This window comes from Poromitra crassiceps (genome assembly GCF_964638095.1).
Source record: "Poromitra crassiceps genome assembly, chromosome: 5".
Lineage (NCBI taxonomy): Eukaryota > Metazoa > Chordata > Actinopteri > Beryciformes > Melamphaidae > Poromitra > Poromitra crassiceps.
In genome coordinates, this window is record NC_139642.1 from 35,523,225 (window position 1) to 35,584,395 (window position 61,171).

The 61,171-nt window shown below is 43.0% G+C and overlaps 4 protein-coding genes across 5 annotated transcripts; 1 reads left to right on the top strand and 3 right to left on the bottom strand.

Moving 5' to 3' along the window:
- The first annotated feature begins 389 nt into the window (after nucleotides 1–389).
- Nucleotides 390–12,579, top strand: LOC310777190 (signal recognition particle receptor subunit alpha-like). The gene is made up of 15 exons (XM_083637467.1): nucleotides 390–467; nucleotides 595–732; nucleotides 1,046–1,129; nucleotides 1,236–1,399; nucleotides 1,691–1,851; nucleotides 2,092–2,254; nucleotides 4,261–4,417; nucleotides 4,568–4,692; nucleotides 4,849–4,961; nucleotides 5,205–5,291; nucleotides 8,568–8,740; nucleotides 9,344–9,557; nucleotides 9,720–9,883; nucleotides 10,864–10,962; nucleotides 11,195–12,579. Exons 2-15 carry the CDS (start codon nucleotides 610–612, stop codon nucleotides 11,321–11,323), a joined length of 1,956 nt encoding a protein of 651 aa, XP_083493593.1. The 5' UTR covers nucleotides 390–467; nucleotides 595–609; the 3' UTR covers nucleotides 11,324–12,579.
- A 154-nt stretch (nucleotides 12,580–12,733) lies between these two features.
- LOC310777543 (mth938 domain-containing protein-like) lies at nucleotides 12,734–20,953 on the bottom strand. 2 transcript variants are annotated; one of them, XM_083637905.1, is made up of 4 exons: nucleotides 20,937–20,953; nucleotides 19,468–19,622; nucleotides 18,245–18,340; nucleotides 12,734–14,947 (listed from the first exon to the last, which is right to left on the bottom strand). In XM_083637905.1, the coding sequence occupies exons 2-4, from the start codon at nucleotides 19,597–19,599 to the stop codon at nucleotides 14,807–14,809; spliced, it is 369 nt and encodes a 122-aa protein (XP_083494031.1). In that variant the 5' UTR covers nucleotides 19,600–19,622; nucleotides 20,937–20,953; the 3' UTR covers nucleotides 12,734–14,806. The 2 variants fall into 2 exon arrangements, with proteins under 2 accessions (XP_083494031.1, XP_083494032.1); XM_083637906.1 differs by lacking the exon at nucleotides 12,734–14,947 and adding an exon at nucleotides 17,969–18,091.
- A 4,851-nt stretch (nucleotides 20,954–25,804) lies between these two features.
- Nucleotides 25,805–37,744, bottom strand: LOC310777043 (pannexin-1-like; the record flags this gene model as incomplete). The annotated part of the gene is made up of 7 exons (XM_083637291.1): nucleotides 25,805–25,940; nucleotides 27,267–27,513; nucleotides 30,177–30,399; nucleotides 31,324–31,602; nucleotides 32,017–32,198; nucleotides 34,072–34,187; nucleotides 37,564–37,744. 7 exons carry the CDS (start codon nucleotides 37,742–37,744, stop codon nucleotides 25,852–25,854), a joined length of 1,317 nt encoding a protein of 438 aa, XP_083493417.1. The 3' UTR covers nucleotides 25,805–25,851.
- A 3,720-nt stretch (nucleotides 37,745–41,464) lies between these two features.
- Nucleotides 41,465–59,900, bottom strand: LOC310777138 (pannexin-1-like). The gene is made up of 8 exons (XM_083637406.1): nucleotides 59,731–59,900; nucleotides 57,249–57,472; nucleotides 54,672–54,787; nucleotides 51,649–51,830; nucleotides 50,045–50,323; nucleotides 48,897–49,119; nucleotides 46,962–47,208; nucleotides 41,465–44,696 (listed from the first exon to the last, which is right to left on the bottom strand). Exons 2-8 carry the CDS (start codon nucleotides 57,427–57,429, stop codon nucleotides 44,608–44,610), a joined length of 1,317 nt encoding a protein of 438 aa, XP_083493532.1. The 5' UTR covers nucleotides 57,430–57,472; nucleotides 59,731–59,900; the 3' UTR covers nucleotides 41,465–44,607.
- Nucleotides 59,901–61,171: the final 1,271 nt, after the last annotated feature.

Sequence of the window (61,171 nt, forward strand, 5' to 3'; positions counted from 1 at the left end):
GTTGTTTTACATCCCTGCACTACACCACTTCAATCAAGATTTGCAGTACGCCCAGAAAAGATGTGAATCCCCAAAGTTTAGAGTGTTCTCCCGTTGAGTTACTGTTTAGAGAGGCTGATTATAGGGGCCCGCGCTACCGCAGCTGACCACTGCGAGGCGCATTCTGTTTCCAAAAATGGCCGGAGTTTCGTCTCTTTCCTTCCATGCTCTTTGATAGATATAAGGTCCTCTCTGTCTGCATCGTGCCGCTGTTGTTGACGCAAGGGAGGCGTGCTACCGCAGCGCCTCTAGCGTCTGTTTCGAAAAAACGATGCAGCACCGGTTGCTGAACTGCGCAGCCGCGAAAACCAGAAATCCCCGGAAGAGAACGTCACTTCCTGGTTCTGCATCTGACGTGTCTAAACAGTTTTGCTCTGTGGTGAGCTTACCTACTCGTGGGGGATTTGTAATCTCTTGAAATATATCGGGTAAGATTTTATCTTTGAAGAGTAGCCAGGGCACTTCAAACATTTAACGCTACAGGCTCATTTATTTACTGCAGGTTTTCCGTCTCACGCTGATTTTATCCATGTTTGTTTTTGTGTTGTCTCGTAGATACGTGGTCGCAAGATGCTAGATTTCTTCACCATCTTCAGCAAGGGGGGGATAGTGTTGTGGTGTTTTCAGGGAGCCGGGGTGACTGAATCCTTCACCGGGCCTGTCAACGCGTTGATCCGCTCCGTGATCCTCCAGGTGAGCCGAGATGACAGCTCGCCGTGTGTGTGTGTGTTTTTCCATGTGTGAGTGGATCTTGGTAGCTAATGCTAACGCTAGGTAACGTTTAACCGATTGCGTAATATAAGGGTACTAAACAAGGGGTTTCTGAAGTGGGTTAAAGAATCATCCTAGGAGTTGTGAACTCAATTATTTTTATGGTCTACACTACCGATACTTGACCCTCACTGGTAACGTAGGAAGGCATGGGAAGCTAGACCAAACGTAAACTACAGCAGTGGCGTTTGCCTCCATCTGTCTGACATGAATAACGTTTTTTGTGATATTTCAGGAGCGAAGTGGAAACAACTCTTTTAACCATGAGGCCATGAGTCTTAAATACAAGCTGGATAATGAGTTTGAGTTGGTTTTTGTGGTAAGTCTCCCAATCACACACATAAATAAACTGATATCACACATTGTTGAGAGGTTGGTTGACTGTGAATCTCCTGCACCCTTTCACCCTCTTTGTCTCCGTCCAGGTGGGTTTTCAAAAGATCTTGACGCTGACGTATGTGGACAAGTTGATAGATGACGTTCAGCTTCACTTCAGGGATTGCTATAAGAATGAACTGGAGCACAAGGGGGTTTTGACGTTGCTCAACAGCAACTTTGAATTTATGGTTGACTTCAACATGCTTCTGAGGTAAAGATGGCACAATCAACAACAGGTTGATAACACAAAGGTACAAAATTAAATGAAATCACCCTTATGAGGGTTGTGTGTGTGTGTGTGTGTGTGTGTGTGTGTGTGTGTGTGTGTGTGTGTGTGTGTGTGTGTGTGTGTGTGTGTGTGTGTGTGTGCTCGCGCGCGAGAAAATAGTGTCAATATTATTCCCAGAAATGTCTTTTCAATATTCTTAGTGGTTCTTGGATGTATCAACAATCACACCAGTGAACCTGCTGATGCTAACATATGCTAAATGTTTTCAACAAGAGAGGCGGAGGAGAGCAGCAAAGCCCGAAGCCCCGTTTCTATGCGGACTTTTACAGAGTCCCAGAAGTCCCAAAAAACTGTGAAGTCGATGATCGAGACGAAGGGTGGGGACAAAGCCAAGGAACAGGGAGGCAAGAAGAATAAAAATGCCAAAAAAGAGGGTGCGTGTGGCTGTCAGACATGAATGGTTTCACATTTTAGATTAATAAACACACTTCTGAACTGGCCTACTTATTGTATGTGATAACTGGCAAGAAACTATGTAGCCAGTGTAACATTATTTCAATCTCAGCCCTGTGTTTGAAGCCCTTGAAGCGTTGTTTAGAAAATGAAGATGTTATCATGGTGATTGATATTTTGACATTTGATATTCATATCTTTTTTCCTTTTTTATCTCCCAGCTCCTGCAGCTGAGCCTGTCAAAGGGGATCAAGGCAAGGCCTCGTTGGCCAGCCAGAAGACGGTTGAGAATGGTAACCAGGTCTTAACAAAAGACGAGATCATTCAGAAGAACATAGAAGAATTCAAGCGCAAGCGCATGGCGGTACCTGTTGAGAAACCCAGGTCAGTGAACAGATACTCATGAAGAGTCAACCAAAACGTTAATTAGAGGTTGTTCATCCATTTACATTTCCAGTTATTTAGCTCACTTTCTTATCTAGAGTGACTGAATGAGTAGGCAGATAGCAATTTGTGTCTTGTTGACACTACCCACTCAAACCTGTCACCTTTCCGTCACAGGACAGTGGCCCTAATTATTTGAGTGCCTTTTGGTGATTATAGGATGTTTTGATCCACTTTGGAATCATGTCATATTTATGTTATATTATAATATATTGGATGATTATTATATATTAATTTGAGGATCTGTTTCAAAATGATGTGTTATATCATCCTCTTTAGGAACTGGGTGACCAAATTTGTTGAATTTGTAGTGACATTTACTCGACTTAAAGAGTTTTGGCTGGTATTTTTTTATGCATTGCTTACCGAACAACAAATCTGACGAAAATAACAAAGTCAACTATGCGTTTGCTCTACTCCAGTTCCCTTGTACCCTGGCCGCCCAGCCAGAACTCATTGGCTCCAATTGCAAGCTAAAAACCTTGAAATACAGATCATAAAGAAAGACATAGCTTCAATTAAAAGAAATCATTACTGTTCCCACAAAAAGTCAAGCTATTGTAGGACCAGGGACTATTTTTGGTGCTACGGAACTATTTTCATGAGATCACAAACTGGCTGGCCCGGTGCATCGCAATGATGAAATATGCTGCTCAGAGCAACACCATAGCTCTTTGACATTTTTATGCCTCCGCCGGCGATAGCCAGGCCGGAGGCATTATGGATCCGGGTTGTCCGTACGACGTTCGTTAACGCGATATCTGAGGAACGCGATATCTGAGGAACGCCTTGACGGAATTTAATCAAATTTGCCTTAAACATCCACTTAGACTCAAGGATGATCTGATTAGATTTTGGTGGTCAAAGGTCAAGGTCACTGTGACCTCTCGAACGCCATTTTCAAGCTTGTTAACGCGATATCTCAGGAATGCCTTGGCAGAAATTCATCAAATTTGCCTCAAACATCGACTTGGACTCAAGGATGAACTGATTAGATGTTGGTGGTCAAAGGTCAAGGTCACTGTGACCTCTCGAACGCCATTTTCAAGCTTGTTAATGCGATATCTCAGGAATGCCTTGACGGAATTTCATCAAATTTGCCTCAAACATCGACTTGGACTCAAGGATGATCTGATTAGATTTTGGTGGTCAAAGGTCAAGGTCACTGACCTCTCGAACACCATTTACAAGCTTGTTAACGCGATATCTCAGGATGCCTTGACAGAATTTCATAAAATTTGGCTCAAACATCGACTTGGACTCAAGGATGAACTGATTACATTTTGGTGGTCAAACCTCAAGGTCACTATGACCTCATGAACGCCATTCCCAAGTTCGTTAACACAATATCTCAAGAACGGCTTGATAGAATTTCTTCTGATTTGGCTCAAACTTCGACTTGGACGCAAGGATGAACTGATTCCATTTTGGTTATCAAAGGTCAAGGTCACTGTGACCTCTCGAATGCCATTTTCAAGCTTGTTAACGCGATATCTCAGGAATGTCTTGATGGAATTTCTTAGAATTTGCCTCAAACGTCCACTTGGACTCAAGGACATTTTGGTGGTCAAAGTTCAACCTCACTGTGACCTCACACACCCAATTTTCAAGCTCTGTAACGCAACATCTCACGAGCGCCTTGACGGAATTTCTTCCAATTTGCCTCAAATGGCGATTTGGTCTGTAGAATGAACTAATGGCGGAGGCATAAGTCCTGGCTGCTGGGACATGGCTTCATTGCGCACCAGATACATGGACGGAATTTGCTGGCAAAGCATAATCATTGCAGATGTTGTTATTTTCATAGGATTTGGTGACGGTTAGCAATGCATTAAAAAACACCAGCCTTATCCTTTAACTTTCATTTGACAACAGCTCAGAGACGTAAGTGGAGTGACACACAATGTATTATTGCTTCATCCTGATTAGATGTTCTTCCGTCTCAGTCACAGTAAGTCCCCGAAGCCTCAGAAGCCCAAGGAGAAACAGAGGCGTGTTTGGGACAATGCTGGTAGCAGCGCCAAGGAGCTGGACCACAGCAAGACAATTGGAATAGGTTCCCATGATGCTGGCGACCAGAGCCAGGATGCACAAATTGACTCTGTACGCACCCGTTAAAAAAATCATCTATATCAATATCAACCACTGTGTATCCCGCTGCATGTCTTGTTTTCATCATAGCTAAAGAGATGTCCGTTTTAATCAGATCAACACTGTTAACATAAAGTTCTCGATCACATGGGTGTGTTTTAGGGAATACAGCTAAGCTCCATGAAGGGAGAACTGCCTCCTGTGGATTATGAGTCCAGTGAGGAAGAGGAGGTGGTGGAAGAGGAGGAAGAGGAGAGGGTGGTGATCAATGAAACAAGCAAAAAAATGTAAGACCTTTTGCATTCTATTTTTAGATTCTTGTTTTAAAGTGTAATATTTACATATCTATGATGTTTATTTTTTCTTCCAAATATTTTCCATTATGCCTCAAGTTACACTGTAATAATCACGCCACTCTATTCATTTACTGTGATTCTTCTCAGGCCCAAAAAGGGTGGTGGTTTGTTTGGGATGCTGAAGGGCCTGGTGGGCTCCAAGAGCCTGTCTCAGGAGGATATGGAGCCAGTGTTGGACAAGATGAAGGACCACCTCATCGGTACGGCATCACATCTCTCTCTTTCTCTCACTGTCTGAATTGTATTTTTTTTTTTTTTATAGATTATTTCCATTTTTCACTTTTCTTGTGTGTGTGTGTGTGTGTGTGTGTGTGTGTGTGTGTGTGTGTGTGTGTGTGTGTGTGTGTGTGTGTGTGTGTGTGTGTGTGTGTGTGTGTGTGTGTGTGTGTGTGTGTGTGTGTGTGTGTGTGTGTGTGTGTGTGTGTGTGTGTGTGGTCTTGCAGCTAAGAATGTAGCAGCCGAGATTGCCTCCCAGCTCTGTGACTCTGTAGCCAAAAAACTGGAGGGCAAAGTCATGGGCACATTCACCAGTAAGTAACTTTTCACATCTATGGAACTAACATGTGCGCGCGCACCCCCACACACACGCAGATGCACACACACACACACACACACACACACACACACACACACACACACACACACACACACACACACACACACACACACACACACACACACACACACACACACACACACACACACACACACACACACACACACACACACACACACACACACACACAATAGGGCAGTTCTGCCCCTTGGTTTTACAGACACAGGATCTGATGTAAAACATCCCTTGTGTCATTAATCTGCATGAACTTAGAAACGTGGCTGAGATCAGTTATGTGTATAGCCCCTTATCACAAGCATGTCTCAAAGGGCTTTACATGGCATCATCACAGTCATATAGTACATCCTATATCTACACACATAGGTTACAGTACATACATCATATGCTGTACATACTACACATTTTACTTGATTCTATATGATTGATGATGATTTATTTATTTATTAAAGTGTCATGCACTCATTGTGCCCAACCCTCATGGGTTTCCAAGACACAAAATAAAATACAACAATACCACATTGCTACAATGGTACATGTAAAGTAACACAGGTCGCAGCTCAGCGTACTGCTCAGACAGCAATACAGAACAATACATCATTTACTAAACAAAAACTTCTGTCTTTACTCCCATGCCTGACAAATAAAATCTGCTGTGGGGAAGGTTCCTTTTTTTTTTAAACACAACTCAAGTTTCTCATAATCGTCCCAACTAAAAAAAGTCAACATAAATAGAGGACATTTTACTAAAGAGTACGTCCTTTGCGTCATCATAAGCAGTACAGTAGAACAAGAAATTAATTTCGCTTTCAATTTCACATAATTCACATAGTAAACAGAGTCTTATCGTCTTCAGGGGTAGCATTAGTGCTAATGGAAGAGTTCCAGAGCGCAGTTGAGCACACAGAGATCTTTTTCGTCTGTTCAAATCAAACTTCACATAGGGTTCTTCTACACAGTAACTGTCTTTTAAGAGACAATAAGTTCGTAGTTTTGGTTTATAACATAAGTCGACGGACCATTTATCTTTATAAAAACTAAACGTATTACTCATAGTCTCTCGGGTGTCACAAAGTAGCATGTTATGAAAGAAAAATGACAAATCATTCGAATAAAATAGGGATTTCAATTCATTTGCCCAGGGGTGATTATGGGCAACGTCCCAATTAAATATATTTTTAGTGAGTCTCTGATTAGACATTCATTCTATACATTGCAATACTACACAGCATATCTTTAGACTGTGGGAGGAAACCGGAGCACCTGAAGGAAACCCACGCAAACACGGGGAGAACATGCAAACTCCACACTCCTCTACCTTCGAACCCATGACCACCTTGCTGTGAGGTGACAGTGCTAACCACTGAGCCACCCTGCTGCTGCTCAAGGCAACAAGTATCAGTGTTACAAAGTCCAGTGCACATATTGCTTTACAGATAGTTCACTGAGTTAGGACCCAACGTCTCCTAGAGGCTCACAGTAAATTCTTGCTGCGAGCATGAGTAATTCACTCATCGCATCGCTGTCATAAGCCGCAACAGCAGCAGCAGCTTTGCCATCAACATCTATATCATATTAACTATATCATAACATCAAAACCAAACAATATCAATAGCAACAACAAGTATATATGCACAGTTTGGGAATTATAGGTAGTGTAGCGATGTTGTACGATCAGCTAAAGTGTCATCACTGGATTGGAAGTGTAATGGGCGAGTATATTGTGGTCAGTACCGAGGGGGTAACACCCACTCTCATTTCCTCTGACATCCAAGCCAGATTTCTACATACAGTAGATACAGTCGGTCACATTACTTCCGGTAACGTGTGTGTGCGTGGGCGTGGGGGAAAACAGCAGGATTTCCCCCACGCTGACCCATTGAGGCCATTTACACCTGGCATTAACATGCGTTTTCTGCCATCAGATTGCAATCCGATTGTATTTTATCACTTGAAAGTACAGGTGTAAACACCCCCAAAACGCATTGAAGAAGGATTGCAATCTGATCGGCCAAACCACCTCCGGAGGTGGTCAGGGACGCATTATGACAACATTTAACACAAGTGTAAATGCAATGCGTCCTCTCAAAACGCATTCAGCAACTACCGGAAATACATAATCTTCGGAAGTCGGTGACGGCGCGCACACCTGTCCTGAACGCAATTCCCTGGCAGCACCGCACCGGTGTGTGCCCTCATCTCGGAGGTTTTGCCACGGCTGTAACCACCTGTGTTGCGTTCAGGTAACATCCTAAATTACCATATTATACAATTGAGAGCATAATTTCTCTTTTATATCAACACTTCTCCTTTGGAAAAGGAGTGGAAAATGAAAGGAAAATGAGGGAGAAAGGGTTCGAACCCTTTCCCCCTCATTTTCCTTTCATATAAAAGATAAATTATGCTCTCAATTGTATAACATTGTAATTTAGGATGTTACCTGAACGCAACACAGGTGGTTACAGCCAATGACATGCACGTAAAACGTATGTAGGCTATGTGTGTGTGTCACGGACCCAGTGTGTCTCCCAGCTCCATGGGAGAAGAACCTACAGAGAAAACTGCTATATCGACACGTCTGAAAAACTACCTCATGAGAGCGCAAAAGCTTTTTGCAATATTTGGGAGGTTTTTCGAAATTTACGTGTTTGCATTACCCGATTTTTATTGCGATATTTAGTAATGGAAACACGGCTTACAGACAGGCCAAGGACAAGAACAAGAAAAGTGGCAGGGGCAGAGCAACGTGTCCTTTTTATAAAGAAATAGATGCAGTGCTGCGTGATCGGCCATCGTTTTGTCCAGGTGAAGGGGACATTCACTGCGCATTTGAGCTTAACAATAACCTCTATTTCCCTGTGCATGTATGCAAACATGCATGCACACGTTCAGGGAGCGCGCGCGTGATGACGTTCGAGCTGGAGAGCAATCGGATTGCAATCTGTTCACCCAAAACGCATGTTAGTGCCAGGTGTAAATGGAATCAGGCTGAAGTGATAAAATACAATCGGATTGCAATCTGATGGCAGAAAACGCATGTTAATGCCAGGTGTAAATGGCCTCATTGACCATGCGACTAATGACGAGACACCGCCTGAATGTACAGGCTCTCACCATTGTTTAAAAGCACAAGGGATAGTTGCATCAGATCCTTTGTATTAGTAAATGCACATGATAATGACTCATGATGCTGGGAATGACAGCCTTTCTCCTTACGTGTGCGTGTGTGTAGCTGTGACCTCAACGGTAAAGCTGGCCCTGCAGGATTCGCTGGTGCAGATCCTGCAGCCCAAGCGTCGGGTGGATATCCTGAGAGATGTGCTGGATGCGCGCAGCCAGCGGCGGCCTTTTGTCATCACATTTTGCGGTGTCAATGGAGTGGGCAAGTCCACCAACCTGGCCAAGGTGAGATTGACTGCAGCTACTTGGCTCCAGAACAGTGGATCTCAGTCCATCTCTGACTTGTTTTATTCAAGTAGCTGGCATTTGCTAATTACTCCAATCCTTTGGCACCAGTGTGGAAAAATATCTGTGTGTGACTGACGGGATAAAGCTGCTGAAATAGTAATCGATGTGCAGTTTCATGTCAATTCCCTCCTGCCTGTGCTTGATTTCCTGTGGCTTGCTAATGTTAAGGTCAGCGTTTCCGCTAGAAAAAAATTGGTCCCGGACATGTGTCCTGGGGGATTTCAGTTTAGCGGACAGATGGGAGAAATTCTGGTCAAATATTTGATCTGTGTTTATTGATCATAAAAACAATTGTTAGGCAGACTATATATGAGGAATCAGCGTGACGTCATCAAAATCTCTTATCAGTCTAAAGTACAATAGTAAGTTTTCCTTTTATGGTAGCTGTCATTTTTATAGGGGTGTCAAATTGGTGGGTATCTTAATTTGGAAAGCAAGGTGGTGGTTTCCTGTTAATTCTTATCAAGCATTTGTCCTCTCAACATGTCTGTGTGAACTAACCCCCCCCCCCCCCCCCCCCCCCCCCTCCTCGTTGTGAAGATCTCCTTCTGGCTGATAGAGAATGGTTTCACTGTGCTGATCGCAGCCTGTGACACGTTCCGTGCCGGGGCAGTGGAGCAGCTTCGCACACATCAGCGGCGCCTGAACTCCCTGCACCCTCCGGAGATGCATGGGGGGCGGCCGGTGGTCCAGCTCTATGAGAAGGGCTACGGGAAGGATGCCCCTCAAATTGCTATGGAGGCCATTGCCTATGGTAAAATAGTTGCATCCTTGATAAGTGATTGTTAATTGATGGAATCTGTACTAGTGAACGTCAAGTCTTACGGCCAGAATGATATGATGTCCATGTGGGCATGAAACTATTAGAAACTATTGATACACTATGTGCTAATTGCTTCACGCGTCTTCTCTCCAGCTCGCAACCAGGCCTTCGACGTGGTGCTGGTGGACACCGCAGGGCGTATGCAGGACAACGGCCCACTGATGACAGCGCTGGCCAAGCTCATCGCTTTCAACATGCCGGACCTGGTGCTGTTTGTCGGGGAGGCTCTGGTGGGCAATGAGGCTGTTGACCAGCTGGTAAGACACAGCATGCACTGAGAGGAAGTGTCCTACATGAAAATGCCATTCATTTTTATAATTATATGGCCAGCTGGTACGAGAATAAGCATAAAGGCGTGGAAAGCAAAGGCTGGATCACCTTTGGTCTTTTGGCTAAACTTTGGGCTTTATACTTGGTAGGTTTTATTGACTTTGTAGGTTTCTTAAAGCCCCAATCAGTAACTTTTTCCACCTTAATAATATAACAGCTTTTTAGTCATTGAAGATGGTCTAGTAGTGTATTCTAATAGGGAGAATGTCGCCTCTATTAGTCCCACACCGCCCTCCAAAGGCCTCTCCTGGCACTAAGCATTTGTGTGCCAGCGTCCCGGAGACAGCATGAGTGGCATACCGCGCATGCTGCTGTGTACAGCGGAAGTGCGGCGTTCATGAAAACAAGGAAGTCACTCGATAGACATATAGACACATAGAGCTTTCTGGCGCTGTTTTGTTGACTTTGAACGGCAATATCGATACCGATACTATTGCACCCAGAGGGCGCAGTTTCTCCAATAGCAAAACTTGGAAAAGTTGCTGATTGGGGCTTTTAACATCTTGCCAAAAGGACTGCTGTTGAAAATTAGCCAGCTGGCTAATACATTTACAGAAATGTTTATTGTGTGTCGTCCTTATAAATTAATGAATAAATCAATCAATCAATCAATCAATCAATATACACAGAGTAGAGGCTCATGTTGAGAATAATTGTCATGAAACAATGTGACATTTATTTCTCAAACTGTCCAGCTGAGGTCGGTGTTGCTCCACCTTGGCCTTATCTGCTGTCTCGTTTCACATGCTAAAGCCATCAACATGTTTGTACAGATGCCTGGTTTTGCACTTCCACAGCAGTTTCTAAGATGGCACTGGGCGAGCGTCCGCCTGTCTCAGTAGCTCCTGGCTGACACCCTCCCCTCTATTTGCCCCTGAATAGATCTTTCTCTTCCTTATGTCCTCAGCTAAAGTTCAATCAGGCTCTGGCGGACCACTCCAATTCTAACAAGCCTCATCTCATTGATGGAATTGTTCTCACCAAGTTTGACACTATCGATGACAAGGTATTTCTACACTTTCTCTTGAAATTCACTGTCAAAACTGTCTGATTTGTATCATGTGCTTTTGCACAGGAAAAATGTTAACTACCGGTAACTATAAAGTTACACTAAATAAAGTTGCAGCCATGCACTTAATGATCTTGTTTTATTGACTTTCATGACTTTAATGTTCATGGTTTGCTCTCTTGACACGCGAGTACGTTGGCATTTGATAGTCTCCCTCCCTCCTCCACAGGTTGGCGCTGCCATCTCCATGACTTACAGCACAGGCCAGCCCATCGTGTTTGTGGGCACAGGGCAAACCTACAACGACCTGCGCAGCCTCAACGCCCGCGCTGTGGTCAGCGCCCTGATGAAGGCTTGAGTGGCTGCATGTTCTGTTGCTTCTTCATCCTCGCAACAAAACCAACCAAGCTTTGCCACGCCGCTGTGAGATGTTCCGGCCCCGCTAACATGCGTTTCTCGTCCTCCTGTCCCGCCCCCTCCACTTTGCAAACAAACGAACTCAAGATGACCGAGAGAAAATTGCGCTATAATGCCAGAGAAACCTCCGTTTGCATAATTTCTCCACTTTTGGGCCAAATTGAAAAGTACCTCAGTTGTGCTTAAGCTTTGCAAAAATGACTCTCATGAAGTCACATACAAATGACATTTGACTTGACTTCTAGCCAATGGACCTAGGATATAAATGTCATCAAGTTACTGGTTTACACAGTAGCGATTTCTCTACCTGGCATTTTGTCAGTCAGTTTTCCCCCTTCATGTAAATGAGGTCAGGTTAGAAAGGCTTGCTGGATGTGACAATTCAGCAGCTGCCTGTTCCTGAGGAAAGCTTAGTGACCATAGTGCCTATCTGTCTCCCCAGTTAACTTGTCACTGCGGTGGTCATCCATCGGTTCAAGTCAGAAACGACTTACTCCTATTCTAGAGGATCAGTCTGCATAACTAATTGTTAGAATTTCTAACATCTAATAAGTCAAAACAGTTGGCCAGAGAGCAGGTGTCAATGTGTCAGCAGTCAGCACAGCACTTGACAAGTCAGGGGGCAATGCACTCCCCTTACAGGCTTACTGTAAAAGGAAACAGTGAATCACCTCCTCACCCTCCCTTGTTAAATCTGAAACATTTCCATGCTGCCTGTGAGTAAATCAGTGTCATTCTTATCAAGACTGGTCCTCTATGAAATGGGACCGGTCACCTATGTCTCCTGAACCCAGCACCAACTGTGGTACTGCAGCTCTGGGTGGAGTGTTCTATGAAAGTCTTTTACTAGATCGCCTCCCTTCCTAACACTCAACTAACACCAGTTTTCTTTAGAAAATGGAGACTTTGTTCCCTCAGTTTAGTAGAGGAAAAGTGAAAATATATTTTGTAAATTTATTTTTTAGCTCTTGTCATCCGCGGATTTCAAAAGACTACACTTTCAGATGTGGTCAGTTGAAGTTCTATGGACCTGTTATTTATTCCCCCCCCTCCTTTGATTTACTCTCCATTTGTAAGAGGACATAAGTCTTAAATATCTCCAGCCCCCTTTAATTTGTGGTAGTGCAATAAGAGAGAATCAAGAGTTATACAGAAGATTTGTGCTAATTTATGAGAATGTAAACATTTCTAAATAAAGCTTCTATATGGTACAACAGCTTGTAAAGTGGAAATTGTTTTGTCATACGTTGTGTAAAGGCACATGGTCTGTGGCCCTCAGGGTCTAGACTGCTATGAACAAGCGTGATCAGATTCGGTATCAGAGGGCATGCACACATAACAGGACACATGGGATACCAAAGGCTTTATTTTGAAAATAGCACTTAGATCATACATGGGCAACATACAAATACGGCCACAGGCCCGCGATGGAATTGCAAAAAAAAACAGTGCACTTGAACGCAACATGCAATATACCCGCTGAATAAGTGTCCAAATGTTCATGTAATTCTGGGCAATACTCTTCTGTTATAGCATTTCAGTCTGAAATATGGAATATCTTTCAATAATATTTATGACTAAAAGGCTAAAAGTAATCTCATGTGTAAGAAATTACTGTTCTACATTGAAGTAGAAATTTAAATAATTATCTTGTTGGTTTTGGATTTATTTAGCTTCAAGAGTCCATTTTTGTTCTTGTGTGACCCTCAACACAGGCTTTGAGAATCCCGGGCCACTTACTGATACTTATGCTTAAATTAACCCACTCATATTCTGGTTTATTTCAAGAAAAACTTTTCGGCTAGTGGAAATTCTAATTGGCTGGTAACTTTAAAATCTAGCAGCCATATTGGCAGGTGGTGAAAAAAGTAAATTTCATGCCCTGCAGGGAGAGCAGGTGGTGACATAGGAGTGAGTGAGGAAAAGGATCAAATATTGGTGGTTAAGACTGAATAATGACATCACAATTGTCAATTTAAAATGAGTTATTCCTCTAAACCTGGCTTCAAATGCCCCAAATTTTTCGTGCTGGCGCCGTTCAGCCCTCAGCAAAATCTGGTAGCGAGGAAATTTTTTTGTGGCCCTCTCTATCATCAAAGTTGCCCATCCATGGGTTACGGCATGACAATATTTGTTCGGCCCCCGGCAACAATCTGGGTTTCTCATGTGGCCCCCCATGAAAAATAGTTGCCCACCCCTGACTTAGATGTAATTGCCATTGCATGCTGAAGAACTGTTGCCTGAAACATCCGTTGTGTAAATTCATCAACTTGGAGTGCTGTCCTTTTCCTTATTTGATTTATAGATGATTTATGGATTTGGAATCCAGGCAGCACCCAGTTAGCCTACTGCAAAGCCGTGACTTGAGTGTGTTGCACCTCATTTTCTATGAAAATAGCACTTATTAATGCTAAAAGATGTCAGAAAACAGTACACATGCAAAATTGCATAGCTGTGGCCAGCCAGAATTCTTGAAACAAACAGAGTCCACATTGCCAAATTTATAAAATAGATAGATTATACCATGTGTGTAAGTAACCTCGCATCACCAGGCTCTCTCAGGTACGTGTTACACACACACACAAAACTTGGCTTTTTAACCTCCTGAGTCCCGACCCCATTAGCTGCATTGGATTTTTGATTTCTCTTTGCTATTTGGGATTATTTCGGAAAACTAAGTAGCCTACTAATAAAAATAAATAAAAAGTAAGTAGAAAATAGTTAAAAATTATGTCCTCATAAGGTCACTGTTACGTTCTCACCCGAAAAATATTAAAACTAAAACAGTTTGGGTTTTTTGGCTTGAAAATAGCTTTTTGGCAAGTCTAAAAATGACTACGGTAGGCGTAATCTATTTCCGTGTCTAAAACCGGAAAGACGATTACAAAATGAAAAATGCAGAAGCATCCTTGTATGGGCAAAGAATACATTTTGTGTGCTTCAGATCACAGCACTCGGCTTTTTAATAAACAATAAACTCTGGGTTAGGGTTAGGGTGTATATCATCACCTCTGTGGGAAATGAGTATGGTCAGATACTCATCAGTGTGCTGACCGCTCAGGAGAGAGCTGGCCTGGACACCATGGCAGAGACCAGGTCACCGTTTGGTCCTTCCATACATGTGGAAGACCTCAAAAGGGACACAGATGCGGTAAGCACATGAGTTGGCATGAGTTTGGTCACACCCCCTAAAAAGTTTGCCCATGGCGCATCGTCTCCATAGTCTCCCCCCTAGAAATGAGCGTGCGAAGTGTGCTCATTTCAAGTGTTAATATTTACTTGATGAATTATTTAAATTAAGTGTCTTCGTCTTGCTCCCAGTTGTTGTGCTCAGCCAGCCGCTCAGCATTTGCCCACAGTCTTCCTGAAGTAAAAAAAAAAAATGGCACGGGTGATGGCGGTCAGTGTGGCAACAGTGACATCATCAGCAGGTGGAGTGGAAGACCCCGCCCACCCTGGCTCCCTGCCCAACCAGGTTGTTGTATTCGGTGACGGCCTTCTCCGTCTGCAGGACTCTGACCTCCACGCCTTTCTGCCTCACAAAGTCCAGAGTGGAGGAGGGAACCTGGAGGAGAGGAGAGTTTCATTAATAATGTGTCATCTAACACTTCTAATGGGATGGTGGGCAGCAGTAACCTGACTCTGCCAGACGGGGGCCTCGACTTATATACCTTCCTGTATATAGCCTGCCTATATGGGCCAAATTACACACAAGCAGAAAGTATTGTTATATGCAAAGCTACATTTGGCATTGTGTGGTGAGCAGTGTTGGGCAAGTTACTCAGGAAGTGTAATCAGTTACTTATTACTGACTATCAATCAATCAATTTTATATTTATATATTGTCGCGCCAAATCATGACAAGAGTTATCTCAAGGCGCTTTACAAATAGAGCAGGTAGGAGGCCAGGCTCTTTATTTTAGACCCAATAATTCAAACAATTCTCACATGCACTGGCTATTATCATGTGGCAATTGAAACCATTTCCCAACAAGAGCAGCACTTGGCGACGGCGGCAAGGGGAAGACCCCTTTACCGGGGAAGAAAACCTTGAGCAGCCCTGGCTCTTGGTGGGCGTTCATCTGCCATGAGCGGTTGGGTTAGAGAGCCAGCCAGCGCTGGAGAAAGTACGGTAATGCAGTAACTTGAAGTTACTTGGATCAGTAAGTTATACTAACTGTAATATAATTACTTTTTGGAAATTGTAATCCCTTACATCACTCGTTACTGGGTTACTGGGGGATGTAAGTTACTGCCCAACACTGGTGGTGAGTCGTTTTTGAGATAAACAACATTGTTTCAGGTCTGCATCAGATCAGTCACTATGGGGCAGAGGTGGAGGAAAAGAGTCATGGCTATGGTTATACGAACTTTTGCAACCTGGAAAACAGAGCAGTATTTAGGATTCTGCCAAGGAAAAACCTACCTCACACCAGGTGTTATTGAACAACAGCTAATTTAAAAGCTTTCGTGAACTGGATAAAGGTTGAATCAATTGGTGCCAGAGAGAAGCAATGTTTTTTTTTTTACATGTATATGTTTCAGATTATTACCTTGCTGAAGGATACTTCAACAGAGATGGTCACATGGGGAATTACAACCTGGCCCTCCTGTTGAGGGATGACCCCACCAACCACTGAGCCTTCCTGCTGACAAAAACTGCGACTCCGGTGGGACTCGAACCCACAACCTTTGAATTACCTCTCCCTTCTTCAACTAGAAGTCCAATGCGCTATCCATTGCGCCACGGAGCCAGACGATTCACATCTGTGACTCATTGCCTCATGTGAGGTGGAAACCACACAGCCATGACTGTATTAGCCCCGCTGTCTATCCGAGTTCACCAGCCCAATGTTTATGATATGATATGATATTTTCATTTATATTGCGCCCCTCAGACAACTTTTACATTGGTCCGGGGCGCAGCCCGAGGAAAAAAAAAGAAAAGAAATGAAAAGACAGGACAATGGAGACAGGGGACAATGGAGACAGGGAACAAGGTCGACGGACAGACAGAGAACATAAGTACACCTCAGACGCACAACACAACAGCAAAATAACTCAGTGATCATCTGGAGCGAAAAGGTGGGTTTTGAGCAAGGCCTTAAAAGTCTGTAAGGTGTTGGCAGACTTGATGTTCAACGGGAGCTTATTCCACAGTGTCCGCGCCATCACTGCGAAAGCCCGGTAACCCCTTGTCACCAGTTTGGCTCGCGGGACCCTCAGACACAGTTGGTCATTTGATCTGAGGGACCTGGAGCTGACGGATTTGACTAGGAGTTCCTCAATGTAGGCCGGGGCGAGACCGTTGAGGGCTTTGTGCACGAACATCAGCGTCTTAAATATGACTCTCTTCCTCACTGGGAGCCAATGGAGAGAGACAAGAACTGGGGAGATGTGGTCCCTCATTCTGGTGCCTGAGGCCAGCCTGGCAGCAGCATTTTGGACGCGCTGGAGGGGGTAGATGGTTTTATCAGGAAGACCAGAGTAGAGGGAATTGCAATAGTCCAATCGTGAGAAAATGAGCATGATGATGACTTTCTGAAGGTCACTGGGGGAAAGGAAGGATTTGATTTTTGCAATGATGCGCAGTTGAAAGAAACAGGATTTTACCACTGATCTCACTTGATGGTCGAAGTTGAGATCCGAGTCAAATAAGACTCCAAGGTTTTCTCACAGTGGGTTTCACCAAGGAGGAGAGGCTTCTCATGTTACTGAAGATCTGAGTGACTGAGGTGGTGCTGCCAAACAGAATTATCTCCCCCTTGTTCTCATTCAACTGCAGGTGGTTTTGTGACATCCAATCCTTGATGTTGCCCAGGCAGGTCTTCAGGCGGTCTAGACCTGTGGAGTCAGCTGTTGTGAGTGGGAGGTAGATCTGTGTATCATCGGCGTAGCAGTGTAAGGAGATGTTGTGCCGTGTAATGATTTGACTGAGGGGGAGCATGTAGAGATTGAAGAGGATGGGTGCCATGATTGAACCCTGTGGGACCCCACAGGTGAGGTTGGCTTGCTGAGAGGAGAAGTTGGCTAGACTCACCGAGTAGGTTCTATTGTTTAGGTAGGATCTGAACCAGGAGAGGGGGGTGTTGGTGATGCCAACCCCCTGTTGGAGGCGGTCAGTGAGGGTGGAGTGGTCCACTGTGTCAAATGCTGCACTCAGGTCGAGGAGGACCAGCGCAGCACATTTCCCAGTGTCCACGGTGAGGAGAAGGTCATTGAGGACCTTCAGGAGGGCTGACTCAGTGCTGTGTCCTGCCCTAAACCCAGACTGAAATTTCTCCAAGATGTTGTTCCTCTTGAGGTAGGGCATCAGCTGACTGAGGACAGCCTTTTCCAGGATTTTTGATAGAAAAGGCAGTTTGGAAATGGGCCGGTAATTACTGAGGAGGGTGGGGTCTAAGCTGGGTTTCTTGAGGAGAGGTTGAACCACTGCGTGTTTGAGGCAGGATGGAACGGTACCAGTAGCCACTAGCCAGGGAGTTATTGACAATGCCAAGGATGTGAGGACCCACGGTGTCAAAAACCTCCTTGAGGGGGGCAGGGAGGGGGTCCAGGGGGGATGAAGCTGGCCTCAGTGAAGAGACGATCTCAGAGAGGGAAGAGAGCGTAATGGGCTCAAAACTCGCGAGGGTGGATGAGCATCCCTGAGTGGTGGCTAGGTCCTGTGTGGAATGTGGGATATTTCTTCTGATAGTCTCCACTTTTTCTGAGAAAAAGGACAGAAATTCCTCACACTTAGCGGGGGATGGATCCTGGACAGATCCTGGAATGATTACATGTATGTTTGCTGACTGCATATAAACTGGATGAGTGAGGATGCTGAATAGCTCATTCAAAGTCACTGTTGACATCCCCTCACCTGCAGAGCCTCCCTCATGCCTCTGCCGATGACCAGCGTGTCTACTCCCACCTTCAGGACTTCCTCTAGATCGGCTGGCTGCACTCCTGGGCTGTGCTGTGGTGGGGAGCAGAGATTCACACATTACATTTATTTTATTTTGGTGGATTACTCCTTTAAGTTGTTTTAATGATTAAAACAAATATTGTATTTGTTTTCTTGTTTATGTTGTATTTTATACTTTGTCGTCTCTACCTGCATTTACACTTTCTTGTTGGCATTTTTCAGCCATTTTATATGTATGTGTGCAAATGAAAATAAAAAAACTTAAGTAATCCACCTAAATTGAATGGCAACTGGCAGTCACTTTCCTGCTCCTATTGTAAAGATCTAGAATTATGGGGGGGGGAATGAAGCTAATATAGGCTTTCCAGAACATATCTGACAACCATAAGGCTATTTCAGGTGCTTTTTTTTAGGGAGGGGGGCAATCTGGGAAACCAGAGTTTATTTTTATTTGAAAAATAGACTCTGGGACAGTCACAGCCCTACCATTTCCCCCAGCTTCCTGTACAGCGCGCCTCTCCTGCCACCATCACTTCCTTTTCCACGTCCGTGCTCCACTGTTTACAGTCTAGCAACTTGCACCGCGACTTTCCAGTAATTTTCCACAGTTGTTGTAAGACGAGTTGACGTCTTCTATGCAGTGTGTTATTATCAAATAGCCGAAATGGATGCGGAAAAGGTAGTGACGGTGGCAGGAGAGGCGCGCTGTACAGGAGGCTGGGAAGAACAGTAGGGCTCTCCCAGAGTCTATTTTTCAAATAACAATAGACTCTGGGTTCCCAGATTGGGGGGTTGGGGACCCACAACTCTTGATGTGTAATCCAGTAGAGGCTGGTGACAACTGACAACACTAAAGGAGGACTAGGAATGTGCACGCATGCAGACACACACACACACACACACACACACACACACACACACACACACACACACACACACACACACACACACACACACACACAATCAGGTAGGTTGTCTGAATGATGAGTCGGTCTCAAGAAAGGCCAATATTTAAATTAGGCTGTAGGCTATTGTGGACAGGCTTTAGAAAGCAGAATGTGTATCAATTTAACTAAGGAAAAGGGCAAAGATAAATGTAAATGATGTTTCTGGTCTATTTAAAACTAAACGGGGAGGAGTGTCATCGTGGCTCTCTGGGTCCCGTCCTGCGGCCTCACCTGAGTCCCGGTCTCTCTCCAGTCCCAGGCTCGGCTACCTCCAGGCCAGACTTTACAGTCCTTGTAGGTGGAGGAGCATCCCTTCACCTTTATCTGACCCCAGGACACTGACGCGATCTCTGCTGAAGACATGGTGCAGTGGCGCCTCCTGCTGACTGGCCGAGGGGATGTGAGGTTGTAAACAAGGATGTTGTTAGCAGTATGAATGGCATCAAAACATGGCAATATAAACCGAACACCTAACTCATAATCCATCTTTTTACTTGCACAAAATTGAGTTTACCTTAACCCTTAACATCTTTACAGAGTGGTAAATATTAAAAGAGGAGTAAACCTACAATCAATAACGTTAACTTGTCAGTAGCCAATGTCAGCTTAAAAAAGTTTTGTAACGGTATACTACGCTATAGACCAAATCAGCGGGATGTTTACATTTACTTCCGGGTACCCCTGAGGTCCACACATTATAATGGCGGTGGACGGCACAAACTGACGTGTTGAAGACAAAAACAGACAAAGAAGACAAAAATGGTTCGTCCATGTTGTGTTGTTGTTTAATATCATTCATAACAACACTTTCACTAACGTTAGTGGAGACCAGACTAGCTAATTTACCTGTTGGACCAGACTAGAGTAGACTTTAAGCTAAATTAAATTGACGTGGCGTCAGTAGCTCTGTCTGTACCAGGCTCTTTCTCGCCGAGAAGAGCCTGGTGACGCGAGGTTACTCTGTCTGTAACGTAAAAAAACAGCGAGTTCGACAGTCAAACAAACGTTATTAGCTAGCTAACACTACATAAAACAAACACAGAAGAAAGGCTAGATACGTCGGACAAGCATGTTTACCAACCGTTTAACCATTTAAATTGAAAGTAGTCGGCCGAAAACAACGAGAGGGTTTGACAGCATTTATTTGACAACACGCACATTTAAACCTGCCGCCTTCCCCAAGTGGTACCCGGAAGTAAATTTGTTTACATGGTGACGTCACGGTGATTTGGTCTATTCCACAAATTCAAATGCGGTGTTGATAGTGGGCTTTCTAGTCACTAGACCCCGTAACTACTTTCCATTCTACTTAACGTTAAAGCTAACAGAGTTAGCGTTACATTACCGAATTCGTTGTTATTTAGCAAAACTTCTTTTTAACGTTAGCGACTGTTTCTTACGAACACATTTACCATGCTAGCAGGGTAACAAACACATTATGCTATTCAGTCAGATAGTAACGTTACTTGTTGTATTGTTTATGTAACGCTAGGCGTTAGTGGCTAACGTAGGCTACTTGTTTGAGCAGTGATGTTGACAAATGCTTGCTAGCTCACGTGTTAGCCAATAAAGCAGTCAATGAACAAAACGTTAACACACAATTTTGTCTATTTTTATAATGTTGAAGAAAATGCCAGACTTGTCAATAGTTTAATGTGGACAAAATCAAACAGACAGGTAACGTTTAGTCTTCCTCTTACCTCTGGATGAAGTGATGTCCCACTAACCTCGCGTGACCAGGCGAGCCTGGCCTCGTTTACAAGTGAATTTGTCACCCTGCCTGTTTCCGGCCTAGAGCCCGCCCTAGACAGGAAACAGCGGAAATAGCTAGTTAACTTCACAATCAGACACAACGAATAAGAAAATAAAACGGCAAACAACTAGCCTCAACACGAGACTCATCAGTGGTACATCAGTACAAAATATGGACATATCGAACGAAGTTTTTTATTAGAAGTTCTTGTAGAAACATTGCGGATTCACAATATCACATATTTTAAGCCAATACAGAAGCTTCACTTTTCAAAGAAATGGCCAGTTGATGGAATAGTTATAGTTGTCTGTCAGCTGTTATCGATAATGGAGGATCAAGTACAACAGTTGAAATCCAAAGGCATCTCGGTGCTGCCTGGGAAAGACATGGGCATTGATCATAAGATTTCACATGGCGAGTACTCCATTGTCTTTAGCTCTCCAGAAACCTTCCTCGGCAGTGACTACTAGAGAAATGTGCTAATGCTACTATACAACTTGTGCTGTTGTTCTTTTTATCAGGCTATAGCCGGTATTGTTTCCAGTTTCCTTGGTTTACGCCGCCATGACAAAAAGCGGAGTAAAAGGTGCCCAGACTATTATGTCCCACAGTCCCACCTGTAGCATATCAGTGGCTAACAGAATTCCAGAGTGAAACCATCTCAACTGAAAACTCTACACAACAATCTCCTCCAAAGTACAGCATATTACAGCAGATGTTTAACGTTATATCAAATTATCTGTTCTGACATTGCCAAATGCAGACAGAATACATGTCACAAGTTTGTATCATAATAACAACAAAGGGGACATGTCAGTTTCTTTCAAGATTGTACATAAAAAAAAGTCCAAATGCTCAAAATGGGGTCCCAAAACATTTACTTGCAAAAGAGCAGAAGTGTATAAAACATGTCAAAAACACACACACACCAATGTAAACAAAAAATCCCACCACAGTCGAAACTACATGACATAATAATAATCCACTTATGCAGCATACGGGCAGGCAAAAAGTAGCCTCAACACGAGACTCTTCAGTCATTCTCCTCTGAAGGAAGAATGACTGAAGGGTCATTGAGCGTTGAGGCTAGCAAAAGGGCTACACAGGAATTGTGACATTTGCAGTGACTTTGTAATAAAATTGGGTTTTCCCTGAGATTCCCAATCAAATATTAGGCTATATGAAGAGTTTAAAGGAGAACTTACCTCCAAAACACTTTTTTTCAGCTTTTAACCAATATATATGACTTTGGGGGTGATGTGTGAAGAATTCTGGTCAGAATTTCCACATTTGACACCAAACTGTTGCCATTTTACCATTTGTATCATTTTTCAGCAGCATAACTGGCATAAGCGCCCTCTAAAGGTCGAACACTGCTTTTTTTTCTTTTCTCAAATGAATGGGAGATTAGGGGCACACTGACGTCACAGTGCCCCCAAAGACTATGGGATTTCAAGATAATTACTCCCCTACCCCCCCTGTACCCTTTTGGCTCCTCAGAACTCCAAGCCTATTACTATTGAAGTTTGCTCTTAAAATACTGAACCAAACGTCGTCAAAGTTGGCACATGTCTTAATTATAGTTAGTTTCCCGCTGAATGTGTCACTACTTTATTAATATCTTACCTGGATAAGCTCGAATGATGATGTATATATTATCAGTCCGAGTTGGAAGCAGCTGTCTCCAGCCAGGCAGGCGGGAGAGAGTCGTACTGTAAACCTCATGCACTAGCTCCAAGCTCCGCGGGCGCACGCAGCAGAGCAGAGCTCTCTGTGCTCTGAGAGCAGAGAGAGAGCAGTCTGATATTTCCGCAAACAAATATGGTCGCAGTTTAGCGCACATGTAAAATATAACGCTATACTACGACGTGACAACGTGACAAAGCTTCTCTAAACACATCGGCTATCATATATTTCCCTGCATCCCTCCTACTGAGATTATATCGGTATTGATTTTGGACAGACTGAATGCGCGGAGGAGGAGGAGGAGAAATCTGCAGCTGTGCCCTGAGTAGCCCTGTGCCCGTCTGTGAAAAGCGTCCTGTCCAGTCGCACCTTCGCAAACAGATGCGGGATTCCCTCAATCCTGTACCCAATCTCATACTGTATTGAGCAGAAAAATCGCACAACAGCTATTTCTGTCTGTGTTTGTTTGTTGCTCCGTGAGGTTACAGAACGCCCCATGCATGCAGCAGGCTGTTTCGCCAGCCGGGGTCTGGCAGGAGGGAGGAGGCGCAGGCAGCCTGCACTGCGCTGAGAGGAAACTTTTGCACAACTTTTAACAAGAATCACGAAAAGCCCCCAAACTAAAATGAAAAAGGGACTATATGGCAACTTGGACGAGGGAATGACGTAGAGAAATCTCGCATTGTGTTACCCCAGAACGGGGGGTTTGTCGTATTGTGCGGTGTGCTGCTGTAACGAGCCCACGTCACTTTGCTCTCGTAACGTAGTTTCCATAGAGATACATGCAGAAAAATAATTAAATTTCTAGTTCGCCACTGAATTACCAAATTGATATAACTTAAAACCATTTTGAGCAAAGCTGTTTCCAAACAGGCCACCAGCGTTGGCTAATTGTTGATATTTATAAAGATATTGCCCCTCTCAAATAAATTATTTTTGAGGCAGTAGGCAAACTGTAATGGCGTCGATTTCCGAAAAAAAATCTGGACTTGAACACAGTCAAAGAGCCTAGTATAGACAAGAGCATATGTCATTTCTTGGTTTTTTCCATAGGTATTTTCAAATCACTGTTCTAATACATATCTAGGGGGTAAGTCCTCCTTTAAGTTCAGGTTGAGACATTCACATATTGGGGGGGGGGGGGGGGGGGGGCACAGACTCTGACAAGTTATGGAGGATGCACTGCAAACAGCGGTTAAATATTGGGCAATGAACACAGCATTTCCAGATTAAACCTCCGTTTGTGCTGCTGTTGGCTGGTTTTATATGTAAAAGAATGATTGACATAAATCTGCAGGAGAAAACTAACCTGTAGACATAATCTGGCTGTTACAAGGGATAAGCAAATTAAGAATTCATATATTATTTTCATAATCCGGACAGTCTAATCAATATTGGCAAAACCTGAAAATTCTCCCTTAAAAGGAACCGGAGAACGAAGACTCTATGACATGTAACCCCACAAGTTCATGTCTTAGCTCTCTGCTTTCTGGCTTTGGGAAAATTCACATCATGTTCTCAAATACCCATAGACAATACAACACAAGAATATCATGAATGAACTCCTGATTTAGTGGTAATCCCCTTTAAAATCTTATTGAAATGTGATTGATAGTCTCACAAAATTGCATTCCCCCAGAATGACAGTAGTGCAAATAAATACCCCTGCTGTTGCCGAAAACCACATCATTTTGGTGATTTAGTTGGTTTCATGACCCTTTGGCCATGAACCCCCCCCCCCCCACACACACACACACAACTGTATAATTCCGTTACACGCATGAGTGAATACAGCACTAGTGTTTCCTTCCTCCCTGACAGATATGTGGTTTTCTTGTGAGGGCAGCGACACTCCCATCTAGAGATGTAACGGTATGAAAATTTCACATCACAATTATTGTGACCAAAATTATCACGGTTATCGTATTATCACGGTATTCGTAAGAAATTGCTGAAAATGTTCAAAAAGTACTGAGAGACTAACTGAAATCATTTTACAACGTTTTATATTGAAAACTCAGACCCAAAAAGGATTGATACACTCACTGAAATCATTTCTCCATAGCTGCACGTTTGCATCTGGGAGACTGTTGCAAACTTTGGTTGATGATGGACAGTATTTACCATGTTTTTCAAAGCACTGTAATCACGGTACCACGGTAATCACTGTACCACGGTTTTAATGATAATGAAAAATTGAAACGGTACAGTTATCGTAAGGAATTTGATCACGGTTATCATTACACCCCTACTCCCATCCATCTGGCAGTGTCAGGTTAGCGACACTCCGCTTAGTTCGCTTCGTAATCTCATCAGTTCCCCCCCCCCTTACATCATCCCATCGGTTTAGGCAGCAAGGCTATGGTTCTACTGCATATTAACCATACTGCATTTAAGGTAAACAAACATACTGGTACACATATCAGGGATGTGGTCAAATCAGGAAGTCATGGAGGGAAGGGGGGCGACGGGGAATCTTATTGAGAAAAAGTTATCAGTAAAAAAAAAAAAAAATCTTGAAAATACCTGAAAAGTCACATCCCTGATAGGTGTATAAAGAAATACAAATAACATGCTGACATTTTCAGCCAACTAGTTTGCATTAAAAGGCAGGATGCTGAGACGGCCTAATGTAGTAAGTCAGATGTCATTATATCCCATAATTCATAGAGCAGAATAGTCACATCGTTCTCTCTATTTTGCCCTTGGCTTGTACTTCAACTTGTAGCACCCACAGGCTGCGGTCTATGGGATACCACACATTTGAATACTTGTACAATCGGTACCAACATCATCAGTTATTTACCATTCACTGTGTCGGGCAGGAGAACACCTGGCTTCGGCTGTGAGTAAAGGCAGTAAAAATAAAAAATCCTGCATTTCTATTTCTTCAGCCAATCACAATCGAGGACATCATTGAAAACTGGGAGTCTAAAAAGCTTTTGTTTTTGTGTATGTCAGACAGTTGAATATCTTTGAGGTGAGATTAAACTTCACCATGACGTTTCACTATGTCTACTGAGTTTTGTCTGCTTTGTTTGGACTGAGTTGTGGGGAAGACGGCCAGACTTAGTTGAGCTTCCATCAGGCCCGGATCAGAAGTAGAAATCGCTCCTCCGCACTTGAAACACTCGCTGGATACAACTAGTCAGTCTCAATGCCATCCCGGCAGCCAATCACATCGCTCGCTGGCGGACAGCCCCCCCCTCACTCTGTTTGTTGGCGCCTGTCGTGTCGGTATTTCCCAGCAGCAATGGCGTGAACTCTGGGGAAAAATATATATATTTTGTGTTACTTCAGAACTGTTAAAGATCTCCACCAAAATGGTTTCTATTGTGTAATTTCTTATTCTTTATATATATATATATATATATATATATATATATATATATATATATATATATATATATATATATATATATATATATATACATACAGTATATATATAGTAAATGAATGTCATTTTGGAAAAGTGGAAAAAGGAAATTTGACCATTATGCCAAACAAGTCCAAGTCCAAAGGTTCAGTATTCCCCTTCCATCCACCTCTTTTTATGCGAAATTTCAATTTGCGCATAAAAAAACTGATTGGAAACGTTGCCAAATTCGCAAAAGCCTCCAAGTTTCGCAAAAAAGTTTTCACGCTTGAGGGAGGTGGAAAAATCAGGTGTATCGATAAAAGGAAAATGCGAAATGTGCGGTGGAAACAGATGAAGCAATATTCTGTTCTGTTCTCTCCATTCAAAAACCACACAGTTTGCCTTGATCACTGCAAAACATGACATGCCATGTAGCCGACACACAATCGGGCTACACACGGTAAATCGTGGTAAATACGCAGCACAATACCCGCCGTGGTAAACAGAAGAAGACTGGGATATTATTTTAATTATTAAATTTTTTCACTTCTAGAATTGAATGAAATTGTTTTCACTTACTATCTAGTCCGTGGATTATAACGTTATGCTTGCCGAGTCGCACCTGGTAATCCAGAAATGGCGTTATGGTACCTTTGTCTACTTGTAGATCATCAAGAAACTTTAAATGAATAACGTTAGATGTGTTTAATACAGCTGTATATCGGGTCTAGCAGCTGATCAGCAGCTCAGACAGCCTCAAACACGAGGTGATTGACAGCTCTATAATTCGCAAAATTACGCCAACAGACTCAACAAACTGATCCGTAAGGCCAGGGACATTGTGGGGCTGGATCTGGGCTCTCTGACTGCGGTGTCAGAGAAGAGAACGTTGTCCAGGCTACGCTCCATCATGAGCAATGACTCGCACCCACTCTACGGCGTGCTAGTCAAACACAGGAGTACGTTCAGTGAGAGACTGATTCCACCTAGATGCAATACGGAGAGGCACAGGAAATTATTCCTGCCTGTGGCCGAGCTACTGTAACTTGTCCCAATTTCCCCCCGGGGATCATTAAAGTCTTTCTGATTCTGATTCTGAAAATAGCAGTGGATGGAAACGCGCATAATTTCGCATTTTCTTTTGCTGACTTTCTGAAAATTCGATTAAAAGTTGCGATACATTTGGATGGAAACCCAGCTACTGAGGGTAAACTCTACCTTCTTCACACTCACCCTTCATCTCAGTTTCCATCCTGGTGTCGTTAAGCAGGACGGAGTTGGGACCTCCGGCGCTGGCTGATGTGGGGCTGCCGTTGGGGTTGTTGGCGTTGGCTTTAGTTTTATCCGGTTTTCCTGCGGACGCCGAGGCTTTCTTCCCGTCCACTGCGTCCGTCTTCACCAGGCAGAGTGTCTGCAGCAGGCCCATGGAGTCAAAGTCTTCTCCAGAGCCTCCTTCTCGTCTTCTCAGCAACTCCAGCACCTACAGGCAGAACACACAGCACATTATACAAAGAGGATATATTTTCAAGCTTCAAGATTAATTTAATAGCCAAAGTGAGTAAACATGTTACAAACAAGGAATTTGTCTTTGTGCAGTATGCAGCACAGCGATCACAGCAATAGCAACTGATAATTTATCATGTAGGGGAGAGTGGGGTGAGTTGTGCCACTTTTTACTTGAGGTGTCTTTAAAGTGAGGGCATGACAGTAATGCCTCCAACTACAATATGTAAATATATTTCAGGATGTTGTGCACCACTGGGAACACTCCCTTTGGATCTTAAATAAACTGTTAAAAAAATATGGCTATTCTTAAAAAAGTGGTCTCTTGGCACAACTTGCCCCCGGTGCGGGGTAAGTTGTGCCTTTGGAGAGAATACGTTGGGGTAAATTGTGCCATTGATTACTGAAGTAAAACAGAACATTTTCATCTCATATACTGTAATGCTATATCAAAGCAAGACAAAATAAAGATAACACTAAAGTCCAGTGTACTATAACAGGGTTAAACAAGGCTAAACGGTGGCAGCAGTTGACCTACATATTTAACATTTTCAGAAATAAAAATTATGTTCAAAATGAACAAAATCAACTATCACAGAGCCAGGCTACACTTGCCAATACTGCAATATTCTTCAACAAGGTCTATTTAAACATTTAAGAACAAAATGAAATACAATTTCACTAAATCAACTGCAACTGCACTGGCACAACTTAACCCAGGCCTTTTGGCACAAATCACCCCATCCCCACCATTTTAACAAACTTGTATCATATAGCTGGTTTGGAGCTAACATCATGCTAACAGTATAGCCTCATATTGTAGCTTACTAAAACACTAACACATGTGTGAAATGTTTTCAAGCTTGTCTATAATTGTTCAGACACAACAATCAATAAACCTTGATCATAAAAAATTTACTTTGAGAGGCAAAAAACAGTTTTTTGAACTTAAATGTGCTTAGCTCTTGTGCCATCTGCCTCCCTTCTTTGCAGAGTGAGTAAAATGGATGCCTCTTCAAAAATGTGTGGTCAGATGACCAATTTCTTCTATGGTTTTCTAGATACAAGGGGTGGCACAACTTCCCCACTGGCACAACTCACCCCACTCTCCCCTAGGTATTTATGTTATTGACTTGATGTTAAATTACTGTTATTACACCGCTATTGTGTTGAAAGGGCATGTTTTAATGGTTTTTTGAGGTTGACTGTTTCTTTTGGCCTCTTTGGGCTGTATCAGAGAGTAGTTTCCTTGCAAACTGAAAGATATGTAGCTCTACATCAGATCAGGGGTCTCAAACTCACGGCCCCTAAAACGATTTCATACGGCCCGCCACTTGATATCAAGTTATAGTGAAATCAGGCCCGTACCGCTGCTCGTTGTAAAACACAGAGCGCGCTCCGAGGCGCTGCCTTAATGCAGACGAGTCGCACTTCACACTAGGGTTGCCAGATACATTTCCATAGATGTGCAGTTCCTTGGGCTGTTTTGTGTGCATTTTGGCGGTTTTTGAACTCTTTGTGCTGGAAACCGTCAGCAGTATCTGGCAACATCTGGATTGCCAGATATCCGTGTTGCCACCGATATCTACTCCAGGCCAGCGGGATCATCACTGCATGTAAAATCCACCTCATTAGCAGGTGATTCGGTTCACCCGAGTGAAAGAAAAACATTTGCATGCTAAAATGTTGTCTTTTCTTGAGAAGTGAACATGTCGCTGTCAAAAGGCAAAAGAAAGGTTGATGGCGAGCACAGACAGTTTCAGGAGAAGTGGGAGAGTGATTATTTTTTCGTCGAGTTCAAAGGGAATGCCGCCTGCCTCATTTGCAAAGAGAAATCGCTGTACTAAAACAATATAACCTGAAGCGACATTATTCAACTAAACATGCAGAGCAGTAGCCTATGCAAAGTACCGGGGAGATGAGAGGGACAAACGCGCTGCACAGCTAAAGAAAGAGCTGTCAATGCAACAACATCTCTTCCAGAAGGCAGAAAGGAGGCTGGTGCAGCAGTTGAAGCACGTTATGTGGTGAGTGAGATAATCGGCAAAGCGGGGAAGCCGTTTACTGAAGGCACGTTTCTAAAAGTCTGCATGCTGCAGGTTACAAATATCGTCTGTCCAGAGAAAAAAAGTAACTTAAGCAACATCAGCCTTTCAGACAACACAGTGGCAGAGCGGATTACTGAGCTGTCAAGTGACATTTATGATCAGTTCTAATTCTAACTGGAGTTCCAAGGGACAGTTGAAAATTAACACTGGCTCATTTAGTAATGTGCATTGTCCCTAAAAAAAAGAAAACAAAGTCCCTCTATTGTTAATGTAAAAAAATAGATTGTCCCTCAAATAAATGAATAAATTGTTAATGTTGAGAATTTGAACGGGTGCATTTTTTTAAAATACTTGAAGTGGCCCCCTTGTGACAAGACTGGACACTCAGCGGCCCCCAGGTAATTTGAGTTTGAGACCCCTGCTCTACATTGAGACAATCGACAACATTTTGAGCAGAATCTATCGCCATGATGGCAAAAATTAGAAAAATAAGACCCAGATTGAAAATAACTGGAATTAACCTTTACAATGCTGTCACACTCAGAACTGATCAGAGTTGGCATGGACACACACATGAATGCAACACACATACCTTGATGTATTTGTATGACTTGAGTTCGCTGAGGTTCTCCTCCAGGAAGAGCAGATACAAAGAGAGGTCGTCCCATTGGCCGCTGGGGCTGGGCAGGATGCTTACGGTGGGCAGGGATTGGTAGGTTTCAAGGAAGTCTGCGTATCCGTGGCAGCAGAGGGGGCGCAGACTGGCGTAGATCACCACAGGAACCAGCGCAATGAACAAGACCAAGTTGACGAGGCTGGAAACAAAACAAGACCATAATCATAATATATATTGGGTGGGACACATCCCCAATATTCAAATATGCTCAAAATGTCCAATATCCTCATCAACTCCTCGCAGACACCGGTGTCCACAGCTGACATTACCGTCTTTTGGAGGCTGTAGTGGACCCATTACTAAAGCTAGAGTGAATATACTGGTGGCATATGAAACTAGAAGACCTAAGGCATCTGTAACAACCATGCCATGTTACCTTGTCTGGAAATAACGCTACGTTAAGTCTACATTTTGGTGAGGGAAAAACTGGCATCGGTCCCTTGACCTCTCACCTCAAGATATCTGAATAAGAATGGCTTCTATGGGTACTACCCACGACTCTCCCTATGCAGTTTTTCCATGCAGTATAAATTCTATTTGAAATAGTTCTGCATACTGGACATACTAAACAGTCTAGGCAATCCATAAATTGGGTATGACTGGAAAGCTGAGAATCTTGTGGATTCAATGAGCCCAATTCTATTCATGTGTGATCATGTTAGTCCCCATAATAGCCATTTCATTGTAGTAAGACTTTTTTTTTTACTTGACCTCACTGTATATTACCTATTTGGACCTCGAGCATACTGTAATCCCAACCTCATGAAACTTTACAACCACAAACTAGAGTTAAAACTCCTCCAACAAGAACCAAACAAAGTTTTGCTCCATTTGTTTGTTGTTGGAGGGGATCATTAAAGCACGGGACAGCATTATACTGTGTGCGGACATTTATTTTCTTTAATTTGAGTGTTTTTGGATCCAGCACCATTTCTTTGAGGAGTTCTGGGGATGTGCATATTCCACTTTTTCTAACCACAAACTAGAGACCTAGGGCATTCAGTGCTGTCGTATTCAAACAACATTCCACACAGAAAAACACCATCCCTCCCCCTGCAAATACCTCAGCAAGGCGAAGACTCCCACAGCGATGAGCTTGCACTGCACCTTTTCGGGGACGGTGGGGTCGGAAGTGAGCAGGCCGACGCGCAGCGAGCAGCCAAACTCGTCGGTGACGGAGGCCAGGCGCAGGTAGTAGCCCAGGTAGACGCAGGCACACAGCAGGGTGAGCAGCGTCAGACCGCGACACAGCAGGTAGCGCCACAGCAGCACCCGCGAGCAACGCTTGGTCATCAGGTACTTCTCCACCAGCGGGTACATGAAGCAGCCCTCCGTAGGGTCACTGCTCAGGGAAGAGGGGAGGAGCAGAAGAAAGAGAGAGAGAAAGAAGAGTGAACAACATTCACTTGGTAGAGGAACACTTACAGCGTGGTTTACATTTGGTGTCCGACGTGTCCAGAGACTGAAGTTGCGTCACAATTCTCCATATTAATATATGTTCTCTCTTCTCGCATTCTTGATACTTTCGTTCTGTCCAAGACAACTTGAAGACAGTTCTCCACATAGACACGGGTATTCGTTCTTGCACCTGCAAGCTGGTTCAGGTTGCCAGAAGAAGACGAAGAAGTTTGCTCACACAAACCGCGCTGTTGTTCACATTATGCAGACAGTGGGGGGCAAAAGCTGCCCCCCAAAATATTTTTGACATTTCATACACTGCATTCAAATCACAAACCAAAAACCTGAGGCATCCTACCTGTCAGGCAGGCCGGAGGTGGCCATGCGTTTGGCCAGGGTGACGGCTCGGTTGTAACAGCGGTCCAGCTCCTCCATGATGAAGCTGAGGTCTGACTGCAGGAGCGCAGATGCGGAGAACCTCCAGAACAACTCCGGCGTGTACATCATCACCGACACCAGCAAGAGGATGTAAGCAAAGAACTGAGAGGAGAGACAAGGGGGACATGCTGGAACGAATAGAGCCAGAGGAGAAAGTCTTCCCTTTATTATAGCTGACTGTCAATACAGGCGGTCTGCTCATTTACAGATGTAGTTATAATAATTCATTTTTATCGTTAGTGATAGTGGTGATAATATTACCTCAAATATCTGTCCTGTCCTCAAATATTATTTGAGGACAGGTTTGCAGGAAAAGGGGGACCACAGTATAACGGAATAAAGAGTGGCTTATTAACACGTTCACTGCCAATGACGTGTTTTTACGTCAAACAAAATCCAACGGTTGACTGCCAATGACGTGTTTTTACGTCAAAAAAATGAATTTTTGGGATGTGCATCTAACCCTTTTACATCTCTTATATAAATATTGGAGCCGCCGAACGTGTACAACCCATTCCACTGACCCACTAAGTGGCGACAGTGCTCTCCAAACTAGAAAAAGAGGGAGCCAAAACTGCAGGGGAACGCGTGAGGAAACCATTCTCTCTGTAAAATGGATTGGCGAAAACACTTTCGCTTTCGCGCATTATCGCGCTGGGAGCTGGCGGTGGGGGGTTCCAAAAATAGACTGGGTGGAAAACACACTTTGAAACACGTAGCATAAAGCCTAGAATCGCACAAAGCTTCATCAAAGCTCTCAAACCCAAGAAACGAGTGAGCCCCGTCCACACTCGCTGCCAGGGAGGGAGGCTGCTCAAACTCGCAGCAGCAGCAGCAGCAGCAGAAAACTCGCTTGTGACAAACGCTGCTGAAAGCCACCAGACACGCCCACGGAGGGAGGAGTTTGAAGGAGAGGGCGTTCAGAACTATATTGTTTAGATGTCTGATCTCTCACTGATGCCAAAAATAAATGGTTAAAGTGACTGTTCTGCCTGTTTGATTGAATTTCACAAAACTGCGATTATCTCAGCTTTCAGTCTCAGACGCTGAAACCATGCTGTACTCAACGGCTAATATCTACATAACTACTAACTCTACAAACTAACTCTTTTAGACAGAGAAAGCACACATTCTATTAGTACTTTTGTGAACTTTGTGTTCACAAAGTCCAAGCAGAAAATAATCCTCGGCTCTTGTAAAATTAGCCAGAATCCTCAAAAAAACCCTCTGGCAGAACCTACCTACAGTAAAAAAAAAAAGGCTGGCAGTGAATGTGTTAACAACAAAAACTGTTAATATCCATTGTATACAACTTTATGCCTACTTATCGAGGTTTCTCCCTGACTTTTAGAGAGACAGAGGTGGCAGCATCACCATTTGGGTGAACTTGACATAGAGACAGACAGGGTATTCAGGACAAAAACAACTGAGGCAAAGTATAATGGCAGAAATGGACTCAAAAATAAAGAGTCAGACGTGGGTGTTCTCAAATCTTGCTGGTTCTTTTCAAGCATCGAGTGGCACAACAAAGCACCTTCACACGTCTCTGGCTCTGAACTTCCCTTGGAGAGGCAGCAGAGCAGCTGATCACTGTTTTTGTGAGATTTATGGAACTGCAGAGACATTTCATGTATTTCAAAGCAAAATAACTTATAAAGGTGACAGTGACTTCAAACTAAGCAAGCAATTTTGCAAGTAGCAAATTGTTTTGATGTATGGACAAAATATATACACAATACAGTCTGGTCTTCAAATATAAAAATTGAAGGCTGTGAATCATCTTTTACGTCACGAAAGACTCATCAAAATACTTCCTGCTCCAGCAGTAACACTAACACCCCTAATAAATATAAAAAAATAAAATAAATATTGTATTGTTGTATTATAACATTTCCTCTGTGGTGTGTGCAAAAGTTAAATATTCAACATAATGACTAACAGTAAAACTTTCAATAGTGTGCATGTGTGTACCTACCTTATGCAGCCACAGAGGTAGAGTGTGTGTATGAACAGCTGCCCAGCAGTAGGAGTCAACATAACCAGCCTGATTCCAGGAGAAGTTCGAAGGAGCAAAACAGCTGATCTGAGTACCTGAGAGAAACACACGGAGATACAGAGTGCATGTAATAACACGTCACGTCACCTAATCTATTCAAAGAGTGCTTTTAACCAACAGGTTTGATCACCAACTGTTTCATGAAAACAAAGACCACAAATGCACAGAAATGAGATAATTAAAACAGAGAGATCAGGATTATCAGATGTGTCTGAACACTGGGAAAGAGTTGGCAAACATCCAACAGTTGATTTCTGTCTCTATCCATTCACATTATGATCTATGAACTCTTCAAAACATACAAGGCAAGGCAGGTTATCACTTGGATAGAGAAAATTGTAATCTCCATTAGAAATGAGGATTATATGATCCTTCAAAAATGCTATCCTGGAAATCTCCTTTTTATTATTTTCTCAATTTCATGGAGGGACTGGGGATGAAAATTAGCCCTACTACAACTAAATCCAGTACAACAGTGTTGTGCGTGTGGTCCCTGACAAATAAACAATAAAGTAAACCACCTCCAGACTATAAAAAGACAATATACTCTATTCGGACAGTCACCTATCTAATCTGATCTAATCTGATCACCACCTGCATGCAAAGGTGCAGGTTGACAGGTGAAAGTGAAACTGTGCTACCATCTTAGCAGCATAGGGATCTCCTCTACTTTGCTTTAAAAGGTCATTGTGAAATAGTGATCATAGAAATGGTATTAAGAGATGGAAATGGTATTAGTGAAAATGTTATAAGAGCTGCTGCACATTTGGAGCCAACACTTTGTAGTTCTGAAGAAGTGTCAGGAAACATGGAAACAGGAAGCATTTTTTGTCTGCAGCAAAATTGAGGCAAAAATAAACGTCACATCCAACCAGGCTCCTCTTCTCCACCTGAGTCGGTGTGTGACCGAGTCAATGAAATACAAAATATAAAGTAGTCTGTGTGCTAAGGGAAAAACAGGCTGAAAAACTAAATTATTTTTGTTTTGTTGTGCCTATTTAGAAGAGGTTTTCCAGCCTTATTTCCTCTTGGTGTGCAGACTATTTTACTTCTACTTTGTATCAAAACTAAGCCCAGGAAGGAAACAGCGTTTTGTGAGCTTGTCTACTCTAACCATACTCTAACAGAGTTTCCTTAAAAGCAGGAATTTTAGGGATTTACCGGCCACCTGCCTATGGATAAAAACAGTTTCCTTTCCTTTCCTGTCAATTATTCATGACTCCAGTCAGAGCTGCAGTACCAGAGTCCGGTCTCCAGAACATTTTCCTGATGTCTTGGATTTCTTACAGTTTTGTGCTAATTTTAACTCAGACTTTTCTTGATCTTAGCCACTATTTCTAAGTTGAGCTGGTCCGTCTTCTTTATTTTCTCACCTCCACTTCAAGCCATTTGAGGGATCACACCTGTGTATGGTATGTAAAATGTCTATACACTGATTAGTAAAAGCTTTATGCATGAATCAGCTGGATGTTGAAGGGTTTAGTACAGAGTTCCAGCAGACTTGTGCCTTTACACACCTACTGAATTCCACAGCTCCCTTACAAGTAAGTAAGCCCCTTCTAAACATGCAGTGGAATCCGGCTCCTAGCTGGTTGGCCTGCATGTTTAGAAACAATTAGCCGGCTTGCAAATCTGCATTCTCCTATTTGCAAATTTTGTGACTCTTGTGATCCTTTTGGAATGGGAGCAGCCCGGTTTAGGGGGGTGGGGAGTGGGGGTGTCATATTTGCTACTGATTGGCCCAGACAGGGACATGTTTACTGTTACTTTGTTTCTAGCTATCTTGAATATAGGTTTTGTCAGTGTAGCTAAATGCTTATCATAAACCCAACACCGACTGTTGGGCATTTTGAAAGACATGTACTGTTTACTGTCTATTTTGGTCATGAATAGGACTTAATTTGCTCTGGCCTCAGTCTCGACGTTGTCTGGACCTAGTCCTGACTAAAAACTGGTCTTGGACTAGCCTGGGTCCAGACCTTTACATCTGCCACTCCACCGATTTGGCTGCTTCTAGTCTGGCATTATGACAGCGATTTCTCGGCAGAAAAAAAAGTCCAGTCCAATGAGCGCCGAGGAGCTCTAACGATTAGCCAATCAGCACCAATAAACAGTGCAATGGGCGGGACAACACCATTGTCGAGTTGTTTCCTGTTGGCAAGTGCGCCAAGGAGTAATAACCTTATTTCTGAATGTCCCACTGTAAAAAATAATTGTGGGTACAAGGTCCGGTTTAACATGACTTATTGTTGCAGCTTGCAATTTCCTTTGTTATACTCGGCTGCAGACCCGAATTATAAACCGGAAACTGGAGGACGTTATAAAAGTTATAAATATAGTCACGTTATAAACAACTAACCAACGCTGGGGGTCCGTATGGAAACAGTGTTACTCGAAATGGTTAAAAGTTTAATCAATTTGGTCATTCAGTGGCGTTTTACTGTAAAGTAACTATTACGCTAGCCGCTAGCATTAGCCACAGTAGCCGACTACCCACAATGCATTACGTTATCCCAGCACCCGAACGACACGGCTGTAGAGCAGAATGGCTCTGCTGTAAAATCCTCATAGACGTTTTTTTTGTCAAGTTAAAACCATAGACTGTAAAACAGTCTATTACACCGGAAGCGGAAGAAGCACCCATCATGCATCATGGCAGCTAGAAATAAGGTGGTAAAGTACCAATTACTTTGAAATCCAAACCGTGTACTCGAGTCTGCTTTGAAGGCATTTATTCAAAAGGGATGTTTTTTGCATTCTCCCCACTGAATTAGATTCAGGCGGATAGGTTGGTCATCTCTAGTGATTGGTTAGGGAGATCTAATCCCTCTCTAGTGATTGGTTAGGGAGATCTAATCCCTATCTAGTGATTGGTTAGGGAGATCTAATCCCTCTCTAGTGATTGGTTAGGGCAGTGGTTCTCAAATGGGGGTCCGTGGCACTTTGCCAGGGGGTCCGCGAAAACTTCTCAGGTAAATAAAAATTATTATTATTATAATTTTTTTTTGCAAAAGCTTCATAGTTCAACGGAAATATGTTATGCTTTAAATCTAAATGGTTCATGGATTACATTCACCTATCAATTTAAAAGTCAAGCACGTTACAGTGGAAACAATTAAGCTTAGCCCAAAATCACAAATCAGAATGAGGGGGTCCCCGGTATATTTTCTATCTTATAAGGGGTCCTTGGCTGAAAAACATTTGGGAACCTCTGGGTTAGGGAGATCGAATCCCTCTCTAGTGATTGGTTAGGGAGATCTAATCCCTCTCTAGTGATTGGTTAGGGAAATCTCATCCCTCTTGGTTAGAGCGGAGGCAATGTCAGATGGAAGAAGGGAAGGGAATGTAAGGAGTTGACAATTTAGTCTGATATCAGGCTAGCCTTGGACTCAAACCGAGGTGGCTACTTACCGACGGAGACTTCCTGAGCAAAGGCCAGGGAGATGAGGAGGAGGGGAAGGCCCACGGCCACACAGGTCACCATCTTGTCCACAGCCAGCTCGGTGCGGACGCTGCGGTACCGAGCCTGACTGGGCTCCTTCAGCAGGAAGTCGCTGAACACGTACTCTGTGGCCACATGGGCGATCGCCATCTCTCCACTCAGGGATTTACCTACAGCTGACCAACAGTTACACCTGTGCAGTGTGGACACAAAATCAAAAGGGAGCAGAAGACCTCAGGAAAGCTCCCTGGAACTGAACACCACCAAGACCAAGGAGCTGTGCTTTGGGAGTAGAGAGAAAGCAGACAGGCACCAACCATCTCTCTTCCAACCCCTCTGCATCAAAGGCCAGCTCGTTGAACAGGTTCCACACTTCAAACACCTGGGGACTGAAATTCCCTGTCCTTCTCCCAGCACACTGACTCCATCTACAAAAAGGCCCAGCAGCACCTCCACCTGCTGAGGAAGCTCAGGGCTTTTAACGTCAGCAAGGACATTTTAACCCTGCTTTACAGATCCCTCATTGAATCCATCCTCACCTTTAACAATTCATCCTGGTACAACATCCTCACCATCAAACACAAAACCAAACTCTCCCACATAACCAATCAGGCCAGTCAAATAATCGGTTCACCCCAAATCCCCCTGTCTGAATGTACAACCGGTCATCAGGAAAGCCACCAACATCACACAGGACCCCTCTCACCTCCTTCACCAATCCATTCATTTACTCCATTTGCTGCTGACATGCTGGTCTTGGTTGAGGTTTCAATCTCGATCCCCTTCTTCAAACTCGTGGTCAGAATTGACAGAATTGTGATCTTATGAGAACTCTTCATCTTATAAAGCTTCTCTGTCTTCTAAAATTATTTCTAAGGCCCTCTGAGCAGACTTTTTTTTTGTCATATTGATCGATTGTGATAAGGAGCGACGCACACAAAGCTATTTGATTTGTTGTATCCCGCCCCCAGTTTGCAGCTGGGATAGAGCATGAGAAAATATAGAATGTTTAGAATGTTTACTAATAACAGTGTGCAGGTTGACCAAGCAGACAGGTTCTCTGTGCTTGAAATGCTGCTTGAGGCTGTAGTAGGGGTTGTGCAATAATAGCTTCATGGTGTTCTTATTACTGGTTGATATGTGGAATGTGCAATTTGTGTTGTGTTGATTTGCTATGTGCAGCTGTTTGTTTCTACTACGGAGGTGGTTATATGTGTGCAACATTTAGTCCAGGACAAATATAGACAATTGTACACGCTTCACAGAGTAAAAACATAGCAATAATAGCAACATAGTAAAAGCACATAAAACAGATCAGTTCACATAAAAGCAACATATTAAAAGGCACATAAAATGGGCAATAAAGCACACAACATGGTAAAACTAGGGCCTAGGAGAAAGCACAGTGGAACAGGTGAGTCTTAATTTGTGATTTAAAAACAGCAAGTGAGTCTGATGCCCTAATTGTTTCTGGGAGCTGGTTCCACAGCCGTGGCCCCAGTGATGAAAAGGCGGCCTCACCTGAGTCCCGGTCTCTCTCCAGTCCCAGGCTCGCCTACCTCCAGGCCAGACTTTACAGTCCTTGTAGGTGGAGGAGCATCCCTTCACCTTTATCTGACCCCAGGACACTGATGCGATCTCTGCTGAAGAAGACATGGTGCAGTGGCGCCTCCTGCTGACTGGCCGAGGGGATGTGAGGTTGTAAACAAGGATGTTGTTAGCTCATAATGAATGGCATAAAAACATGGCAATATAAACCGAACACCTAACTCATAATCCATCTTTTTACGTGCACAAAATTTAGTTTACCTTGTTAGTCTAACATCTTTACAGAGTGGTAAATATTAAAAGAGGAGTAAACCTACAATCAATAACGTTAACTTGTCAGTAGCCATTCAATGTCAGCTTAAAAAAGTTTTGTAACGGTATACTACGCTATTCCACAAATTCAAATGCGGTGTTGATAGTGGGCTTTCTAGTCACTACTTTCCTTTCTACTTAACGTTAAAGCTAACAGAGTTAGCGTTACATTACCGAATTCGTTGTTATTTAGCAAAACTTCTTTTTAACGTTAGTGACTGTTTCTTACGAACACATTTTAGTGGGGCTCAAAAAATGCACTTTCAATGTAAAATAGGTCGCTTCCGGAAAGAAGCGCCAAAATTTGCACAAATACTCCTTGTGGATTGTTATTTTGATAAAAGTAACTGGCCACGCAGAAATCTCGATCTTTCCAAGATGGCCGCCATTTCCCGCCCCAAAAACACTATTTTGGGGGCAACTTTGGGTAGAATTGTCCAATACGAATGATCTTGTTATCAAACCATACATTTATGACCACAGAGAAGCCATATTTGTTCCATGTAAATTTCTAAATGGCTGCCATTTCAAAGATGGCTGCCATTTCAGCTATTTTTACCATTAGTGGGGCTCAAAACAGCACCTTTAGGTCGCTTCCGGAAGGAAGCGCCAAAATTGGCACAAATACTCCTTGTGGACTGTTATTTTGATAAAAGTAATTGGCCGAAATCGCAGAAATTTTATTTTTTTCCAAGATGGCCGCCATTTCCAGCCTGAAAACACTATTTTGGGGGCAACTTTGGGTAGAATTGTCCAATATGAATGATCCTGTTATCAAACCATACATTTATGACCACAGAGAAGCCAGATTTATTCCATGAAAATTTCAAAATGGCTGCCATTTTAAAGATGGCTGCCATTTCTGCTATTTTTACCATAGGATTTCACTGTCCAGGGCGATTTTGATGATTCTGGTGTCAAATGACAGGTTTTTAACTATGGAAATTTCAAAATTATACATCAGAAATCATTTGTATATCTCCTTTTACCATTTACTCTAAAATACTGTTGTTTATGCATATTTTCACATTACTTTGAAAAGATATGCAGAGTAAATGGCAAAAGGAGATATACAAATCATTTCTGATGTATAATTTTGAAATTTCCATAGTTAAAAACCTGTCATTTGACACCAGAATCATCAAAATCGCCCTGGACAGTGAAATCCTATGGTAAAAATGGCTGAAATGGCAGCAATCTTTAAAATGGCAGCCATTTTGAAATTTTCATGGAATAAATCTGGCTTCTCTGTGGTCATAAATGTATGGTTTGATAACAAGATCATTCATATTGGAAAATTCTACCCAAAGTTGCCCCCAAAATAGTGTTTTCAGGCTGGAAATGGCGGCCATCTTGGAAAAAAATAAAATTTCTGCGTGGCCAGTTACTTTTATCAAAATAACAGTCCACAAGGAGTATTTGTGCCAATTTTGGCGCTTCTTTCCGGAAGCGACCTATAGGTGCTGTTTTGAGCCCCACTATTTACCACATGATGCTATTCAGTCAGATAGTAACGTTACTTGTTGTATTGTTTATGTAACGCTGGCGTAGGTAACGTAGGTTACTTGTTTGAGCAGTTATGTTGACAAATGCTTGCTAGCTCACGTGTTAGCCAATAAAGCAGTCAAGAACAAAACGTTAACACACAATTTTGTCTATTTTTATAATGTTGAAGAAAATGTCAGACTTGTCAATAGTTTAATGTGGACAAAATCAAACAGACAGGTAACGTTTAGTCTTCCTCTTACCTCTGGATGAAGTGATGTCCCACTAACCTCGCGTGACCAGGCGAGCCTGGCCTCGTTTACAAGTGATTTTGTCACCCTGCCTGTTTCCGGCCTAGAGCCCGCCCTAGACAGGAAACAGCGGAAATAGCTAGTTAACTTGACAATCAGACACAACGAATAAGAAATAAAACGGCAAACAACTAGCCTCAACACGAGACTGATCAGTGGTACATCAGTACAAAATATGGACATATCGAACGAAGTTTTTTATTAGAAGTTCTTGTAGAAACATTGCGGATTCACAATATCACATATTTTAAGCCAATACAGAAGCTTTACTTTTCAAAGAAATGGCCAGTTGATGGAATAGTTATAGTTGTCTGTCAGCTGTTATCGATAATGGAGGATCAAGTACAACAGTTGAAATCCAAAGGCATCTCTGCTCTGCTGCCGGTGCTGCTTGGGAAAGACATGGGCATTGATCATAAGATTTCACATGGCGAGTACTCCATTGTCTTTAGCTCTCCAGAAACCTTCCTCGGCAGTGACTACTAGAGAAATGTGCTAATGCTACTATACAACTTGTGCTGTTGTTCTTTTTATCTGGCTCTAGCTAACGTAACCTCCCCGCGTAAAGCTAACGGCAACAAAGAAGTTTTTTGGCGCACTTATTTCCGGTATTGTTTCCAGTTTCCTTGGTTTACGCCCCCATGACAAAAAGCGGAGTAAAAGGTGCCCAGACTATTATGTCCCACAGTCCCACCCAGTTTCCTGTAGCATATCAGTGGCTAACAGAATTCCAGAGTGAAACCATCTCAACTGAAAACTCTACACAGCAATCTCCTCCAAAGCACAGCATATTACGACCAGCAGATGTTTAACGTTATATCAAATGATCTGTTCTGACATTGCCAAATGCATACAGAATACATGTCACAAGTTTGTATCATAATAATAACAACAAAGGGGACATGTCAGTTTCTTTCAAGATTGCACATAAAAAAAAGTCAAAATGCTCAAAATGGGGTCCCAAAACATTTACTTGCAAAAGAGCAGAAGTGTAAAACATGTCAAAAACACACACACCAATGTAAACACAAAATCCCACCACAGTGGAAACTACATGACATAATAATAATCCACTCAATATGCAGCATACAGGCAGGCAAAAAGTAGCCTCAACACGACTCTTCAGTCATTCTTCTCTGAAGGAAGAATGACTGAAGAGTCTCGCGTTGAGGCTAGTAAAAGGGCTACACAGGAATTGTGACATTTGCAGTGACTTTGTAATAAAATTGGGTTTTCCCTGAGATTCCCAATCAAATATTAGGCTATATGAAGAGTTTAAGTTCAGGTTGAGACATTCACATATTGGGGAGGGGGGGGGGGGGGGGGGGCACAGACTGACAAGTTATGGAGGATGCACTGCAAACAGCAGTTAAATATTGGGCAATGAACACAGCATTTCCAGATTAAACCTCCCTGTTTGTGCTGCTGTTGGCTGGTTTTATATGTAAAAGAATGATTGACATAAATCTGCAGGAGAAAACTAACCTGTAGACATAATCTGGCTGTTACAAGGGATAAGCAAATTAAGAATTCATATATTATTTTCATAATCCAGACAGTCTAATCAATATTTGCAAAACCTGAAAATTCTCCCTTAAAAGGAACCGGAGAACAAAGACTCTATGACATGTAACCCCACAAGTTCATGTCTTAGCTCTCTGCTTTCTGGCTTTGGGAAAATTCACATCATGTTCTCAAATACCCATAGACAATACAACACAAGAATATCATGAATTAACTCCTGATTTAGTGGTAATCCCCTTTAAAATCTTATTGAAATGTGATTGATAATCTCACAAAATTGCATTCTCCCAGAATGACAGTAGTGCAAATAAATACCCCTGCTGTTGCCGAAAACCACATCATTTTGGTGATTTAGTTGGTTTCATGACCCTTTGGCCATGAAACCCCCCCCCCCCCCCCACACACACACACACAACTGTATAATTCCGTTACATGCATGAGTGAATACAGCACTAGTGTTTCCTTCCTCCCTGACAGATATGTGGTTTTCTTGTGAGGGCAGCGACACTCCCATCTAGAGATGTAACGGTATGAAAATTTCACATCACAATTATTGTGACCAAAATTATCACGGTTATCGTATTATCACGGTATTCGTAAGAAATTGCTGAAAATGTTCAAAAAGTACTGAGAGACTAACTGAAATCATTTTACAACGTTTTATATTGAAAACTCAGACCCAAAAAGGATTGATACACTCACTGAAATCATTTCTCCATAGCTGCATGTTTGCATCTGGGAGACTGTTGCAAACTTTGGTTGATGATGGACAGTATTTACCATGTTTTTCAAAGCACTGTAATCACGGTACCACGGTAATCACTGTACCACGGTTTTAATGATAATGAAAAATTGAAACGGTACAGTTATCGTAAGGAATTTGATCACGGTTATCATTACACCCCTACTCCCATCCATCTGGCAGTGTCAGGTTAGCGACACTCCGCTTAGTTCGCTTCGTAATCTCATCAGTTCCCCCCCCCCTTACATCATCCCATCGGTTTAGGCAGCAAGGCTATGGTTCTACTGCATATTAACCATACTGCATTTAAGGTAAACAAACATACTGGTACACATATCAGGGATGTGGTCAAATCAGGAAGTCATGGAGGGAAGGGGGGCGACGGGGAATCTTATTGAGAAAAAGTTATCAGTAAAAAAAAAAAAAAATCTTGAAAATACCTGAAAAGTCACATCCCTGATAGGTGTATAAAGAAATACAAATAACATGCTGACATTTTCAGCCAACTAGTTTGCATTAAAAGGCAGGATGCTGAGACGGCCTAATGTAGTAAGTCAGATGTCATTATATCCCATAATTCATAGAGCAGAATAGTCACATCGTTCTCTCCATTTTGCCCTTGGCTTGTACTTCAACTTGTAGCACCCACAGGCTGCGGTCTATGGGATACCACACATTTGAATACTCGTACAATCGGTACCAACACCATCAGTTATTTACCATTCACTGTGTCGGGCAGGAGAACACCTGGCTTCGGCTGTGAGTAAAGGCAGTAAAAATAAAAAATCCTGCATTTCTATTTCTTCAGCCAATCACAATCGAGGACATCATTGAAAACTGGGAGTCTAAAAAGCTTTTGTTTTTGTGTATGTCAGACAGTTGAATATCTTTGAGGTGAGATTAAACTTCACCATGACGTTTCACTATGTCTACTGAGTTTTGTCTGCTTTGTTTGGACTGAGTTGTGGGGAAGACGGCCAGACTTAGAATGAGCTTCCATCAGGCCCGGATCAGAAGTAGAAATGGCTCCTCTGCACTTGAAACACTCGCTGGATACAACTAGTCAGTCTCAATGCCATCCCGGCAGCCAATCACATCGCTCGCTGGCGGACAGCCCCCCCCTCACTCTGTTTGTTGGCGCCTGTCGTGTCGGTAGTTCCCAGCAGCAATGGCGTGAACTCTGGGGAAAAATATATATATTTTGTGTTACTTCAGAACTGTTAAAGATCTACACCAAAATGGTTTCTATTGTGTAATTTCTTATTCTTTATATATATATATATATATATATATATATATATATATATATATATATATATATATATATATATATATATATATATATATATATATATATATAAATATATATATAGTAAATTAATGTCATTTTGGAAAAGTGGAAAAAGGAAATTTGACCATTATGCCAAACAAGTCCAAGTCCAAAGGTTCAGTATTCCCCTTCCATCCACCTGTTTTTACGTGAAATTTCAATTTGCGCATAAAAAAACTGATTGGAAACGTTGCCAAATTCGCAAAAGCCTCCAAGTTTCGCAAAAAAGTTTTCACGCTTGAGGGAGGTGGAAAAGTCAGGTGTATCGATAAAAGGAAAATGCGAAATGTGCGGTGGAAACAGATGAAGCAATATTCTGTTCTGTTCTCTCCATTCAAAAACCACACAGTTTGCCTTGATCACTGCAAAACATGACATGCCATGTAGCCGACACACAATCGGGCTACACATGGTAAATCGTGGTAAATACGCAGCACAATACTTATTACTTATTACTTACAATACTTACAATAATTATTTTATTTTTTCACTTCTAGAATTGAATGAAATTGTTTTCACTTACTATCTAGTCCGTGGATTATAACGTTATGCTTGCCGAGTCGCACCTGGTAATCCAGAAATGGCGTTATGGTACCTTTGTCTACTTGTAGATCATCAAGAAACTTTAAATGAATAACGTTAGATGTGTTTAATACAGCTGTATATCGGGTCTAGCAGCTGATCAGCAGCTCAGACAGCATCAAACACGAGGTGATTGACAGCTCTATAATTCGCAAAATTACACCAACAGACTCAACAAACTGATCCGTAAGGCCAGGGACATTGTGGGGCTGGATCTGGGCTCTCTGACTGCGGTGTCAGAGAAGAGAACGTTGTCCAGGCTACGCTCCATCATGAGCAATGACTCGCACCCACTCTACGGCGTGCTAGTCAAACACAGGAGTACGTTCAGTGAGAGACTGATTCCACCTAGATGCAATACGGAGAGGCACAGGAAATCATTCCTGCCTGTGGCCATTGGTCTATTTAATGCCTCTCTTAAAAGAGCACCTCGGAGACGCTCAGTCTCCCTGAGACTGAGCCAGCCGATAGGTTAACTGTGCCTGGCTGAGCCACGTGTAACGTATAGGGCAAGCCGACTTAATATAAGTCCAGTGTGCAATAAAGATAATTGGCACGTAATGTATACTTACTCTACTTATTTTACTTACTTTAGACGTATTCTACTTATTTTTGCTTCTATCGCATTTACTACTGTTTATTCTATGCTATGTTGTGTTCTTATTCTGCTTATTGTGCTTACTACTTTAAAATACTGTTATTAGTCTATAAATCACTTAATGGCCTAGGCCCAAAATACATAGCTGAATTGCTCCCACGCTACGAACCGTCTAGAACTCTTAGGTCAACAGGGTCCAGCTTATTAACTGTCCCTAGGATCAAATCAAATCACGGGAAGGCTGCATTTACCCACTATGCTTCTGCTAGCTGGAACAAATTGCCTGAAGACCTCAGATCTGCCCCAACCTTACTTACTTTTAAAAATAGACTAAAGACTTTTATGTTTACCGTCGCTTTTAACTGCTGACAGCTACTATGCAAACCCAATGAGTCCTCTATAAGTTTTAGCTCTTTCTGCAACTGCCGCGCCTGTTGCTTATTGCACTTTTTATACTCTTTTTTTTAAAGTTTTGTTGTGATGCTTTTAATTGTCCATTTTATGAAGTTGCTTAATGCACTTTTTATACTCTTTTTTTAAAGTTTTGTTGTGATGCTTTTAAATGTCCGTTTTACTCTCTTCTTTTCTTTTCTTTTCCTGTCAACCATTTTATGTGAAGCACTTTGAATTGCCTCTGTGTATGAAATGTGCTATACAAATAAACTTGACTTGACTTGACTTGACTTACTATCGCATTTACTACTGTTTATTTTATGCTATGTGTGTTCTGTGAGTGAGCTACTGTAACTTGTCCCAATTTCCCCACGGGGATCATTAAAGTCTTTCTGATTCTGATTCTGAAAATAGCAGTGGATGGAAACGCGCATAATTTCGCATTTTCTTTTGCCGACTTTCTGAAAATTCGATTAAAAGTTGCGATACATTTGGATGGAAACCCAGCTACTGAGGGTAAACTCTACCTTGTTCACACTCACCCTTCATCTCAGTTTCCATCCTGGTGTCGTTAAGCAGGACGGAGTTGGGACCTCCGGCGCTGGCTGATGTGGGGCTGCCGTTGGGGTTGTTGGCGTTGGCTTTAGTTTTATCCGGTTTTCCTGCGGACGCCGAGGCTTTCTTCCCGTCCACTGCGTCCGTCTTCACCAGGCAGAGTGTCTGCAGCAGGCCCATGGAGTCAAAGTCTTCTCCAGAGCCTCCTTCTCGTCTTCTCAGCAACTCCAGCACCTACAGGCAGAACACACAGCACATTATACAAAGAGGATATATTTTCAAGCTTCAAGATTAATTTAATAGCCAAAGTGAGTAAACATGTTACAAACAAGGAATTTGTCTTTGTGCAGTATGCAGCGCAGCGATCACAGCAATAGCAACTGATAATTTATCATGTAGGTATTTATGTTATTGACTTGATGTTAAATTACTGTTATTACACCGCTATTGTGTTGAAAGGGCATGTTTTAATGGTTTTTTGAGGTCGACTGTTTCTTTCGGCCTCTTTGGGCTGTATCAGAGAGTAGTTTCCTTGCAAACTGAAAGATATGTAGCTCTACATCAGATCAGGGGTCTCAAACTCACGGCCCCTAAAACGATTTCATACGGCCCGCCACTTGATATCAAGTTATAGTGAAATCAGGCCCGTACCGCTGCTCGTTGTAAAACACAGAGCGTGCTCCCAAGGCGCGTGGACGAGGCGCAGGCGCAGGCCCAGATACATTTCCATAGATGTGCAGTTCCTTGGGCTGTTTTGTGTGCATTTTGGCGGTTTTTGAACTCTTTGTGCTGGAAACCGTCAGCAGTATCTGGCAACATCTGGATTGCCAGATATCCGTGTTGCCACGGATATCTACTCCAGGCCAGCGGGATCATCACTGCATGTAAAATCCACCTCATTAGCAGGTGATTCGGTTCACCCGAGTGAAAAACCAAGTGGAAAGAAAAACATTTGCATGCTAAAATGTTGTCTTTTCTTGAGAAGTGAACATGTCGCTGTCAAAAGGCAAAAGAAAGGTTGATGGCGAGCACAGACAGTTTCAGGAGAAGTGGGAGAGTGATTATTTTTTCGTCGAGTTCAAAGGGAATGCCGCCTGCCTCATGTGCAAAGACAAATCACCGTACTAAGACAATATAACATGAAGCAACATTATTCAACTAAACATGCAGAGCAGTAGCCTATGCAAAGTACCGGGGAGATGAGAGGGACAAACGTGCTGCACAGCTAAAGAAAGAGCTGTCAATGCAACAACATCTCTTCCAGAAGGGAGAAAGGAGGCTGGTGCAGCAGTTGAAGCACGTTACGTGGTGAGTGAGATGATCGGCAAAGCGGGGAAGCCGTTTACTGAAGGCACGTTTCTAAAAGTCTGCATGCTGCAGGTTGCAAATATCGTCTGTCCAGAGAAAAAAAGTCACTTAAGCAACATCAGCCTTTCAGACAACACAGTGGCAGAGCGGATTACTGAGCTGTCAAGTGACATTTATGATCAGTTCTAATTCTAACTGGAGTTCCAAGGGACAGTTGAAAATTAACACTGGCTCATTTAGTAATGTGCATTGTCCCTAAAGAAAAGAAATCAAAGTCCCTCTATTGTTAATGTAAAAAAATAGATTGTCCCTCAAATAAATGAATAAATTGTTAATGTTGAGAATTTGAACGGGTGCATTTTTTTTTAAATACTTGAAGTGGCCCCCTTGTGACAAGACTGGACACTCAGCGGCCCCCAGGTAATTTGAGTTTGAGACCCCTGCTCTACATTGAGACAATCGACAACATTTTGAGCAGAATCTATCGCCATGATGGCAAAAATTAGAAAAATAAGACCCAGATTGAAAATAACTGGAATTAACCTTTACAATGCTGTCACACTCAGAACTGATCAGAGTTGGCATGGACACACACATGAATGCAACACACATACCTTGATGTATTTGTATGACTTGAGTTCGCTGAGGTTCTCCTCCAGGAAGAGCAGATACAAAGAGAGGTCGTCCCATTGGCCGCTGGGGCTGGGCAGGATGCTTACGGTGGGCAGGGATTGGTAGGTTTCAAGGAAGTCTGCGTATCCGTGGCAGAAGAGGGGGCGCAGACTGGCGTAGATCACCACAGGAACCAGCGCAATGAACAAGACCAAGTTGACGAGGCTGGAAACAGAACAAGACCATAATCATAATATATATTGGGTGGGACACATCCCCAATATTCAAATATGCTCAAAATGTCCAATATCCTCATCAACTCCTCGCGGACACCGGTGTCCACAGCTGACATTACCGTCTTTTGGAGGCTGTAGTGGACCCATTACTAAAGCTAGAGTGAATATACTGGTGGCATATGAAACTAGAAGACCTAAGGCATCTGTAACAACCATGCCATGTTACCTTGTCTGGAAATAACGCTACGTTAAGTCTACATTTTGGTGAGGGAAAAACTGGCATCGGTCCCTTGACCTCTCACCTCAAGATATCTGAATAAGAATGGCTTCTATGGGTACTACCCACGACTCTCCCTATGCAGTTTTTCCATGCAGTATAAATTCTATTTGAAATAGTTCTGCATACTGGACATACTAAACAGTCTAGGCAATCCATAAATTGGGTATGACTGGAAAGCTGAGAATCTTGTGGATTCAATGAGCCCAATTCTATTCATGTGTGATCATGTTAGTCCCCATAATAGCCATTTCATTGTAGTAAGACTTTTTTTTTTTACTTGACCTCACTGTATATTACCTATTTGGACCTCGAGCATACTGTAATCCCAACCTCATGAAACTTTACAACCACAAACTAGAGTTAAAACTCCTCCAACAAGAACCAAACAAAGTTTTGCTCCATTTGTTTGTTGTTGGAGGGGATCATTAAAGCACGGGACAGCATTATACTGTGTGCGGACATTTATTTTCTTTAATTTGAGTGTTTTTGGATCCAGCACCATTTCTTTGAGGAGTTCTGGGGATGTGCATATTCCACTTTTTCTAACCACAAACTAGAGACCTAGGGCATTCAGTGCTGTCGTATTCAAACAACATTCCACACAGAAAAACACCATCCCTCCCCCTTCAAATACCTCAGCAAGGAGAAGACTCCCACAGCGATGAGCTTGCACTGCACCTTTTCGGGGACGGTGGGGTCGGAAGTGAGCAGGCCGACGCGCAGCGAGCAGCCAAACTCGTCGGTGACGGAGGCCAGGCGCAGGTAGTAGCCCAGGTAGATGCAGGCACACAGCAGGGTGAGCAGTGTCATACCGCGACACAGCAGGTAGCGCCACAGCAGCACCCGCGAGCAACGCTTGGTCATCAGGTACTTCTCCACCAGCGGGTACATGAAGCAGCCCTCCGTAGGGTCACTGCTCAGGGAAGAGGGGAGGAGCGGAAGAAAGAGAGAGAGAAAGAAGAGTGAACAACATTCACTTGGTAGAGGAACACTTACAGCGTGGTTTACATTTGGTGTCCGACGTGTCCAGAGACTGAAGTTGCGTCACAAATCTCCATATTAAAGGAGAATTTCGGTTTTTTTGAACCTGGAGCCATTTCCTGGCATTAATTAAGATTTGGCCACTCACCTAGCGATGTCTGCGGCGTTTCTGGGCGTCCTAGCGTTGTTTTGAGATCAATATCGTCCAAGTCGGTCGTAAAATGGAGTTGATTTGGGGCCAAGTGGAAGCCTGTATTTCCTGCATCTAAATACCTATTTTTCTTCCCGTTTTCACCAAATATCGCCGTAATCGGATCAGTCTACATCCAGCAGAGTAATATTTCACCCCAGGCTGTTTCCTGGAGTGCACAGGGATCCACTACAGGGATCAAATTACCTCAAACGTGATCTCGGTCACCAAGTCTCGTGAAGTCCCGCGATACTTTCCTGTCGACTGGCCAAATACAGGCAGGACGCTTTGCGGTCGTGGTTTTAGCGTAACCTATGTGGGGTTTGGCGTAACCTATGTGGGATTCGAAAGAACGAAGGTTATGCCAAACCCCACATAGGTTACGCTAAAACCACGACCGCAAAGCGTCCTGGCTGTATTTGGCCAGTCGACAGGAAAGTATCGCGGGACTTCACGAGACTTGGTGACCTAGATCACGTTTGAGGTAATTTGATCCCTGTAGTGGATGCCTGTGCACTCCAGGAAACAGCCTGGGGTGAAATATTACTCTGCTGGATGTAGACTGATCCGATTACGGCGATATTTGGTGAAAACGGGAAGAAAAATAGGTATTTAGATGCAGGAAATACAGGCTTCCACTTGGCCCCAAATCAACTCCATTTTACGACCGACTTGGACGATATTGATCTCAAAACAACGCTAGGACGCCCAGAAACGCCGCAGACATCGCTAGGTGAGTGGCCAAATCTTAATTAATGCCAGGAAATGGCTCCAGGTTCAAAAAAACCGAAATTCTCCTTTAATATATGTTCTCTCTTCTCGCATTCTTGATACTTTCGTTCTGTCCAAGACAACTTGAAGACAGTTCTCCACATAGACACGGGTATTCGTTCTTGCACCTGCAAGCTGGTTCAGGTTGCCAGAAGAAGACGAAGAAGTTTGCTCACACAAACCGCGCTGTTGTTCACATTATGCAGACAGTGGGGGGCAAAAGCTGCCCCCCAAAATATTTTTGACATTTCATACACTGCATTCAAATCACAAACCAAAAACCTGAGGCATCCTACCTGTCAGGCAGGTCGGAGGTGGCCATGCGTTTGGCCAGGGTGACGGCTCGGTTGTAACAGCGGTCCAGCTCCTCCATGATGAAGCTGAGGTCTGACTGCAGGAGCGGCGCTGCGGAGAACCTCCAGAACAACTCCGGCGTGTACATCATCACCGACACCAGCAAGAGGATGTAAGGAAAGAACTGAGAGGAGAGACAAGGGGGACATGCTGGAACGAATAGAGCCAGAGGAGAAAGTCTTCCCTTTATTATAGCTGACTGTCAATACAGGCGGTCTGCTCATTTACAGATGTAGTTATATTAATTCATTTTTATCGTTAGTGATAGTGGTAATAATATTACCTCAAATATCTGTCCTGTCCTCAAATATTATTTGAGGACAGGTTTGCAGGAAAAGTGGGACCACAGTATAACGGAATAAAGAGTGGCTTATTAACACTTTGAGTGCCACGGCCCTTGGGCAAAAGGTTGCTTGCTGTGCCACATAGGCCGCAATGCATTTTAAAACAGTCATATAATTTCTTTAATAATTACTATGTAAACACTGAACACGCACAAATAACGATGAGACTCTCTTCTATCACCTGCAAAAAAAAGTTTATTGATCCCATTTTCCGTTCTTTAGTTATGAGCCGGAGAAGATAGCTTGATTGAACAAAAAACTGCCCTTTTTTTCTACGAGCTGAGATAATGAGCCTTTTGTGAAATTAAACATTTCAAGCACATCACTGACTCTGAAGCTAATTTTCTGATGTCTGGGTCTGTCTGGGTGAAGTGTATGCTGCTCTGCGTGCCCCCCCCCCCTCAACTGCACACGCCTCCTCCTGGGTGTGTCTGTTGGCTCTCTGCTGAGTTTGCTGTGCACACACAGTGAAGGGTGCGCGACATCCAGCTTTTTGGTTCCGCGTGTGTTTGTCACGGGCTCCCATGCTTCGAGTTGAGAATAATAAGGCTGATTATGCGAATGTGCTGTCGCAGCGGACACGGAGGTGCTCAGTTGTGACAGCGGATGCAGCTGCTGCGGGCACAGCTGGCGTTTGGCTTCATGCATGTCGATGCATACGGACGGATGCGATGCGATTTCCTTTTTCCCCAGCGACTTCTTCTGTGTGTTTGGCTCCACTTTCTCTTATCAGGAGAGTGCTGTCGCCACCTAATGGGTTTGTAAAATAGGTTATAGACCTCAAATAGCTACAATATTGTAAGAGGCGATGTAAGAAGCTTAGATCGACACCCCCCCCCCCCCCCCCCCCGTCAAAAAAACAATTTGGAGTTACTGACGCCATTTGGCGTCGCTGGCAGCCTACGGTAAATTTCTAATGACGCCATATGGCGTCGCTGGCACTCAATGTGTTAACACGTTCACTGCCAATGACGAGTTGACTCGTCAAAAAAAATCCAACGGTTGACCGCCAATGACGAGTTGACTCGTCAAAAAAAAAAAAAAAAAATTGACGGTGGGACGTTGATCTAACCCTTTTATGCACCCTTTTAAACCCTTTTACTAACTATATAAATATGGGAGCCACCGAACGTGTACAACCCATTCCACCGACCCACTAAGTGGCGACAGTGCTCTCCAGACTAGAAAAAGCCGAGCCAAAACTGCAGGGGAACTCGCGAGGAAACCATTATCATACTGTAAAATGGATTGGCGAAAACGCTTTCGCTTTCGCGCATTATCATGCTGGGAGCTGGCGGTGGGGGATTGCAAATTTGCATAATAGATTATGGGTGCAACACACTTTGAAACACCGGCAGAAAGCCCACAATCGCACGCAGCTTCATTCCAGCTGAGCTCACAACCGAAACGAACGAGCCCCATGCAGACTCGCCCAAAGAGCAGCCGCCAGCAGCCAGGCAGCACAGACAGGCAGAGCCTCGCTTGTACCGCTGCAGCCACAGAGGGAGGAGAACACACACGGAGGGAGGAGTTTGAAGGAGAGGGGGGTTTCCTGCTGCTATGGAGGAAATTACTGTTCAAAACTATTGTTTAGATGTCTGACGTCTTACGCCAAAAATAAATGGTTAAAGTGACTGTTCTATCGAATTTCACAAAAAGCCATTTATCTCACCTTAAATTTTCAGACGCTGAAACCATGCTGTATTCTACTGCTAATGCCTACAAAACTACTAACTCTACAAACTAACTCTTTTAGACAGAGAAAGCACACATTCTATTAGTTCTTTTGAGATAATTTGTGTTCACAAAATCTTAGCAGAAAATAATCCTCGGCTCTTGAAAGATGAGCCAGAATCCTCAAAAAAAAAAGTGGCAGAAGCTACCTACAGTATTGAAAAAATGGGTGGCAGTGAATGTGTTAACAACAAAAACTGTTAATATCCATTGTATACAACTTTATGCCTACTTATCGAGGTTTCTCCCTGACTTTTAGAGAGACAGAGGTGGCAGCATCACCATTTGGGTGAACTTGACATAGAGAGAGACAGGGTATTCAGGACAAAAACAACTGAGGCAAAGTATAATGGCAGAAATGGACTCAAAAATAAAGAGTCAGACGTGGGTGTTCTCAAATCTTGCCGGTTCTTTTCAAGCATCGAGTGGCACAACAAAGCACCTTCACACGTCTCTGGCTCTGAACTTCCCTTGGAGAGGCAGCAGAGCAGCTGATCACTGTTTTTGTGAGATTTATGGAACTGCAGAGACCTTTCATGTATTTCAAAGCAAAATAACTTATAAAGGTGACAGTGACTTCAAACTAAGCAAGCAATTTTGCAAGTAGCAAATTGTTTTGATGTATGGACAAAATATATACACAATACAGTCTAGCTGGTCTTCAAATATAAAAATCGAAGGCTGTGAATCATCTTTTACGTCATGAAAGACTCATCAAAATACTTCCTGCTCCAGCAGTAACACTAACACCCCTAATAAATATAAAAAAATAAAATAAATATTGTATTGTTGTATTATAACATTTCCTCTGTGGTGTGTGCAAAAGTTAAATATTCAACATAATGACTAACAGTAAAACTTTCAATAGTGTGCATGTGTGTACCTACCTTATGCAGCCACAGAGGTAGTGTGTGTGTATGAACAGCTGCCCAGCAGTAGGAGTCAACATAACCAGCCTGCTTCCAGGAGAAGTTTGAAGGAGCAAAACAGCTGATCTGAGTACCTGAGAGAAACACACAGAGATACGGAGTGCATGTAATAACACGTCACGTCACCTAATCTATTCAAAGAGTGCTTTTAACCAACAGGTTTGATCACCAACTGTTTCATGAAAACAAAGACCACAAATGCACAGAAATGAGATAATTAAAACAGAGAGATCAGGATTATCAGATGTGTCTGAACACTGGGAAAGAGTTGGCAAACATCCAACAGTTGATTTCTGTCTCTATCCATTCACATTATGATCTATGAACTCTTCAAAACATACAAGGCAAGGCAGGTTATCACTTGGATAGAGAAAATTGTAATCTCCATTAGAAATGAGGATTATATGATCCTTCAAAAATGCTATCCTGGAAATCTCCTTTTTATTATTTTCTCTATTTCATGGAGGGACTGGGGATGAAAATTAGCCCTACTACAACTAAATCCAGTACAACAGTGTTGTGCGTGTGGTCCCTGACAAATAAACAATAAAGTAAACCACCTCCAGACTATAAAAAGACAATATACTCTATTCGGACAGTCACCTATATAATCTGATCTAATCTGATCACCACCTGCATGCAAAGGTGCAGGTTGACAGGTGAAAGTGAAACTGTGCTACCATCTTAGCAGCATAGGGATCTCCTCTACTTTGCTTTAAAAGGTCATTGTGAAATAGTGATCATAGAAATGGTATTAAGAGATGGAAATGGTATTAGTGAAAATGTTATAAGAGCTGCTGCACATTTGGAGCCAACACTTTGTAGTTCTGAAGAAGTGTCAGGAAACATGGAAACAGGAAACATTTTTTGTCTGCAGCAAAATTGAGGCAAAAATAAATGTCACATCCAACCAGGCTCCTCTTCTCCACCTGAGTCGGTGTGTGACCGAGTCAATGAAATACAAAATATAAAGTAGTCCGTGTGCTAAGGGAAAAACAGGCTGAAAAACTAAATTATTTTTGTTTTGTTGTGCCTATTTAGAAGAGGTTTTCCAGCCTTATTTCCTCTTGGTGTGCAGACTATTTTACTTCTACTTTGTATCAAAACTAAGCCCAGGAAGGAAACAGCGTTTTGTGAGCTTGTCTACTCTAACAGAGTTTCCTTAACAGCAGGAATTTTAGGGATTTACCGGCCACCTGCCTATGGATAAAAACACTTTCCTTTCCTTTCCTGTCAATTATTCATGACTCCAGTCAGAGCTGCAGTACCAGAGTCCGGTCTCCAGAACATTTTCCTGATGTCTTGGATTTCTTACAGTTTTGTGCTAATTTTAACTCAGACTTTTCTTGATCTTAGCCACTATTTCTAAGTTGAGCTGGTCCGTCTTCTTTATTTTCTCACCTCCACTTCAAGCCATTTGAGGGATCACACCTGTGTATGGTATGTAAAATGTCTACATTTGTTTACAGCAGTTTACATCTGCCACTCCACCGATTTGGCTGCTTCTAGTCTGGCATTATGACAGCGATTTCTCGGCAGAAAAAAAAGTCCAGTCCAATGAGCGCCGAGGAGGTCTAACGATTAGCCAATCAGCACAAATAAACAGTGCGATGGGCGGGACAACACCGTTGTCGAGTTGTTTCCTGTTGGCAAGTGCGCCAAGGAGTAATAACCTTATTTTTGAATGTCCCACTGTAAAAAATAATTGTGGGTACAAGGTCCGGTTTAACATGACTTATTGTTGCAGCTTGCAATTTCCTTTGTTATACTCGGCTGCAGACCCGAATTATAAACCGGAAACTGGAGGACGTTATAAAAGTTATAAATATAGTCACGTTATAAACAACTAACCAACGCTGGGGGTCCGTATGGAAACAGTGTTACTCAAAATGGTTAAAAGTTAAATCAATTTGGTCATTCAGTGGCGTTTTACTGTAAAGTAACTATTACGCTAGCCGCTAGCATTAGCCACAGTAGCCGACTACCCACAATGCATTACGTTATCCCAGCACCCGAACGACACGGCTGTAGAGCAGAATGGCTCTGCTGTAAAATCCTCATAGACGTATTTTTTGTCAAGTTAAACCATAGACTGTAAAACAGTCTATTACACCGGAAGCGGAAGAAGCACCCATCAGGCATCATGGCAGCTAGAAATAAGGTGGTAAAGTACCAATTACTTTGAAATCCAAACCGTGTACTCGAGTCTGCTTTGAAGGCATTTATTCAAAAGGGATGTTTTTTGCGTTCTCCCCACTGAATTAGATTCAGGCGGATAGGTTGGTCATCTCTAGTGATTGGTTAGGGAGATCTAATCCCTCTCTAGTGATTGGTTAGGGAGATCTAATCCCTCTCTAGTGATTGGTTAGGGAGATCGAATCCCTCTCTAGTGATTGGTTAGGGAAATCTCATCCCTCTTGGTTAGAGCGGAGGCAATGTCAGATGGAAGAAGGAAGAAGGAAAGGGAGTGTAAGGAGTTGACAATTCAGTCTGATATCAGGCTAGCCTTGGACTCAAACCGAGGTGGCTACTTACCGACGGAGACTTCCTGAGCGAAGGCCAGGGAGATGAGGAGGAGGGGAAGGCCCACGGCCACACAGGTCACCATCTTGTCCACAGCCAGCTCGGTGCGGACGCTGCGGTACCGAGCCTGACTGGGCTCCTTCAGCAGGAAGTCGCTGAATACGTACTCTGTGGCCACATGGGCGATCGCCATCTCTCCACTCAGGGATTTACCTACAGCTGACCAACAGTTACACCTGTGCAGTGTGGACACAAAATCAAAAGGGAGCAGACGACCTCAGGAAAGCTCCCTGGAACTGAACACCACCAAGACCAAGGAGCTGTGCTTTGGGAGTAGAGATAAAGCAGACAGGCACCACCAACCATCTCTCATCCAACCCCTCTGCATCAAAGGCCAGCTCGTTGAACAGGTTCCACACTTCAAACACCTGGGGACTGAAATTCCCTGTCCTTCTCCCAGCACACTGACTCCATCTACAAAAAGGCCCAGCAGCGCCTCCACCTGCTGAGGAAGCTCAGGGCTTTTAACGTCAACAAGGACATTTTAACCCTGGTTTACAGACCCCTCATTGAATCCATCCTCACCTTTAACAATTCATCCTGGTACAACGCCCTCACCATCAAACACAAAACCAAACTCTCCCGCATAACCAATCAGGCCAGTAAAATAATCGGTTCACCCCAAATCCCCCTGTCTAAATTGTACAACCGGTCGGTCATCAGGAAAGCCACCAACATCACACAGGACCCCTCTCACCCCCTTCACCAATCCATTCATTTACTCCCCTCAGGTCGACGCTACAAAGTCCCACTGCCCCGGAAAAACATTCACAAAAAATCATTCATCCCATCCGCAATCACCGCCCTCGACCTTTTAAAGTAGGAACTGCACTTTAACTTTTTTACTTTTTTTTTTTTTACTTTTTAACTACTGCACTTTTAAATGAGCACTGCACTTTTAACATCTCAACACTGTTTTTGTCAGTTTTGTTTTTTATTATATGTGTCTGTGTGTTTTTAATGTGTTTTGTAACATGCACCTGAGCCTGGTCAAATGAAAAATTTCTGTTGCGTTGTGACAGACAATAAAGTTTTTGAATCTTGAATCTTGAAACCCTAAGTTAAAATATATTTGTCTCATTCTCCCTGGGCAGGGAATTGACATGTTCACCCACAAGCAATATAGACAGCATAATGGTTAATATTTGCCATTTACATCGGCTAGAATCACAGTATCAATAAACGTGATAATTGTTTTTTGTGATAAAATGTGATTTGCTGCTGACATGCTGGTCTTGGTTGAGGTTTCAATCTCGATCCCCTTCTTCAAACTGGTGGTCAGAATTGACAGAATTGTGATCTTATGAGAACTCTTCATCTTATAAAGCTTCTCTGTCTTCTAAAATTATTTCTAAGGCCCTCTGAGCAGACTTTTTTTTTAACATATTGATCGATTGTGATAAGGAGCGACACACACAAAGCTATTTGATTTGTTGTATCCCACCCCCAGTTTGCAGCTGGGATAGAGCATGAGAAAATATAGAATGTTTACTAATAACAGTGTGCAGGTTGACCAAGCAGACAGGTTCTCTGTGCTTGAAATGCTGCTTGAGGCTGTAGTAGGGGCTGTGCAATAATTGCTTCATGGTGTTCTTATTACTGGTTGATATGTGGAATGTGCAATTTGTGTTGTGTTGATTTGCTATGTGCAGCTGTTTGTTTCTACTACGGAGGTGGTTATATGTGTGCAACATTTAGTCCAGGACAAATATAGACAATTGTACACGCTTCACAGAGTAAAAACATAGCAATAATAGCAACATAGTAAAAGCACATAAAACAGATCAGTTCACATAAAAGCAACATATTAAAAGGCACATACAATGGGCAATAAAGCACACAACATGGTAAAACTAGGGCCTAGGAGAAAACACAGTGGAACAGGTGAGTCTTAATTTGTGATTTAAAAACAGCGAGTGAGTCTGATGCCCTAATTGTTTCTGGGAGCTGGTTCCATAGCCGTGGCCCCAGTGATGAAAAGGCACGGTCTCCCATGCTGGCCAGCTTTGTTCTCCGCACAGAAAGGAGGTTTGAACTGGTGGACCTGACCTGACCTAACATTGTTACATTTACTTACAATATATTGCAAGCAACGTTGCAACCTTGACTGTGTTATTGTGTGTGTGTGTCTCACACGTAGAGCAAACCTTTTCGTTTCATTTTACCATGTTTACTACTTGCACGACACCATGACTTGCACAGGGTGCATATGTCCTTGTTCCTCACTTACACACAGGGTGCATGTGTCCTTGTTCCTCACAGAAAATTAACGAAGGCCAATGAGTCTCAGGTTGAAAATTCAGTCAGTAAGGTTACCTCTAATCTGCTGTAACGTTAATCAAACGTGTGTCTCTGGATTATGATTCGCATCAACGCGAGACTCATCAGTGTGAGGCTAGATTATGATCAAACTTGATTTTGAACCTGAACTCACCTGAGACGGGGCGGCTGTTAACGGCGGAACAACATCACTCCCCTCGGAACAACATCGCTGCCCTCTGGTTTAATCAGTCTGTTAGTTTGACTAGCATGGATTAAATTAAAGAGCTGCTGCAGCAGAGACGAAACCAAACACATTCAACAGATGAGACAAAAGTGACTACAACAACAACTTTCGGGATTCATCTTCTTCCGGTTTGACAAAGAACTCCTTCCTCAAGATCCTTCCAACCACTGCTGCCTTCATGGGATCCTTGTCAGCTCCGGATTCCTACTTTTATCAATTGCAAATCCCCAACCCTCACCCCCTTCTTTTCTATCTTCTTTATTTTACTCTCGTCGTAATCTGTATTTTATTTGTAGATGTTCTAATGTCTTGTGTCGTGGCTTTCTGTAGCCTATTTTATTTATTTTTATTAATACTGTAGGCTACACATTGCATTTGTGACGCAAATTTCAAAGGCAAGGCAGACTAACGGTTAAAAAAGAGCATGAAGAAATTCCAGTGTGAAATTGTGTGTGTGTGTGGGGGGGGGGGGGGGGGGGGGAGGGGGGTTGGGGTTGGGGTGGGGGGGTGGGGGGATTTAATAGGAATTTCGGTTCCCGCCCGTGCCATTCCTTCTTGTCTTACTGATGATATTTCCCACTGCCATTGGAGGCATCATCCCTCAGTGCGCAGCATGCAGCGGTTCAGGTTGTAATTCATTGGATGTGATAGATTTGTATGTAATTCTGCTGCATCCTGGTGCAGGGAGAGTCTGGCAAGCGAGACTACCTATGTATGCTAACCTGTCTGACAAAACAACACGATCCACAGCGCTTTGAGTCACTGGACTCAGTAGACTGATATAATTTCATTTTCTGGCGGTTAAACACCGCCCCTCCTCGCCCCCTTGTCCAACATTATAGCCAATTAGATTTACACCGGCACACTCTACGTCACAGCTGCGTCAGCCTGGCCCGCCTCACATGCTTCTTAATAGAAAATTAAAATGCATTGATTTTCCACATACGCCCAATGAATGTTTTTACTGTAAATAAAAAAAACATGAGAATGATAATTAATGAGATGTGTTCATTTCGGTTTTTTTTTTTTTTTTTTTTTACATTTTAAACGTCACTTATATCAGGGTTATAACCACTGACTGATGAATACTGATCATGAGAGTCACATGTATTATTTTTTCTGGAAACTCTGAGGTTTCTACCTGGAATACAAAATAAAACCCCTTTTCAACTCATGTTATTCGAGCGCGATGAATTGTGGGCACTTCTCCCTCTGCCCTCCCTGGTCCTTCCAACTTCTCAGCTGCGTCAAGCTATTCAGAAATAAGCAATATATGACGGGAAGTTTGGCGACTTCGCCTTCAAAATAAAAGCGACATGTCTCACTTGTAGCCCCCCCATAACCCAGAGCCTCTTCGCAGGGCCACAGT

Excerpts from the sequence above, each read along its gene's own strand:
- LOC310777138 (XM_083637406.1), bottom strand. The coding sequence starts at position 57,429 with ATGGCGATCGCCCATGTGGCCACAGAGTACGTATTCAGCGACTTCCTG. Across the intron at positions 49,120-50,044 it reads GGAGTCTTCTCCTTGCTGAG|CCTCGTCAACTTGGTCTTGT; the intron begins GTATTTGAAGGG and ends TTCTGTTTCCAG. Across the intron at positions 44,697-46,961 it reads GATGGAAACTGAGATGAAGG|AGTTCACGCCATTGCTGCTG; the intron begins GTGAGTGTGAAC and ends ATTTTTCCCCAG.
- LOC310777190 (XM_083637467.1), top strand. The coding sequence starts at position 610 with ATGCTAGATTTCTTCACCATCTTCAGCAAGGGGGGGATAGTGTTGTGG. Across the intron at positions 1,400-1,690 it reads GACTTCAACATGCTTCTGAG|AGAGGCGGAGGAGAGCAGCA; the intron begins GTAAAGATGGCA and ends GTTTTCAACAAG. Across the intron at positions 2,255-4,260 it reads GTACCTGTTGAGAAACCCAG|TCACAGTAAGTCCCCGAAGC; the intron begins GTCAGTGAACAG and ends CTTCCGTCTCAG.
- LOC310777543 (XM_083637905.1), bottom strand. The coding sequence starts at position 19,599 with ATGTCTTCAGCAGAGATCGCGTCAGTGTCCTGGGGTCAGATAAAGGTG. Across the intron at positions 18,341-19,467 it reads GGAGAGAGACCGGGACTCAG|CACAGCCCAGGAGTGCAGCC; the intron begins GTGAGGCCGCAG and ends TCCCCACCACAG. Across the intron at positions 14,948-18,244 it reads GCATGAGGGAGGCTCTGCAG|GTTCCCTCCTCCACTCTGGA; the intron begins GTGAGGGGATGT and ends CCTCTCCTCCAG.